The 71192-nt window shown below is 44.7% G+C and overlaps 5 protein-coding genes across 6 annotated transcripts; 4 read left to right on the forward strand and 1 right to left on the reverse strand.

The window, feature by feature from the left end:
• On the forward strand, positions 431 to 2118 carry LOC110431100. Its single transcript, XM_021449798.1, has 3 exons — positions 431 to 942; positions 1036 to 1154; positions 1366 to 2118. Exons 1-3 carry the CDS (start codon positions 431 to 433, stop codon positions 1368 to 1370), a joined length of 636 nt encoding a protein of 211 aa, XP_021305473.1. The 3' UTR covers positions 1371 to 2118.
• On the forward strand, positions 6453 to 9764 carry LOC8076421. The gene is made up of 2 exons (XM_002436858.2): positions 6453 to 8682; positions 9300 to 9764. The coding sequence occupies exons 1-2, from the start codon at positions 6817 to 6819 to the stop codon at positions 9396 to 9398; spliced, it is 1965 nt and encodes a 654-aa protein (XP_002436903.1). The 5' UTR covers positions 6453 to 6816; the 3' UTR covers positions 9399 to 9764.
• Positions 10119 to 15196, forward strand: LOC8072811. Its single transcript, XM_002436859.2, has 3 exons — positions 10119 to 10988; positions 11309 to 11439; positions 14818 to 15196. The coding sequence occupies exons 1-2, from the start codon at positions 10349 to 10351 to the stop codon at positions 11344 to 11346; spliced, it is 678 nt and encodes a 225-aa protein (XP_002436904.2). The 5' UTR covers positions 10119 to 10348; the 3' UTR covers positions 11347 to 11439; positions 14818 to 15196.
• Positions 19420 to 25878, forward strand: LOC8072812 (C2 and GRAM domain-containing protein At1g03370). The gene is made up of 9 exons (XM_002436860.2): positions 19420 to 20325; positions 20523 to 21794; positions 22131 to 22310; positions 22545 to 22831; positions 22918 to 23034; positions 23447 to 23709; positions 23886 to 24054; positions 24160 to 24432; positions 25235 to 25878. Exons 1-9 carry the CDS (start codon positions 19977 to 19979, stop codon positions 25427 to 25429), a joined length of 3105 nt encoding a protein of 1034 aa, XP_002436905.1. The 5' UTR covers positions 19420 to 19976; the 3' UTR covers positions 25430 to 25878.
• Positions 30157 to 35809, reverse strand: LOC8072813 (zinc finger protein CONSTANS-LIKE 9). 2 transcript variants are annotated; one of them, XM_021448504.1, is made up of 5 exons: positions 35470 to 35809; positions 33111 to 33793; positions 32215 to 32430; positions 31148 to 31452; positions 30157 to 30996 (listed from the first exon to the last, which is right to left on the reverse strand). In XM_021448504.1, exons 2-5 carry the CDS (start codon positions 33693 to 33695, stop codon positions 30867 to 30869), a joined length of 1236 nt encoding a protein of 411 aa, XP_021304179.1. In that variant the 5' UTR covers positions 33696 to 33793; positions 35470 to 35809; the 3' UTR covers positions 30157 to 30866. The 2 variants fall into 2 exon arrangements, with proteins under 2 accessions (XP_021304179.1, XP_002438266.1); XM_002438221.2 differs by having other exon boundaries at positions 30211 to 30996; positions 32215 to 32415.

A 71192-nucleotide genomic window follows, 5' to 3' on the forward strand; every position in this document is an offset into this window, starting at 1 on the left:
AGCCTCCTTTGGTCACTCTCGCAGCTATAGATGTACAACGGGCCGGGCCGGCACGGCACGGGGCGGGCCACGTCGGGCCACGGGCCGACCGGGCCGGGCCACCACCGTGCTGCGGGCTGAGGGTACGGCCCACGGTTCGGTCCGTGGACCGTTTTCCCGGGCCGGGCCGGCCCACAGCCCGACAAGTATATTATGTCTTAATTTATCAGTTTTTTTTAACAAAGGTCAATTTTTTTTCACAAATCACAGCATACAAGCAAAACATATCTCAATTCACAAGTTATATCAAAGAGAAAGAGCACAAAATCACAACATATAGAACAAAATGAGCGGGCCGTGTCGGGCCACGGGCCGACCGGGCCGGGCCACCACCGTGCTGCGGGCCAAGGGTGCGGCCCATGGCCCGGTCCAGCAACGGGCCGGGCCTCCCATGGCCCGCAAGCACCGAACCGGGCCGTGCCACGGACCGGGCCAAAAGGCCGGGCCAAATTTAACGGGCCAAATGTACATCTATACTCACACCCACTCTCTCCCACTCTGCCTCCCCCTCTCTCTACCTCTCCATCTCTCCCTCCCCGTCTCTCCCGACGCGGCAGGACACCCGAGCGGAGTGAGGGCGCCCACGGCGCGCCGCCGCACCGGCTCAGGCGGGCCTCCCCGGTGGGCGCGGGTGTGGTGCGCCCTGGCACAGCGCCGCGGGCCTGTGCAGCCTCTCCCCGAGACCCCGAGCGTTGTCCCAGACCACGCCCACGCCCCACCCCCGCCAAGTGCTGCCTCGGCGAAGACCGTGCCGCCCTACGACCCCGTCGAGGTGTGTTCCACAGCGTGTTGCGTGCGGCGACGTGCACAGAACCCAACGACGACCTGCGCCAACGCGAAGCATGCCAGCTCTACCGGTGCGGTGGCACGGTCTCCAGGTCCACTTCCTGACGCCTGCACGAGGTATGATGCTTCGGCTCTTCGCGTCCTCTCTTTTTCTTCGTCCGCTTCTTTGCATCTCTGCTAACCTACCGGCACGGTGCCTAGCCTTTGCAGGTGCTCAGGGGCCAGATCTGGTGTGTGGGTGTGTGCCTGCAGTCCGCCGATGCCGGACGAACTACGCCAGACCTGTAGTGGGAGCTGCCCCTACCTCTTCATCCCCTGCATTTGGGCTGGTATGGTTCTTGAACAACGACGATGTCGCATTTGTCGTTCCATAGCATATATGTGTCTGATATTTTGGGTTCCTGCCTTTGCTCCCTGCGGACGCGCATCCGTTGGTGGTGTGTTCCTTCTTCCCGATTTGCGACTATCGAGTTTGCAGAGTCGATTTTGCGACTATCGAGTTCATAGAGTAAAGGAAATCGATGTTCATTGTGGGTGCAGGTTGACCAGGACAAGGACGCCCCCTCGGAGCGACAGTGCAGATGGACCACAACACCTCCGTCATGCAAGCCATGATGACATGGATAAACATGCCGCACACGCCTCCGAGGCGGCAGCGTCCCCACAGCGGCGTCACGCGGCGGCAGCGTGTTCTTGTGGGTACGCTGGGCCCACGCGCTAAGGTCGTGGGTGACGATGGTGGTGCAAGCGCGCTCGCGTGGCCAGGGGTGCGTCCCTGCGGCGGCGACGCTCGATAGGGGCGAGCTCGTGTGGCGGCAGCGCTCTGCCGAGCGCATCCCTACGGTGGCGCGCGGCGTCACGCGACAGGGGCGAGCTCGCGCGGTTGCAACGCTCGGCCAGGCGTGTCCCCATGGTGGCGTCACACGGCAGGGGCCCGGCGACCGCAACCCCTTGCGCGCCGTCCTCGCCCTCAAGCGCCGTCCGCGGATCGACGTTGGCGTCAGCCACGTCGAGGAGATCGAGGAGCCACTCGACCCCACACTCGCCCTCGCCTGCACCGCTCGACCCCGCGCTCGCCCTCGCCTGCGCCTCGACTCCTAGATCATCCGCACGTGAGCCTCGCGGCGTGTTCCCGTCGCCGACTGTTCGCCGTGGACCTGCTGGGTTTTGGGTGGAGCTCCAAGCCGGCGGACTAGGTGTACATTCTTTCTCCCGTGACTTGAAGGGCAAGAAGGATATTGTGCTATCTGGGACCCATGTGTTAGAGCTCTTAAACGGAAGAAAACGTAACGGTGTGAAACAACTTTTTAGTGGTATCGTGGTTTGGTCAATTTTTTATAATGGCATACAGTTAAAAGGCTCCGTATGCATATGCAAGTCTATTCTTCGGACTACATCTAAGTATTTTATGAAATATGTAATATCTCTGTTTCAAAACCAAAAAAAATCCACCATTGTGTACATGCTTTCTATAATATGTTTTATTCCATTTGCCATTATTATTATTACCTACTTCAATTCGATGGCATTCTCCGGCGTTTTAGGCTGGACACATCAGCTGGATTAACTGCTCAACGTGCCTGCTTATACGGAGGCTAAGTAATCTATAACTCTTATAAAACTAAATTCCACTAGATGAATTCTCTCTTCATGTAAGGTGTCCACATCATTTCCCACTAATTGATCCACTAAATATTCTATCTCTCTATGCAAGGTGTCTATATCATTCCCCACTAAGTCCATGTCATCCCATATTAATTACAAAAAATGACCTTGTCATCTATATCATGTGAAATACTTAAAATCTTTAATCTATTATCATATGTACATACACTATATGTTTCATCACCAATTAATTCCTCTATAATGTAACCAAATATTAGTTTTTGTTCTATTAACTTAGCAATTTTTTTACCAGATCTAATACAATAAAATACATGCAAGTCAAATTCATATATATACATACATAATAGACCAATTAATTCTTTTATAATGTTACCAAATATTAATTTTTATTCTATTAGCTTAGCAATTTTTTACTAGATATAATACAATAAAATACATGCAAGTCAAATTCATATGTATACATACATAATAGACTGAATACCATATAGTAATGCTATGCATATAATGATTTATTTTTAAGAAAATCCCGCAGCAACGCGTGAGGAATTCACCTAGTTAAATATACAGTCAAAAAAAAGGGCGCCAAGTTAAATATACAGTCAAAAAAAAAGGGCGCCACGGCAACAGGTAAACCGGAGGCGCTTGCTATCCATTATACGGAAGCAGGAAACCTGGCGCCACTTTGTTGCCATTCTATCCTCTTCTACAGCTATGCGCCCTAAAAGATTCTGCCTCATTCGTCCTCGTTTTTCTCGTTTACCCTCCGCTGCCTCGTTGCCTCCGCTTCGCTTCCTCTCTCTGTGCTTCCCACGGCTGTAGGACGTCCGCGCTCGCTTGGTCTGGTCGTCGTTCCGGCCGCTCTCTTCCTCTTCCCCTGCCGCGTTGCTCCGTCTTCTAGATCTCAAGGGTGTTCTCGTGTTTTAGTCTACTCAGGATCTTCCTCCCTCCGGCTCGCCCACTGCTGCACTGGCGGGGCGAGCCCCCGCCGGCCGTCCTCCACTCCTGCGGCTTCCTGCATCCTTCCTGGATTCGGGTCGCGGTGCCCACCGTGCAGCTTCTGCTTCTTCTGATGCCGTCTTGTTCCTGTAAGTTTCTATGAATTTGTACTTCATTTCACCTATGTATGCGTACATTGTTTTTTCTTTTTTTGTCAACACATAGTTCTTTTGCGGCCGTTTGGTTTGCACAGGGTGTGTTGACGGTCTTTAATGCTCACATTTAACCGTCAACTAATCAGAGAAAAGGACCTATATGCAACCAACACCCAGACTTAGGGTTTTATCTGACAGAATTCTACGAGGTTTGGTGTTTGTCTATTTTTGCAGAGGGGCCCACACGTCGGGTTTACATAGAGATATTAACGTGTGCGGTAATTTTCTATCATCTAGAAGACTCCAGAAGCCACGGGAACGAGCGGGAGGCCGAGCGGGTGTTGACGGTCCTTAAGTATCAAATTTAATTATCAAATAAATAAAGAAAAGGATCCAAATGAAATCAACATCCATACTTAGGGTTTTATCTGACAGAATTCCACGAGTTTTGGTGTTTGTCTATTTCTGCAGGGGGTTATGAGGAAATACGAAAGAAAGGCCCACATGTCGGGATTACATAGAGATATCAACGTGCCGCGCAATTATCTTACATCTAGAAGACTCCAGAAGCCACGAGAAGGAAGCGGAGGCCGAACGGGGCCTGGCTCTGGGCGCCCGCCCAGGAGACCAGGGCGCCCGCCCCCTGTTGGACTCCGATCAGGACTCTCTTTCGGGATCGATCTCCACCGACCTAAAGCATCAAGGATAACCGTTCAATCAATGTCGGTTTGATCCAACGGCTCATATTTACTTGGAGGGACTATAAAACCAGACCCCCTGGCCCCTGGAGGAGAGAGCCTCTCAACCCTAATTCATTATTCTTCAAGGGAGAAGAAGCCTCTGATCAAGCCTAGAGCCACCACATCAATTAGACATCTAGATTAGCATAGCTACATAAGATTAGAACTAGAAGGAGTCAATCTTCGATTGATTTCCGGATCTGTCAAGAGGATTCTTGGTAATTCTCTAATTGTTCTTCTAATTGTTCTTCTAATTCTTCAATATTATGAATATGACTTTGTTCTACTTTAATATATTGGTTATGACTTTGCTCTACTTGTATATTACAACTGTCGTCACTCGCGCGTATGGACGCAAATCACTCATATAGATATACACAATGGTCAAATGTTCTCCAGGGGAGCAGTGCAATTGTGTCTCTCAGACCGTGTTTCGTTGGCAAGCTGCCCTTAGCGCTTTTATGTATAATTTTGTATAAGCCACCTATGATCCTGCCGTGGATTTGTCTCCTGGAACGTTTAGATGTTGTCTCAACAAACTCCATGTCTCATGTAAGTATCTGCTATCTGCTTTATTATTCACCGTTTGTCTAAAAAAAGAAAAACACGTTTGGTCAGCACTCGCGCGCATGGGCGCGCGCAAAGAGTGACGTTTTTGACTTTGAGACATCGTGTTTGACCGCTCGTCTTATTCAAAAATTTTATGTAAATTACAAAATAAATTAATCATGAGCAAAGTAACTCTAATAATAAAATAAGTCTTAACAAAATATATAATATTTATGTAAAAAATTTGAATAAGACGAATGGTCAAATAAGATGTCTGAAATTCTAAAACGACATTCTTTTTGGGACGGAGGGAGTATCATTTAGAGTACCTCCACACAAGCTCTATTTTTCTTATTAGTTTAAGCTGGTGTGAAGTTTCATTTCCTGTAGCGTATTGGCATAAAAAAATCAGAGTTGAGATATATTGGTCTGTGTTGTCTTATTTGTTGTTCTTGTAATTATATAAATAGGTAAGTTATACAAATCTAGACTCTTGATATCCTTCTCTCCTAGAAAATGTGCGCTTTAATATAAAGTGTGGAGTACCGTAAAAGATAAAATGCGAAAGAAATAGCTGCTATGATTTATGTGCGTGAGAATATGAAATATAACATACCACAGTCTAGATACGTAAGTCGCTTGCTCTACTATTCTAATCGCACCATGTTTGCATTTTTTTTTGCCATGGCTACATATTAAAAAAATATATATGCTTTATATTTTTTACTAGTAGAAGAAGACTCTTATTTATGGATTTACTGGCACATGAAAGAAATGAATATTGAAGATTTTTTATCACTGTTATAAAACATTATCTTAGTTGCGTCACAGAAAAGTCTATATATTAGAGTTTGTGAGCTTATGACGCAGTGTTCTCCATCACTGTATTAATTTCACAACTTTATTTTTAAAATTAAATGTTGTTTCAACATTGGTATTTAATTTTTACAGTATTGTTATCTTATCGTGTCATCTGTGTGCTTTTAATATAAAATATTAGTTGTCCCGTAACAACGCATGTACAAATGTATAAGAGAGAAAATGTGTTATAAAAGTAGGGATGAAAACGATACAGATATTTTCCGACCGTATTCGAGACCGAATTCATTTAGAGGAGTTTAGATTTGTCCGTATCCGATTCTGAATATTCAACATCCGATACCGTATCCGTATCCGAATACTTAAATTGTATATTTATGATGTCGACATCCAATCATATCTTATCCGACATGATTGACATTATCCGTATTCGAATCTGAATACGACCAGAAATATGAAAACAAATATGATATCGATGATATCCGTTCGTATCCGATCCGTTTTCATGCCTGGCTAATTTAAAAATAGTTTAAAATTCCTAATGTAAAATTGTCTTTTATATTTTATAAGGACGGTTTTGAAAACTATTGGAGGAACCAATCAACAAATATACTCTCAGTTTTTTTAGCCACTTGAAAAACTCATTAATTTATCAATTATATTATTAATGTTTTGGAATCATTGGAGCTGCTCCATCACTAACAAGCACGAACTGTCTAATAAACGCACCGGGCCTCCGCCGCGTTTTAATCCTTTTCGCCCAGCTCACACACACTGGCCATCCCAATCTCTGCTATAGTTGTCATTGTCCAGCACACTCTGGCTGGCACAGGGAAACGGAACACACGTCCATAGAACAGCCACGTGTCACCTTCGCCATACGTGGGCCCACATGTCGGCTTCAGAGGCTGCCCTCGATCAGCACCGGTTAATCACCCACCCTCTGCCCAAATCCCCCCGCGTTTAATCGCCACCATGGCTGCCCCACCAACACTAATCACCTCCCAAATCCACCGCCCCTTCCTCTCCCTCTCCTAGGATCCCCGGCAAGGCGACAGCCGAGAGGCGCAGGGCAGCCGACGCCGACGCCGACGCCGCCGCTGCTGCTGCCGCTGCCGCCGCCGCCGCCGCCGCCGCCGCAGCCGTAGCGGCATTTTGTCGAGCACATGGCGCTCGTGCCGAGCGGCGGCGCGGGCGCTTGCAAGGACGACGCCGCCCTCGGGCTGCCGTGGTCCGAGATGTTCCGCTCAGCCTCGCTCCGCCGGCCCAAGCAGGAAGCAGACGACGCGCCACCCAAGAAGCCGGCGCTGAAGAAGGCGAGGGCCAAGGAGATGAAGTCCAAGCCGTCGTCGGTGGGAGCTGGGGCCGGGGCTGGGTCCGACATGGAGGGGCTGTCGCTGGAGCCCGACGCGCGCCTGGCGCTCTACATCGCCATGGCGCACGCGGGCCTCGCCACCGCGCTGCTCGTGCTCTACGGCCTCTACCTGCTGCTCGCCGACTTCCTCCGCCCGCTGCAGTGGGCGCTGCTCTGCTCCGTCCCGCTCCGCGAGACGCAGCGCGCGCTCGTCGCCTTCTGGGAGCCCCCGCTCCGCGGCGGCCTTAGCGCCGCACTGCTCGCGCTGCCGCTCGCCGCGCTCCGGTCCTCGACCGCCACCCTCGCCGACGTGCGCGCCGCCCTCCTGCGCCGCCCGCTCCCAGACTCGCCGGCGTTCCCGCGCCTCCTCCGCTGGCTCGTATCCTTCTTTTTCTTCCTCGTCCTCTTCGAGCGCCTCGGCGCCGCCACCGCGCTGCTGCTCCTCGTGCTCGCGCTCGCCTTCTTCGCCGCGTCCCCCAAGCTGAAGCGCGCCGCCTCCTCACGCATCTCCAGTCGGCCTCCCTCCTCGCGCGGCCTCCTCTTAACTGGAGGCATCCTCCGCCACCTTAAGACACTAGTCGCCCTTGGTCTCATGCTTGGTATGATCGCCGGGTTCATAACTGGCAGCATCTTCTTCTCCTACAAGATTGGGCTAGAGGGCAAGGACGCCGTCATGTCCCTCAAGTCCCATGTCGAGAAGAGCAACTACTCTGAGAAGATTGGCCTCAAGAAGTGGATGGACGACAATGACATCCCTGGCTTGGTCGATCAGTACTCTGGCAAGATCTATGACACCGTGTGGGAGCAGGTCGACCAATTGGCTGTGCAGTACAACCTTACAGATTTCACTAGTGGCTTCCGCCATTTCTTGATCAGCCAATCAGTTGACCCAAAGAGCAAGGCGCTCATCAGTTCCAGACCACACCCATATTCAATGAAGTTGCAATCAATTGCGACATGTGTGAAGAACAGAGAGTGGGTGGAGATTTACAGGGAGCTTGATTCGTTCTTTAGGGAGCTGTTGATCACAAGAGAGGATTTGGTGGTCAAGGCCAAGGGGCTGGCTTTGCAGGGAACAGAAATCGCAAAGAGGCTGCTGTCCAGCAGCACATTGGTGCTGGGCGGTAGTGCCAATCTGATGTTATCAATTGCTCTCCGCATTCTCTCAGGTGCGGCTGAGGTGGTGAATTTCCTGTCACAACTGATGGTGTTCTTGTGGGTGCTGTATTACCTCATTACTGTGGAGGGAGGCGGAGCTACAGAGCAAATCATTGATCTTTTGCCAGTGTCAAAACAAGTAAAGGACCGCTGTGTTGAGGTCATCGATCATGCCATTAGTAGTGTCTTGTTGGCCACTGCCAAGATTGCCATATTTCAAGGGGGGCTGACATGGCTGCTGTTCAAGTTCTTCAAAGTGCATTTTGTGTACACATCAACTGTGCTTGGATTCATCAGCGCACTTGTGCCAATACTTCCATTTTGGCTGTCCTCAATATTTGCCACAGGGGAGCTTCTCATGGAAGGGAGATATGTGCTTGGACTGGTGGTAACTGTGATACACCTCATGCTCATGGATTATGGCACAACTACCATTCTGGAGGATATACCTGGGTACAATGGGTATCTCACAGGCCTAAGCATAATTGGTGGCATGACACTGTTTCCCAATGCTCTGGAGGTACTAACTTTGTTCTCACTTCTTTTGTGCTGCTAGTTTCATTTCACCATTTAAAGTGCTTCTATGAAAATTTAACTTCTGGACAGTTTTTCTTGCACATTACTGTTTTAGAAAGGTATTAGAATCTGCATCATCTGTCTAGAACCAAAGGCAAGAAAGAATCTTTGTTCTCTAGCATTTCTCCCTTTCTTTTATTTAGATTTGTTTAGATAGTTGTGCTTAAGTTCCTTTTCTCCACATATTTTCGGCTTCCTGCAGTAGTTTGCTACTACGTGTGCATCTCTATATGCTTTGAGCTGCATTCAGCTAAGTATTTATCTTGGTTACTCAAAGTTGGGAAAAGGTGTTGCCATGTCGAACAATTTCCCATAGGCTGTGTGTCAATGTGTCGTATAGGTGTGCAGTTGTGTATATTATTGGTTTCGTGAAAAGAAGATGCAACAGCTGTTTGTAAGCAGGAAGTAGAGCATTTTTCTTCTTCTTTGTGGATGATAGACTAAATTGCTTCAAAAACATCCAAATTTTTGGGAACTGGATCATAGAAATAGTCTCACATAGTGATATGGAGCTTTTTCTTTGCCTCAAATTTGGCTTATTTTTTTGTCACTGTTCTGCAGGGTGCAATATTAGGTCCCCTTATAATGACGGTTGTTATAGCGTTGAAGAACTTGTACACAGAGTTTGTGCTTGCTGATGGAGAGGAGGCCAGCAGCTAGCATCAGATGCGGCTAAAATGCCTATGTCGCCAGAGAAATACTTGTGTAGGATTTTTACCTGCAATGTTCACATGACGGTTTTGCTCTTGTACCATGCCTGAGTATATGCACAGCTATTGCAGCAGTTGTGATACTTTCCTTCTTGTTGCAACCTGCCGTCTCTGTAACTGTATTTAATATCTATTGGATCGTTCCATAGATTTGGTTTTGATATCTGCCGAGTACCAAATGACCTCTCTCTCCTATTGAACTGGAAGTTGTACAGTATTTCCTCTTGTTTGTTGTTGGTGTAAATATAAAGATGTAAGAGGACTACTATGTAAAAGTGAGAAGGAATGAATAGAGAAGAGGTGTGCTGTTGGCACACCCGTGAGAGTGAGTTTTCCCCCAATTTCAACATGGTATTCAGAGCCGGTGTTAGGGTTTCACGTACCAACCGGGGCGGCGCGGTCGCCTGAGCTCTCGGCGCGGCGAGCAAGTCGCGCGGGCCGGCCAGTGCAAGCACGGGAGGCGCGGTCCACGCGGGAGGCCTGTGCGGGGCGACGCGTGCACCCTGCGCAGACGCGAAGGGGCGACGCGGACGCGAAGGCCGACGCGGGAGCTGGCCCGTGCGGGGCGGCGCGTGGGCGGAGCGGGGCGGCGCGCGAGCAGCCTGGCGGGGTGTGCGCGAAGGCGAGCGGCTTGTGGGCAGTGCGCGAGCAGCTTGCGGGGCGGCAGCGAACAGCCTGAGAGGCTGTGTGTGAGGAGGAGAAGCCTGTGCGGATGAGCTGGTGAGGAAGTCTGGTGCTTGTGAACAGAGAAAGAAGGACAGGTTGCTGCTGTTGAGAAGGAGATTTGGGGGTGCTGTGTTGGGAGGTAGAAGAAGAGGATTGGTGGCTGTTGTTCTGAAGGTGTTTGTTGCTGCTCTGTGAGTAAAGTTGGAGGTCTTTGCTACTGATTTGGGGAGGAAGATGGACACAGGGAAAGAGGCAGAGAGGAAAGCAGCAGCATGTGAGCATGAGAGTGGTGGTAATTGTGGAGATGATTCACTAATGACTAAAGCTGAGTTAAGAAATGAGATGAAGTCCATGATTCAGGGACTTTTGGAGATGAATTTGATTGGTCCTAGGGAGATGTTTGCGGTGGAGGTTGCATCAGGCGTTGCGGGGGCTGTTGACGCAAACGTGATAGAGCATTTGGTGGAGATGTATAAGGAGGCGATTCGGACGGTGTCCAACGGGAAGGCGGAGTTAGAGAAGAGCCTGCAGAAGTTTAGGATGGCAGCTGAGGTATATCGGTTGGAAATGGAGGCCAGGGTGAGAGCAAAGATGGAGGAATTGTGGGCGTTGAATGCGAAGAAAGCGGACTTGGAATTGAAGGTGCGGTTCTTAGAGGCGGAGCTGATTGCTGCCCTGCCTAAGATGGGGGAATTGGAGGACCTGAAGAGGGAAAAGGCTCCTTTTTTCACTTCAATAGGGGAGCAAGCCAAGCAGTGGGAACAATGGCAGAAAATGGAAGGGTTGGAAAACTTCAAAACTACTTCAAATGGTCCTGTGATTGCCACTACCAGTCACTTTGGTAACTTTGCCAACTATGCCCACTTGGGCAAAGGTACTCAGGCACAGGCACTTGCATCCACATGTAGGCATAATATTGAATGGGTCATAGATTCAGGAGCTTCCAAGCATGTCACAGGCATATCTAATCCTTTCAAAACATACACTCCACACTCATATTCTGAAACCATTCAAACTGCTGATGGCACCTCTCAACCCATTCATGGTGTAGGATCTATAGAGTGTACTCCATCCCTCTGCTTATCATCTGTTCTACATGTTCCTTCCTTCCCAGTCAATCTCCTCTCTGTTAGCTCTCTTATTGATCAGTTCAAATGCACTGTTACGTTTGATGAAAATTCTTGTATCTTTCAGGAGAAGAGGACGGGGAGAGTGATTGGGACTGGAGTTAGGCGTGATGGGTTGTGGTTCATCAACCATGTGGAGTCAGCATTGGCAGCAGCTGCTGGGGCAAAGGAGAGGGAGATCTTCTTGCTTCATTGTCGGTTAGGACATTTCTCTTTTGAAAGCTTGAGTAAACTATATCCTGAGGTTTTTAAGGACGTGGATAGAAGCAAACTTGTGTGTGATGCCTGTGAACTTGGGAAGCATACAAGATCAACTTATCCTAGTATGGGTCTTCGAAGTTGTGAACCTTTTATGTTAATACATTCTGATGTTTGGGGTCCCTGTTCAGTCACATCAGTGAGTGGATTTAAGTGGTTTGTCACATTTATTGACTGTTATACTCGTATGACGTGGATATATATGCTGAGGGGTAAGCATGAGGTTCTTAGATGCTTCCAGGACTTCCATAAGTTAGTCACAAATCAATTTAATGCCAAGATCCGAATTCTCCGTACTGACAATGGAAAGGAGTATGTGAACAATGACTTTGGGGCATACCTGTCAGATCACGGGATTATACATCAAACCACTTGCCCCAACACTCCACCCCAGAATGGTGTTGCTGAGAGGAAGAATCGACATTTGCTGGAGGTAGCAAGGTCACTAATGTTTCAGATGAATGTACCAAAGTATCTGTGGAGTGAGGCGGTAATGACAGCAGCATATCTCATTAATCGGATGCCATCAAGGATCCTTGGCATGAAGTCACCAACTGAGCTTCTTTTGGGACAACAAGAGTTTAAAGTACCCCCTAGGGTATTTGGTTGTGTTTGCTTTGTCAGGGACCATAGGCCTTCAGTGGGAAAATTGGATCCTCAAGCAGTGAAGTGTGTTTTTGTTGGATACTCATCCACACAAAAGGGATACAAGTGTTGGGACCCTGTTGGAAAGAAGTTGTTTGTGAGTATGGATGTAACATTTCGTGAATTCGAGCCATACTACACAAAACCATGGGATCTTGATCCGTTGCTGGAGGAGTTCTCTTCAGTCACTGAGAGTGACAGTAGAGAGGGGGAGCATGAAGGAGTTGATGCTCAAAATGAGGTAATTGTTGGTACCATCCCATGTCTAATGGATAGATCTGGAATTCAGGAGACAATTCATCAGGATAATGGTGAATGTGAAGGTGAAGAAATAGTTGGCGATGAGGTAGTTGGTGATGGGATTGAGGAGTCAATTGATGAAGGAAGTGAAGAGAATAGGGAAATAGTTGCAAAGGAGCCAATTGTGTATCAAAGGAGGCGGTTCAGAAGTCAGGGGGAGCAAACAGCTGAGAAGGAGCCAATTGTGTATCAAAGGAGGCGGTTCAGGAGCCAGGTGGAGCAAGTTGGTACACCACAGCCACAACAGCCTGTTTTACCAGTCCCAAATCTCTCCTCAGACCTCTCTCCATTGAGCTCCTCGACCCAATCTGAGTTAACTGGTAATGTCTCTCCCACTCCTGAGCATGTAGAGTTATCTCTTGCACAACGTAGAGATATTAGATCTAATTTTGGAAAACCTCCTGTTCGATATGGATTTGAGCATCCTAGTACAGATCATGACATTGCCAATTTCCTCTCATACTCTCATCTTTCACCTGCATATAGAGCATTTGTTGCATCTTTACAAACAGCGCCTGTTCCAAGGGACTGGAAGTGTGCAAAACAAGACCCTAAGTGGAAAGCAGCAATGGAAGAAGAAATGCATGCTCTTCAAAAGAACAAGACATGGGAACTGGTCCCACTACCAAAAGGGAAAAGAGTTGTTGGCTGTAAGTGGGTCTTCACTGTGAAGCAAAATCCAAAAGGAGAGGTGGACAGATACAAGGCAAGGCTGGTTGCAAAAGGGTATAGTCAAACATATGGCATTGATTATGATGAGACCTTTGCTCCTGTGGCAAAGATGGGTACCGTTAGGACCCTAATCTCTTGTGCGGTTAACTTTGGTTGGCCTCTACATCAGATGGATGTGAAGAATGCATTTCTTTATGGTGACTTACAGGAAGAAGTCTATATGGAAATTCCACCGGGGTTTGCTAATAGTCAAACTGTTGGCAAGGTGTGCAGACTTAAAAAATCACTCTATGGACTAAAGCAATCACCCCGGGCATGGTTTGACAGGTTTAGGAGGACAGTCTGTGGAATGGGCTACACTCAATGCAATGGTGATCATACGGTCTTTTATAAGCACAGGGGAACATTTATCACCATTATGGCGGTGTATGTGGATGATATTGTGATTACAGGAGATGATGTGGAGGAGATCAAATGTTTGAAGAAGAATTTAGGAAAAGCCTTCGAGGTAAAGGATCTTGGACCACTTAGGTATTTCCTTGGGATTGAAATTGCTAGGTCACCTAAGGGGATAGTTCTCTCTCAGAGGAAATATGTCCTTGATTTATTGACAGAAACTGGAATGCTAGGATGTAGACCGTGCAGTACTCCTATTGATAAAAATCATCAAATTAGTGCTGAGTCAGGAGTTTCTGTTAACAAAGAAACATATCAAAGGCTGGTGGGGAGATTGATATATCTATGCCATACAAGACCTGATATTTCTTATGCAGTGAGTGTGGTAAGCAGGTATATGCATGATCCTAGAACAGGACATATGGAATTGGTCTACAGAATATTGAGGTACCTAAAAGGAACACCTGGAAGAGGGTTATGGTTCAAGAAGAACATGCATTTAGATCTGGAGGGATATTGTGACGCAGATTGGGCAAGTAGCAGGGATGACAGAAGGTCCACATCTGGTTATTGTGTGTTTGTGGGAGGCAATCTTGTCTCGTGGCATAGCAAGAAGCAAGCAGTTGTGGCACGGTCTACTGCAGAGGCTGAATATAGGGCAATGGCATTGAGCTTATGCGAGATGTTGTGGTTAAAAGGCTTATTGAAGGAGCTACGGGTGTTGAGAAATGAGACCATGATGCTTCACTGTGACAATGTTGCTGCAATCAATATTGCAAATAATCCGGTCCAGTTCGATCGCACTAAGCATGTTGAGATTGATAGATTCTTCATCAAAGAAAAACTTGATAGTGGGGTTCTAAGGCTAGAGTATGTAAAATCACGTAGTCAACTAGCATATTGTTTTACTAAGGGCTTAGGACCTAGTGAGAATGAGTTGAGTTGTAACAAGATGGGCATGCTAGATATCTTTAGCCCATCTTGAGGGGGAGTGTTGGTGTAAATATAAAGATGTAAGAGGACTACTATGTAAAAGTGAGAAGGAATGAATAGAGAAGAGGTGTGCTGTTGGCACACCCGTGAGAGTGAGTTTTCCCCCAATTTCAACATTTGTTTTGCCAATAGTAGTGATCTAGACCAAGTTGCATTGCTAATCTTTTTTGTGGTTTTGTTTTGCCAATAGTGGTATCTAGACTAAGTTGCATTACTAATATTTTTTGGTGTTATATTTGTCTTGTTCATATATATATCTTACATGCATCCAACTCTAGTAATTTCAGTAAATTAATATGAATTGTTTGTTAGGCGGCTTTCTGCTGTGTTTCCTGGAAGGGCCCTGTAGCAAATTTCTTGGAAGAGATTAACTAGAGCTGTTCATCAGCACAAGAGACCCAGGTAGGCAGGTACCTTGCATTTGTACTAAAAGAGCCAACTGTCCAGATGCCAGAATTCAGACAGCTAAACAAGGTAAGAATGTCACTCTTGTCTCCGCATATCTGCATCTACCCCTGGCTTTTCTGCTCAGTTCTTTTTTTGGCACTCCAATTCTGTACAGTCCTGAATAGTTCTGAAGGATTGCAATGATTACCCTTGTTATTTGGAAACAAGTATGGATTGATTTATCATATGTTATGTCATGTACTTGTGTTAGCTTGTGAGCCAAAAAGCTTTGTGGCTTTACTTATGATCTGAACTTGTTCTTGACCTTGAGTCATGGAATTGCAGACATAGCTTCATTTCCTGTTATGCATAACTTTTGGGGGGAGTTGCCATTCCTTCGAAACTTGAAAGGGGACACTGGGAAGTATAAACAATTCCCTGCTTTTCGAACTTCCCTTTATGACGATGATTACTACTGGTCAATTTTCTACACCATGGTTATCTCAAAAGCCATGTCGAGGTTTGTTGTGTTGTGTGACTTGCACGTCTGAAGTCTATGATCTGGATAGAGAGGCTATACTGTATTATTATAAAAGAAAAGTCTTTTTGACTAGTCTCCATTTCTCGCTGATGTTCTGGGCGATCTAGACTTTGGAGCATCTTTTTAATTCTCCCTTTATGTCTCCGTGTTTGTTGAACTGTTCGCCATGTTTTTTAATTCCCCGTTTCTCCCTTTATGTCTCTGTGTTTGTTGAACTGTTCGCGATGATCCATCGACGCTGACAGCTGTGCTACTGTCAAACCTTGCGAGCTTATAAAAGTATAAGCTGCCTCTTATTTACCCAGTCAGGTCATGGGCTCATTCACGGTTGCATGGAAAAAGCCATGTAATTTTCTGCTTGGAAGACTACAAAAGGTCCTGATGGTGGTGCTGGTTGAAAGAAGTTTTGTTCTGTGCAGTCATGATTTACCTCTAGCAGGGATTATTATTGTGTCGCTGAGATTGTTCTTGGTGCTGGCCTGCTGGGTTGCACTTTTCTGTGACACCTTTGCAGCTTTCTCGTGTTGGCAGCGGGAGGGGCCTGGAAGTGGCCGATTGTAATTACTCCCTCCATACCGTTGTTTAGGGCAACTACACGGTCTTCATAACCTAATTTTGACTCTTTATTTTTATAAAAATATTTATCAAAAAGTGGTATATGTATACTTTTATAAAAGTATTTTTCAAGAAAAATCTATTCATATGGTTTTCACATTTTAAAACTCAACAAATATTCATGATTTATATTCCCAATGTTTGACTTCAATCTTGTTCAAAACGATATTTTTTATGGGTATGGAGGGAGTATTTTGACATGCAGAATCTTTCAAGGGAATAGAATATATATTATTGATTCGTTTCTCTTTTTTTAATAAATAATAATGTGATACTGGCCCAGTCAATTACGCAGGTTCTTTGGATGGCTCAGAATTTTATTTTCCAGAAAAGTGATAAATAACAATACAGTACATAAAGAAGAGACAAATTGCCTAGAATGATTCTTCTGATACTGGCCAAGCATCTTCCATAACTATGGCACTTTTTACGAAGGATACCGGTTTGAACCGTGAGGTCAATATCTTTTTTTTTAAAAAAAAATGAGACCAACCTCAGAAGAATTAGATAGTTTTTCATAAAGAAAAAAAGTACCTACTCTTAATAAGCTGAAAATGACCCAAATCTAGCCTAGGTGGTTGAGATGTACGACCATTGGTGTGACCTCGATTAATTCTTTTGAGCTAAATGCACCGGAGACACATTAACTTAGGACATCTATGACAATTAGGTTTATAAGCTTTGAAAGTTTTCTGGATTCATAATTCATAAATTTTTTAGCTGTCCACCATTTGTTTGTACCTCTTCATCTAGGTTGTTAGAAATGCACTTTTGAAGTTGAAGAAGTTTAACTCAATTCTTTTCTATTTGTTTGTGCAAATGTGTCCCTGCCCATGTGTGTTTGCACAATAAACAGTTAGGGCCCAGCGTCAAAGATGAACCAAAAAGCAAGTAGGGCTCATTGAAAAAACTATTGTTGTACTAGCTAGTGAAGCATCTCACGTACTCCCTTCATACTTACAAAGAAAATCGTTTTAGACAAGGTTTGGGTTAAACATTGGAAATATAAATCATGAATAACTTTTAAGTTGTTGAGTTTGAAAATATAAAAACCATATGAATAGATTTGCCTTGAAAAATACTTTTTATAAAAATGTACATATACCACTTTTTGATAAATATTTTTATAAAAACAAGGAATCAAAGTTAGGTTTTGAAGACCGTGTCATTGTTCTAAACGACTTTCTTTATAAGTATGGAGGAAGTATGACTACAGAAAAAATCTTATAAAGCATTTATGAGTGTGTTTGGTTCTCTTTATCACCAAGCTTGGCTAGCAAAAGCAAACCAGGCGAACCCAAACTTGGCTCCACTAATGTAAGGTGCTTGTGTTTGATTTGCTTGTACTAGTGAAGCATGTCTTGTATAGATCATGTTTTATTCCCTGACTAGCTTGGATAGAATCACCGCATCTGAACATGGATAAGCTTACATCCATTTGAGCAATTCATTGAACATGTGCAGGGCAGCCACCGTCGCCATGCCTGCATCGTCGAACAAGGAGTTCTAGCCGCACCGCACCGACCTCCGCCGCTCCGCATGAGATCCAGAAGAGAGAAGAAGACATCAGCATGGGACCTCCACCGCACGGGACCTCCACCGAGCACCAGCGCGCGAGCCCAACGGCGCTCCGCGACCACCTCGCCGGCGCGCACTCGTGGCCTGTGGACGGGATCAGGTATGGCTCCGCCATGCGGCTCCGCGTGTCGGAGTCGGACCCGATGCAGTACCAGCGCCTGCTGGCCACGGGCGACGATGAGGGCGGCGAAGTCTTGTTCTTGGCTGTGGCCGACGAGAGCAGCGCCATGCCTACGGAGACCTCGATAAAGGAAGCGGCGTCTCTGGTGGTGCTGTGTCGGACATTGCCAGCTGGGGCGAGGCCATGGCTCGGCGGCACCGGGGCGGGCCTGCGGGAGGTGAGGAGCTCGTCGGGGACGGAACGAGGAAGGCGGCGTTGGGGGTGAGGAGCTCGCCTGAGACGGGAGGAGGCGGCGGGGCGGGAGGTGAGGAGCTCTTGTGCTGGGCGCGGGAGGTGAGATGAGCGATAGGAGCGCTGCTAGGCCAAGTCTGGCTCCGCTAGAGCGACTGATTTCGGTGTTTCCACGGAGCCACCAAAATCTTAAGGATTGGGCTTCTGCAAGCCTAGCTAGCGGGCCTTACAGAAAACCAAACAGGCTCAGATTGCATTATATAAGCCTGGCTAGAGGCTAAGTCGGAGAACCAAACACACTCTATGAGAATTATAGGGTACCAAAACTAGGATTATCGATACTATTGGGGGCGAAGCGAAGGCTACCAAAACAAGGATGATGACTTGAGAACTAAGTTCCCTTCACTCCAATTTCTCTTTTGTCCCCTATTTTCCTTGTCCCTCGTTTACAAATCAAAAGCTTTGTTTCATTATCTTGGCCCGACCTCCGGCTATCTGAATGGCTCTTCTTGCTCCTAAAGTCTTCCCCCTTTGCCCCACATCAACCTTGTTGCAAAGTTTCTAGATTTATATGCATGTAAAATGAATCCAATTTTTGGTATATGAAATGGTTTCAATCATCTTTGCATCATGAAAGCATTTAAGTGGACTGGAGTTGTATTGGCAGTGTTGGCTCAAGATTTAAAGCTTTTCAGGATGGGAATAGAGAACTAAAATTTTATATTAGAATTTGATTACTCCATCCAGAAACAAAGAGGACCCTAGATTTGTATCTAATGTTTTAAATTTAGTAACATAAATATTACGAATTATCATATATATTATAAACAAATTTGGTTGAATTTATAGAAACACATCAAAAGTGTCAACCTTTGCCATACAACTTACACGGATGCACCTCTATTATCCTAGCCTTTGTAATTTCGTATTTAATTGTTTTTTTTTGTCTGTGCTACTGTATCTCTACATGTCGATATTAATCCGTATATCTCTACACGTCGGTATTAATCCCTATGACATGAAATACATCCAAAAGCGCTCTCTTGTTTTTTTTTTCACCTTTTCAAAAGAAATGAGTTTATGAAGTATAGTATTAACATTTAAGATTCTATGGTAAATATTAATATATGTTTTTTATATGAAGAATAGTATTATTATGATAAATATTAATATATCTTCTTTTAATGAATTTAGTCAAAATTATGATAGTTTTTTTTTTAGAATCGTGTGGATGGAATGTTCGAAAAATTACTACCTTTGCAAGTAGAGAGCTTGGAGGCACGTTCGGAGTGCCCAAAAAACGGGGTGGGAGTTGGACTTTGGGGGCAATGGGAGCGACGGCGACCAGATTTGGGGGCTGGCTTGGTTGCCCTGCCCCCGCCATCGCCTCCAAGGTCCAACGGACGAGACGAGACGAACGCACGGACTGACCTGACGCCCCTGACGGTTCGTTTGAAAGTCAGCAGGCGACGAACGCGACGCGGGGTGGACTCGCCCCGTCTCCGTCTCCTCCTTCCGCCCGCACCCCCTCTTCTCCCTCCCTCCCTCCCTCCATCGAATCCAGGCCTTCATTGCCCTGACCCGAACCTCCCATCCACCACCACCTCCTCCTCCTCCCAGCGAGTCAATCGCCCTCAACACACGCGGTTCGTTCTTACTGTTTTCCCGGGAGGGAGGCCTTTCGTGTGTGTGTGTATGTGTTTGCGCTGGCTGCTGCTGCTGCCTCTTCAAGTCGTCTTCTTGCACGCCCTTCTCTTCTCTCCCGTATTCCTTCTCCCTCCTTGGACCCCGGCTGCTGCTGCTGCCCTCAACACACGCGGTTCGTTCTTGCGACAAGAAGAGAAGACGAGAAAGGAAACCTGAGAGAGTCGCGGCTTCTCGGATTGCTTCGGTTCCATTTTGATTCGATTGGAGGATACATACGGACGCCCCCCAAATCGAATCGAATTTCTTGGCAACAGTAACAGTACACACAAACTAGATTCTCGATTCGTCCCAATGAGGCTGGTGGTGCGCGTCATCGAGGCGCGGGGCCTCCCGCCCACGGACGCCGACGGGACGCGGGACGCCTACGCCAAGGCGCAGCTCGGCAAGCAGCGGGCCAAGACCAAGGTGGTGCGCAAGACGCTCTGCCCCGCCTGGGACGACGAGTTCGCCTTCCGGGTCGGGGACCTCAGGGACAACCTCCTCGTCTCCGTGCTTCACGAGGACCGCTACTTCGCCGACGACGTCCTCGGCCAGGTCAAGGTGCCCCTCACCGCCGTGCTCGACGCCGAAAACCGCACGCTCGGGACGCAGTGGTACCAGCTGCAGCCCAAGAGCAAGAAGTCCAAGCTCAAGGATTGCGGTAAGGAGTGGACACACCTCACCAGTTATCTTGTTTCATTTATTTATTTATTTGCACTTCACCTTCAGTTTGTGATTTTTGTTTCCCTTGTTCTAGACTTCTAGTTAGTTATTCTATAGTTGCCCCATGTCCCATGATGATGATACTCTGTGTAGGAGAGATTAAACATGTTTGTTTCCTGATGGTGGCTTTTGTAGGAGAAATTCGTCTCAATGTTTCTCTGGCTCAAAACTACTCTGAAGACACGGGGACTATTGCACATTGGGCCTCTGATGACCTTGCATCAAATTCAGACAAATCAACTGAATTGGTGAAAGGATCTTCTTTGCCGAATATTCCTATTGAAGTATCCACAGCAGTACCAGAGATCGATGAGATAGAAGTGGCCAAGGAGGATAAATCAAGCGCTGCTCCATCATTTGTCAACAAGCTATATCAAATGTTTAATAGTAAACCAAAAGATGCAGAGGCTTCTGCTCCACCTCCCTCCAAGCTGAACGACGCTTCAGATATTACGGAAGAAACGCTGTCAACCACCTCTGAAGCTCCCGAGAAGCAGGATCATGATGCCAGTGCAACTATAACCTTTGATGAGCTACTGAAGTCCTTCAGTTCTCAGCATGAGGGGAAAGAAATGCCTGAAAATTTGTCAGGTGGAGTTGTTCTTGATCAAGTTTATGCTGTTGCACCGAGTGACTTGAACACACTTCTTTTCTCTCCAAGTTCAGACTTTCTGCAATCATTTGCAGAGATGCAAGGAACTACAGGTCTTGAAGTTCAGCAATGGCGACTTGAAAATGATGGTGAAATCCTGAGGAGGGTGGTAAGCTACACAAAAGCTCCTACTAAACTAGTTAAGGCCGTGAAAGCAACAGAGGACATGACATATTTGAAGGCAGATGGAGAGATGTTTGCAGTTTTTGCAGATGTTAGTACTCCTGATGTTCCATTTGGCAATACTTTCAGAGTGGAGGTTTTGACCTGTATATTGCCAGGACCTGAATTACCAGATGACGAAAAATCTTCACGTCTTATGGTCTCTTGGCGCATAAATTTTGTCCAAAGTACCATGATGAAGAGCATGATTGAAAGTGGAGCAAAACAAGGCTTCAAGGATAACTACATTCAGTTCTCTGAGCTGCTGGCTAAATATTTTAGGCCGGTTGATGCAAAAGATACAACAGCTAGTAATGAAGTGCTTTCTTCTGTGCAACCAGAGCAAGAATCGGACTGGAAGCTAGCATTTAGAATATTTGGAAATTTCGCACTTTTGTCCTCAGTTTTTGCGTTTGTTTATGTTTCTGCCCACATCATCCTTGCCAGCCCTAGTATAATTCAAGGTCTTGAGTTCCCGGGGCTGGACTTGCCAGATTCTGCTGGTGAAGTTGTAGTTTGTGGAGTTCTTGTTCTACAAGGAAAGCGTGTGCTAAATATGATTGCACGATTTATCCAGGCGAAGAGGAAGAGAGGTACTGCATATCGCTCTTTTTATGTTGTTTCTTTTTTTATGGAGACTGCAATACATTCTTAACTCAAGTGTTAATTCATCAGAGTACTCATGTACCAACTGGTGACAGTCAGAACTACTGTAAGTAATGAAATTTCAGTAGATAAATCATGCAGTACACGGCATTCAATAGCCACAAGAGCATGTAGCTGTTAGGGCTTAAGTCAAGTGCTTCCTAATAGGACTAATAGGTTACTGTGTTTTTCTTTGATTCAACAAAACCTTCAGGTTTGAGTTACTGTTCTGGATAATTACACTCTTACAATCTGCCATATTGACCTTTTGGATTATATATTAGGTGATCATGGAGTCAAAGCACAAGGGAATGGCTGGTTGCTGACTGTTGCTCTGATGGAGGGAACCAACTTGGCAGCTACCAAATCATCTGGTTACTCTGATCCATATGTTGTATTTACATGCAATGGGAAGACAAAGACAAGTTCGATTAAGTTTCATACCCTTGAGCCTCAGTGGAATGGTAAATCTATACCTTTCCTATTTCTGTCATTCATCAGCCATTGCAGAATTCATTTGACATACATCGTCAAGCAGCTTGTCTTATATATATTTTTTATTTACCAGCACTTTTTAGTTATGTGGTCCATTACTTCAGCACTTCTGTTGGACACTTCGTATTATTTATCCGTAATCTGGTCCTATATAGAACTGCAAGTTGTTGAGTTGTGTGCTATAACCTTTCCAAAACTTGCAGAAATTTTTGAATTTGATGCCATGGAAGATCCCCCATCAGTGATGGAAATACATGTGTATGATTTCGATGGACCCTTCGACGAAGTTGCCTCCCTTGGTCATGCTGAAGTGAATTTCTTGAAATATAATAATATATCCGAGCTTGCTGACATTTGGATTCCTCTGAAAGGAAAGCTGGCTCAAGCATGTCAGTCAAAATTGCATCTAAGAATCTTCTTAAACAATACAAGGGGTAATGAAGTTGTGAAGGATTACCTGGACAAAATGGAGAAAGAAGTTGGCAAAAAGGTGAGAATTTTCTCTCCTGTCATCAGTTGTGGCCAATATCATCCTATCTTGGCAATATATTGACTTACCCAAAATTCATTCTACAGATTGCTATGAGGTCTCCTCACACAAACTTAGCATTCCAGAAAATCTTTTCTTTGCCACCAGATGAATTTCTTATCAATGATTTTACTTGTCACTTAAAGAGGAAAATGCTAACACAGGTAAATGTTCATTATTTACGCTTATTTGCCTTCTGTGCTTCTTTTTATCGTGTACTGTGGGTGAGCCTTCAAGCAGTTAAGTTCATAATGCTTCAATACCCTTTTTCTCGTTATCCTAGAAACAAGCTGTCAGATTTATGCACATGAATTGTTATGCCAGGGGTTTCCAAATCTAGAGATGGTAGTCAGACTTTTCACCTTCTATTCCATATCCTTTGTATTCATTATGATCCGGCTTCACAATCTTGTTTAACCATTAACCAATATATTTAACTTTTTTGTCTACTTATCTTGATTCAATTAATCTAATCAGTGATTACTAAAGGGCATCGCTGTTACTTTACAACAAAAAAAACATAACCTTTTTATGTCATCATGCCTGAGAACTAAATCATGTCTGCCTGTGTTGCAGGGTCGTCTTTTTCTATCTCCAAGAATATTTGGGTTTTACACAAATCTTTTTGGCCACAAAACAAAATTCTTCTTTCTTTGGGAAGATATTGAAGACATCCTACTGGTCCCTGCGACATTATCTTCAATGGGAAGTCCATCTCTGGTGATTATTCTTCGGAAGGGCAGAGGAATGGATGCAAAGCATGGAGCAAAGCAACTGGATAGTGAAGGGAGACTAAAGTTTCATTTCCAGTCTTTTGTCTCATTCAGTGTGGCGCATAAGTAAGTACATTTTCTTGCATGATACATATGAACCCGACTTATCATATGTGGTTGGCCATCTCAAGAGAACCTCCTTAAAAAGGGCTGTCTATCTTTCTGTCTATTTACACGTCACCTGTTTAGTTCTGTTTCTTCACGAGCATGTTTGTTTAAAATGCCAATGGCCTTCTTTACAGAACAATAATGGCACTGTGGAAGGCAAGGTCCTTGACCCCTGAACAAAAGGTACAGCTTGTAGAAGAGGAATCAGAAACAGAAGACTTCCAAAATGAGGAAGGAGAATCTTTCTTAGGGATAGAGGATGCCAAAATGTCAGGAGTGTTTTCATCCACAAAACCTTTTGATGTAAGATTCTTTATTCTATCGAGACATAATGTGCAATCCACCATGTTCTCCACAAAAGGATCAAAGAGTTACAACTTTATATTGTAATTAACTTTGTGTCACTAGGTATCAACACTCATGGGCATATTTGAGGGTGGTCCATTGGAGTGCCGGGTGATGGAGAAAGTTGGCTGCATGGATTACTCTGTTACAGAATGGGAACCTGTCAGAGCTGATATTTACCAGAGGCAAGTTCATTATAAGTTTGACAAGAAATCAGCACGGCATGGAGGAGAAGCAATGAGCACCCAGCAGAAGTCCCCTTTGCCTAATAAGAATGGCTGGCTTGTTGAAGAAGTGATGACACTTGAAGGTATCCCTGTTGGTGAATGTTTCAATGTAAGAGCTGATTCCCTGGTATTTTATTATACAAATTTCAATGTCAGTTATATGTTGCATTTTGCATGATACTATATATTAGCATGCTTCAAGTGTCACATCTTCCTTTTTTATGATTGGCATTCTTTCTGTCATGTTTTCACTTTTTATTAGCTTGATAATCTTGAATGTGTTTTTGTTCTTTCTCTACATTATTTCTCTTTCTTTTGCTTGGGAATTCCATGGTCAGCCAGAAACACAGTGACAAGGTGTGTTTTATTGGATGCCACACATATGCTAGTGTGGTGGATATTGCCCATTTTTTCATTTGGGCCTTAATGATAATTATGATGGTGGCTATGCTAGAGGATCAAGCCTTGTTTAGTTCACCCTGAAAACCAAAAAGTTTTCAAGATTCCCCGTCACATCGAATCTTGTGGCAAATGCATGAAACATTAAATATAGACGAAAACAAAAACTAATTACACAGTTTAGCTGTAAATCACGAGACGAATCTTTTGATCCTAGTTAGTCTATGATTGGATAATATTTGTCACAAACAAACGAAAGTGCTACAGTACCGAAAAGTTTTCACTTTTCGGAACTAAACAAGGCCCTGAAATCCATGTGTGTTGCTATTGCAAAATACAAAAAAACATTGCAGTATATACAAGTAGCTAGATGCACTTAAAGGAAGAGCGAAAGAAAGAAAAACAGTTTCTTTGGTCATAGGCAACGGTCATCTTGTTTTTTTCATCACTTTGTCTCACTTAAAGTGTTGTACTTATTTCTTAATGCCACTTAATTGTGCTCTCTCTCACAGCTCCATATTCGATACCAACTGGAGAACAACGCATCCAAGCAGAAGACTTGCACTATCCAGGTATCTATTGGCATAGTATGGTTGAAGAGCTGCAAGAACCGAAAGAAGATCACGCAGGATGTAGCAACCAGTGCATCTTCTCGCCTCAAGAAGATATTTAGCCAACTTGAGAAGGAATCTATACCAGCAAAGTAGGAAGCTTGTTTTTGTCTGCGTCCTGCTTTTGCTGCTGCACATATGCTAGCACTATGTTTGTTCTTGCGCGTCCTGCTGCCCATGCTGAGCAGAGATCAGTGGCATAATGAGAAGTTGCAGCACACGGCAAAGCCCTCAAGAAGATTTTATAAAGCAACACAAAGCAAGGGCCTCATTGCAAGATTTTAGATTAGATAACTTTTAACTAACTGTAGAGCCTGGCATGTGGTTTAGCTAACCATGTATACATAATGTTCAAGCATTGTTCTGACTTCTACAAAAGTTAAGAGGATCTGATTTTTTTTTTTTTGAAACATAGGATCTGAAATTCTGAATCTTGTCTGCACCCTTTAGTTAGATTGGAAGGAAAGGTAGCTTCCATGGTCACAGAAAAATAACTGTTAAGATAGCTTCCATGGTCACAGGAAAATTACTGTTCTTTTCTTGCACTTTTACTCTCCTGTAGGGTGTGCTTGGAGCAAAGGATTGAAAAATGGAGGAAAGGAAGAAAACACAGGAGGATTGAGAAAGGGAGGAAAGGGTGAAAACATAGAAATATGAAAGCAGTGTAAGAGAACAACAGAGGAAGAAAGCCAAATTAGTCTTGTGATGCACCAAATGCACCTCCGAGTTTCTCCTTAGACCCCGATTCAAAACGTTTTCAACCCTTTTTGAAAATTTATTAACTTCAAGTGTTTTCATAGAAGACAACCACTACCTTTTGCATATGTTAGCATTTTCAAACCATTTCACAAGGTTTTCAAACTCATTTGCAATTGCTACTCGATCCTAGCAACACATGCAAAGTTGCTAAGTGGTACTATATGACCGATATGCAAACGAGTTTGCCCCTTTTAATAGTATACACATATACTTTTAAACCTAGTCGAGCACTTCTCTACTCAACCTTTGAACTGTGAAATGAAATGCCCTACAAATCCGCCTTTGTCTTGCACATTCCATCTCATCTCCTTCGATGGTGATACCACACAAGCATTCAACCTCCATCAAGCCACTTGTAATCGATACAAGTCTTTACATGGATTGATCTTTTATGAATAATATGATCCACTTTATGTCATCACATAGTCTTATTGGTTTATCAGTCACAGTCTCGCTTGCTCTTCACCATTGCACTCAGTCCATCTGCATCCAGCCCTTCGCTTTAGCTTCACCACCTTGATGGTCCATTGCACCTGAACCTCTAGCTTGCTCATCACACTAGCAACCCATCCTTCATAGCTAGGCCTCACCTCTTGATCTTCTCCACCTAGACACATGACACCATGTCATGTCTCATGCAATGAGCTCCTTAAATAACTAGTTGAGCACTTTCAACATGTCCAAGCCACCTCTTCTCCATGGCTTTATGCTCACACTAATGTACCTATGACCTAAGCTCTTATTTATCTCACATAACACATATTAATCCACTTAAAGTTATTATTCAATTACCAAAATCAAATTGGAACTTTCAAACTCCCCCTTTTGGTAGTTGGTGACAATTCTACAAGATGTGGAAATTAAGTGCATTCCAAGTTAGCATTTTACACAAGTATAAATTGCTAACTTGGTTTGGATTTTATGTTACTTATCCAACTTTTAGGACAACTTGTTAAGATTTAGATAAGCAACATAAAACCTAACTTGGTAGTGATAACTCCCCCTACATGTGTGCTCAAATGGTTTGGCTTCAAGTTTGCACAAAATATGAAATTTGTGGGAGTTCTACCACTACTAAGTGATGCTAAGGTATATAAGATAGAAGTGTACATCTATAGCGTGTATACCACATTGCATTGGAATAATTCTTAGCATCAACATCTTGCTAGACACAAGTGAGACTATCTAGATAACATGTGAAATCAATATTATAAATAAGGTCCTAGTTACCACTTGCAAGTTACGACTAGGCTAAAGATACCACAAGATAAAGCATTCATCATCCAAGGCATAGTCTAACAAACACCTACAAACAAGCATGATAAGCTAGGCGATCACACTGCTAGGATGCAGATAGCACAAGGGAGAGCCCTAGCGGCTCTTTGGCCATTGGAGGTTGGTTAGCACCTTTAGTTCTTGGTGTCCATCCTCTTAGGAGTGTTTTAGCCCCACGACACATATGCTTAGTTGTGTGCATATCCAATTGTGAGAGTGCGATTCTATTGCATAACTATTATAAGGTAATTTGAATTGGTTTTGAGAGTTTAGAGGTAAGATGGTTTGGTTTTAGGTCTTATTTAGAACGGCTTCAAGTGCTCCATATCCACCATTAAACAGCTCCAGATCTGTTTTTTTAGTCAAACACCTTGCTCCACCAACTCTAGATCTCCCAAAACTCGGATCTAAGGGCCACATACAAGGATTCCCTGAGGTGCTCTGAAAACTCATGGATCTGTGGAGTTGGCCAAAATTACCCACCATGCTACTGATTAGTAGAAAATGATTGTTCGTCTATTTCTTTCTCAGGTTTCTTCCCTGTAGCGACTCCCACGCTACCTCACACTTAGTCATGTTGCCCTGACGATCAAGCTCGCCTCCGCGCTAGCCCCGCATCAGCTGCCTTGGCCATGCCAGCTCTACAATAGTCATCCAACGACTAGTTTCTGTCAGAAAGCTCCGGTGTGTAATATCTACTTCAAAACTACAGTTCGTGCACAACGACTAGTTTGGATGTTGGGGCTATATATACCCCTTTACTAGCTTATTTGATGGTATTATAATGTACTAAAGTTGTAAAGGAGTTGAGGCTCTATTTCAAGTGCTCTAGACACCAAAAGTACTTGAGCAATTATTAGGTGATTGGCGTAGTGCTAACGCTAGTTATACCACCATCTTGGTGCTTTGATCTAGTCTTAGTGTTTAGTGAGGTTTTCATATCTCTTGACACTTAGTGTTTGTGCTCACTATTGTTGTACACTAGAGGCTTGTGATCTTGCAAGAACAAACCAACCATATTTGTGGTATGGTCGCCTAGCTTGTACTAGAGGTACACTGTTTTAGCTGAAAGCTCGATGGTGAAGACGGTGGGAAGCAGATTGAGATAGGCTATCTCGGAGACCCATTTGTGCATGCAAAAGGCTCGGGAGCTATCCGCAGATTTGCTTGACCGTGAGCTTGGCCCTTACAATGACACCCTTGTAATTAAAGGGCTCCAACGAGGACTAAAGGGAAGTATAAGCTTATCGATACTTCGAAAAAAATACCATCATCGATAGTTTGCATTCTCTATCTCATCTACACTTTTGCATTTACTTGCTTTCCTAGGTTTTATGTTGTATCTTTTCTAGTCTAGGTTGGGAGCTTAGTTAATAGGTTTGAAATCTAGGATGCAAAACTGTAGAAATATTTATGTTTTGATAATTAAGTTATAGTTGGCCATTACTTCCACGCTCCCCCACCCCACCCCTCACACCCTCCCCACACACACACGTTAGGCGACATCAAGATGTAATGGGAGCAAGAAAGATACGCCCGATTACGATCTGTATTCACATATCCTAAGGACACAAAGTTTAGTACTCCCTGTATCTCAAATTATAAGATATTCCAAGAATTTTGGGGAGTCAAAGTATCTCAAGTTTGGCCAAATTTATATGATAAAATAATAACATTTATGATGTCAACTAAGTATCATTAAATTTCTCATTAATTATATTTTTATAGGATACTTATTTTAATGTCACATAATTTTTTTCCTATAATTTTGGTCAAACTTGAGATTATTTGACTCTCCAAGATTTTTGGAATCTCTTATAATTTAAAATGGAGGGAGCAACATCTAAGGAAATTTTTATGAGCAATTGATTTTTATCATATTATTCTTGTATTTTTATATGTTGTGATAAACTGATAATTGCTATATACGTGACCCTTTAAATGTAAGTTCTGTTAAACATTATTCAAACTTGAAATATCTTGGAAATAATGTGGACAAGTCCACTCAACTTTGAAATTTCAACTAAATTTATCAAAACTACATTTCCATTTTTACAACATACCATAAATTTATTAAACATATATATACATTTACAAAATCTGATAAAATCATGATCCCACACCTATTAGAAAAAAGTTCCTACCTAAGATAGCAATTCTAACATGGTTGTACAGGCTGACAATTTCACTCTAACTTTGATGTAACATAATATTATGAGTAGATAATGCACAAAAAAATACAAAATAATAATTATTCCATTAGTTAAAATTACAGTTTATTTAGCTTTGTCCTAAGCTAATTTGTACTAACTTTAGAAAAATATAACACCTAAAATATCAAATTCATTTCTTTAAAACTATATAATGTACAAGCTTAGGTAGATTCATTGAGCTACTTGTAAAAAATAAGTGACATTTTAGACATCTGCGTCGTCAAGAAAACAAGATTTGACTGCTTTTTGTGAGTTACAAATATTCTTAAGACAAGAGGATAGTTTTATAAAAGATAAATATTTAAGACAAACAATCATATCATTTTTAAATATTCAAACTCAATGCATAAAAGTTCATATGCAATCAAAGTTTGAAATAGTTGATTTGACAATCCTCAAACATCACCGCTTATTGTAATGTGGGGAAGTAAATTTGAGGCTGGAGGGAGTAAAATATAACGGTGTATACAAGAGAAAAGCAAGAAAGCAGTGTTCCACATTTGTTTTTCCAAAATGACCAGAAGTTTCAACCCCCCAAAAAAAGAATAGGACAAAAATTTACCCTCCATATTGCGATTTGATACAAGAGGACGTATTTGAGGTTTGAGCACATGCTCACTTGCTCAGTAGTTGGTACACAATACAGATAATAATAACAGGAGTCAGTCTGGAAGTTGGTTTGGTTGGACAGAGTGAGCACAGAAAGTTGGTGTCCACTGTCCAGTTATTACATGGGTTCCATCACCAACTTAAAAAGATCAAACTGACCACCAGGTTGACTCCGACCCGGTAATTACACACTCATAATAGCTGAAACACTGCAGATCCCAGCAAATTTTACATGATAATAATAGAAGGAAACTTCACAGGTCACATCTAAAGCCATCTTTGTCTAATCTGGTACGAACGCCTCCAAAAACACCGCAGCTGCCAGACTATGCACGTGGACCGATGCCAGAGTCAGCAGAACGGAGATAAAAATGCAACAAGTCTGTTTAGCTGGGTTCAGGCTACTTCACAAAAGGTGAAGAGTAACTCAAATCGCTCCAGCAAAAAGAAACGGAAGATGCAGTTTCCATCCACTGTACAGGAGAAAAAAGGAGGATCTTCATCCAAAAACTTCTGAAACATCCAAATATTTTTGTATTTTTTTTATCATGCCGACGGCTTTCTCCCTTTTTTTGTTGTTCTTTTCAAAGGCGCGATTTAGCCCAATAGCTTGGATTGCCAGTGCTTTTGCTCTAGCTGCAACGAGCCTTGGTTTAAGTTTGCTAATCTAAATCGCTTCAGTAACTCCTTGTTTGGCAGAGAGGATCGTAGTCATATGCTTCACCAACCTTAACAAATCGTCCCTTGACCCTCTTTCGCACATCTGCTCTAGCCTTGCGAGAAGCATACCTGATCTTCTTGTCGAACCTGTCAGAATGAACAAATGACCACTTAGGTGACTAGTGTTTAAAATATTGATTGCTCTAACTAAATATCTTTTACTGAGTTCCCGTATGGTACAAATCAGCACAATGTTACCAGTTAAATCGCAGAAAGGATTTACAAGAGATGAACTTACTTTCTTCTCTTCTTCTTCTCCTTGTATCGTGTGATAGCGCTGTCTCTACTACCTCCAGCAATTGAGCCCTCAGGGCCAGGAGGCTGCCAAGGAGGCTCACCCATAAGAAGCAATGATGATACCACACAATCTTGGTGGTCTCCAGCACTACTCTCCCCAGTCAAACCGGAAAAGGAAAGAGACAGACTAGACCTAGCCTGCCTCAAAGGGATACAAACACTGGAATCACCTTTCACTCCTGGGTTCGACATCCCAGAGTCAGCAGATACCGCATTGCTATTAGCAGGTTGCTTCAACTTGGATTGCTGAAAAACATGAGACATGAATCCTATAATAATCCTATAATAAACAAAGGTGTAATTTGTCTAAACAAAACTGACTATGGGATAACACCAAATGGTTTATAGATCTGCAGACATGCATTTAATGCTTATAGGTTACAACGAACTGTGGTTACTGGTTACTTCTTGAACACAAAACTAGATACATAAATTTAGCACAAGCTCTACCTCATGAGTCAAGACCCAAGACAAACAGGAAGAAGGCAAGATTGATCCTGCCTTTTTGCACTTCAGAACAGTCAACAATTTTGAACACTTTGTCAATAATAAGCTATGAATAAAAGAAAGAAAACCTGGGCCCCATGTACCATATTATCTTCTGAAGTCCCAAGTCTAGCTAAATTATTACTTCAATAGTATAAAATGTTAATGTTTTCAAAAAAAAATAGTATAAAAGGTTAAACTGAAATATATGAGTTCATGACAAACAATCTAGCAACCATTAATTTAGTGCCTTGCTGCTTTTCTCAAATAAGGACTATAGTTGCACATGGAAAAACTTATCACTCAGTTCAATTTGGCAGTAGGTTTTCCATCTGAACTTTGATGAGGTAACAGGAAATTGAACGGCTTATAAGTTACACATATTGGGAGGACTAAGGTAATGGTTCAGTTGACTGGCACAACAAAGAGAACACCAACACTATTGAGATGTGCATGTACACATGGATGTGAGTGACTGTAAAGAATTAAGAAATACAAAATATTCATCAGCAAACTACAAACCTCGGTGGAATTCCCAGCAGGTGCTTCCTTCACTTCAAAGTAACTGTCTATTCCAGCATCATCAAACAGTTGCTCTGTTTGAATATGAGAGGTACCAAAGAGTTCTTCGTAATTTTCAAAAGCAAGGTCAACATCATCCACACAAAAATCTTCATATATGCTGTCCTTACTGAACATATCTTTATCTGGTGTATAGGGAACCTGCACACAGGAATCCTGTGAATATGTTAGTGACAGATTAATATTTGAAAAGGCACGCTACAATCGGATAAGGCCTACAAATTTTGCATATGCTATACAGAGAAATAACATATGACAAGATACAATAAGTCCTTTCACCGCAGTGCATCTGTGAATTCTCACAGCCAAAAGAAGGCAACAAAAGAATACATAATAATATACAGATTGTCCACCCTAGGAGTTACTAAGGTGGTGGCTAGGTAACATAAATACCATCTGAACAAGATTCAGATGTGGATGCCACATAGTGAAAAACTGAAAATAAACAAAGATATATACAATTACCAGTTTTTCATTTCAGATAGACAGGGATATGCAATTATTGATACGATCTCAGCAACATCAGTATTTTTGTGCATGGTACAGTAGATTTATTTATAAAGCTTATTAGCAATTCTTTTGTTCATAATTCATTGTTTATCTTTTTTTATGAGGATTTTGTTTTATCTCATTGTTCATTAAGCAAACCAAAAGCGGACGAAAGACCAAATACAAAAGAAAACAATTACGTGACATGTCAAATGATAAACATCAACTGTAGGGAGTGAAGTCATTGGTGACATATATTGCACATGGAAGTAGAATATGCAGCAGCAGAGATGAATAACTAAATCTATGTATGAGGTATCAGGGATATGTGAATAGCCTTAAAACACCTTATCTGGTGGGGAGTCCACAGATCCAGCTGTCTGATCAGTAGCAAGCGGAAGCAGGTTCACTCCAGCTCCTGAAGAGGAACCTACCAAAGGCTTGTCACAAGTACCAAGATCACTTATAAGTGTTTCGCTAGCTATATCTAACAAATTATTGTCCCCTGCAGCATTATCTTGACTACTGACACCACTGTCGCTGATGCTCATCATGCTTATTCCTTGCTCACAGTTCGGCTCAGGTGCTACATTAGGAATATCTGAAACGAAGGACCATATTCTAGAAAGTTCTGCAGATGATGGACATCCTGAGTAGCAATTTATAGTCTGCCTTTTGTGTCCGGCAGCTGAGGATCCTGCAATGTGGCCATTCCAATCACAATTTTGGCAAAGTGAGGCATTCTCCGCTAGACAGCGGACCATAGCAGGCTGTGAAGCACACCGGTCACATAAAAGGGTCCTTGTATGGCGCCGAGAAAGTGCATTAGCTGAATGAACATTACGGTCGCATGATAAACACAAGGATGCTGCATCTGATCGGCAGTAAACCATGGACCTCTGCTCCCCACAGAAATCGCAGAGAGCGCCCATGACCTTTCCTATCAGCAAACTTCAAACCAGCTTCAGGAGATGTATGATGCCAACAAACTCTTCTTCACAGTGTTTCCCGATCAATAATTACAAGGAACCTGTGCAGTATCGATAAGCAGCTATTAGAAAGTATGCGCAAAAAAAGGCAGCTATTAGAAAGAATTACTACTACATCAGTAATCATTCTGAATCTTTTACAACAAGAATAATAATATTATTATAAGTACTACTATTTTATGAACTAGTACCCATACATGTGTTCGAAAAAATGTACATGATAGTATGACACTGACGTGATGACAGAAATTTGTTACTGGCATGACCATGGCACCCACCCAAACAGCAGGTTGCTTATTTTTTCAACTTCATCCAAGAGAAACACTCAAACATGTTCCACACATCAACATCTTACATCAGCTACCAGCAATATAAAATCAGGGATAATATAGATTTACTTCCTAATTAGGACATATAGCCGCCATCTGCATTGAGACAATTCTAGGTATCAATTGACTCATTAATCCGTGGACTCCGCCACAATTTGCCGACCGGGCATAAAGAACTGCGAAACCCACTACAAAAGTGCAGGCAACTAATCTTGGAATCTTCTGTTCTCCGTGCATATTATAATTCAAAGCGCCCACTCACTGCTTGCAAGAACGCAAGTATATATTCCACGAGGTCACTAGGTACTACGAATCCTAGAAGAGATAATGTGTAAAAAAATGGAAGCCAACCATCACAAGACACAAATCATAGTCATTCCTGACACTGGTTTCATTAGAAAAATCATATTCTATAATATCCAACTTTTCCAAGCAACCAATGACAGCACGCACAATACTATGCTAGGGAGGAAACATATGAAACATGAATGATTGGACCAATGAAGTGAGCCAACAAACACAGGTCGGTGATAATTTTATTGAAGCTATACTATTCCGAATAAGCAGAGAGAGTTACTTTTTCACCAGCAAAATAATCTCGGAGTTGTTAGAAGGTTTCAGACTAGAAAGAAAATCTTGTGTGTGCAAAGCAAGAAGTAAAGTTGACTTCATCGGAAAACTATATTTGGAAGGAAAAAATGCAAATATTTTCAGGAAGTGATGCATAATAAAAAGATTGCCCTTATAAAAAAACAAAAAAAAGGGTTATAAGCATGAACATTTCTTAAAGCAGTAGATTCACATCTTTGCACCTAAGACTGGATATAGGTACAAAACAAACCATATTTTGACGATTCATATGAGAAACAAAAAAAAAACCATGATTTAAAAGGGATGAAAAAGGTGAAATCTTGTATGCAAAAAAGATATGGCTTTGAGCGCTGCAGAACCAGTAGAGATTAGAGCGAGAGGAGGCAACACGACGATCATTCAGATCAAGGGGGGAAAACCAGCACAAACAGTTTTCTGACAGTACTCATGTCTACCGTGTACTGAACTGAAACAAGTACAGCAAAGCAAAAGAAAAAAAAACATAACCCAAGTAACGAAGAAAAATACAGTACAAACAGCCATTTCTAACACCCTTAATCGGCATCAGCCTGGTCTGAAACGCAAACCAAACAGAAATCCAAGGCAGCCGCCAGCCGCATCGGAATCACCGAACAGAGAAACGGGGCACGCGATAAACCGGCCGGTTTTTTTTTAAAAAAAAAACAAAGATACGTATTTCGCGAATCAGACGTTGGGATTGGAGCCAGCGAATCCGAAAGGAAGAGGTCGATCCCACATCGAAAATCCCGCGACAAGGGAGAGGAAGAATGACTCACCGGACTGAGGCAGAGCAGCCGCCGTCGACTCCTCAGCTCAGATCCGCCGGAGCACCCCGAGCGCTCCGCGGGGGCTCGGGTCCGCAACAGAAACCCAGGAGCTTCTGGAAAGGGGCCAGAACCCTAGTTAAAAACAACCTTTCTTTAGAGAGAGAGAGGGGAAGGGGACGCAGGAAGAGAGAGATGCAGAGAGCAGAGAGCTGGCTGCAAAGGGGAAGAAAGAGGAAGGCAGGCAGAGGCTGGTGGTAGTAGCGTAGAGCAAGCGCGAGCGAGCGAGCGAGAGCTGAGAGGGGGGATGAGGTGGCGGGGCCCACGCCGGTGCGCTTTTGTGCGCTTTTCCGGGGGCAGGAGCGCCATTTCGCTCCGCCGCAGAGGATAAGAGGGGCGCGAGGGAGCCCGGGCCCGCGCCACGTGTGCAGCCTCGTTTTGGCATGCGCGTCCTCGGCCACGCGGCTCGTGCACGCCGCTGTCACTGGCAGGTGGGCTCGAATCGGTGGACCCACGAGTCAGTGAGTAGTGCGGGCGCCGATCCGGTGCGCCGTGGGCTCCGGCGGCGGGACTGTTGCCCCAAAAGGTGAAGCAGTGCGCGCAGGCCGTTCTGACTTGTCCGTGGTACTGGTGCTACAGGTGGGTTGCTTCTCTGGCTCGTGGGCCCGAACGTCACCGATGGACCGTGGTCTCCTTCTTGCCCATTTGGCCGTTTAGGCCCTGCTCCGCGCTGGCTTTTTTTTGGTTGTCTACACTATCTAAACCTGGCTAGCATTTAGTTGAGTTGTGTTTGGTTTGTTGGTTTGGCTGGGGTAGAGTCACCTCCTCTTTACACAGGTAATTTCACCGTCTTTTGTGGCAATTCGTCAAGCACGCGATGAGCGTCACATCTCCACATACGCCATTGTCGTGGTCCGTGCGTCAATCCATGGTGCAGGGCGCGGCGCGCGGCCTAGCGTACTTGCACGAGGCTGCCGCAGGAGGCCACTCCAAGAAGCTCGGCAGCGCGGCGCCGTGTCGTACTTGGCCTGGTGCATGGAGCGAGCGCGAGCATGGACCTGGACCTGGAGGCCTGGGTGCACGGAGCCTGGGCGGGCGTGAGCATGGACCTAGACCTGGAGGACTGGGCGTGGCGTGTCACGGAGCATGGCCCGACACATGGAGCGGGTGCGAGCACGGAGCGAGCACGAAGCCCACGGAAGGGGAAGGCGACATGGACCAGGCCTGGGTGCGCCGCACGTTCAAGGAGGAGCCGCCTCTGTCGGAGGTGGTCAACCCCACGTTGCTCGACAAAGGTGCACACCAAGAAGAAAGTCCTAGCCGTCTTCCACGTCGTGCTCAGGTGCACAGATCTCGACCCCGAGATGCGCCCACACATGCGCGCCGTCGCCAAGAGCCTCGACCGGAGATTCTCCATCCGCATCTCCGGCGACCATGCGCTCGCCTTCGCCCGGCGCCACCGTCGCTAGAGCCTCTGGGCGGGCGCACGCCACAGGGTGCTACCTGATGTGGTGGCCCGGCGCCGCCGCCCCGCCTCGCGCCTCTCGCCTCCGCGCTGGCCTCCCTCACGGATGCCGCCGCGGGCGTGGCTGGGAGTTGCCGAGGAGGTGGGGTTAGGGACAGGAAGGAGACGGAGAAGGTAGGGAGCGGTGACAAGAACCTAGCCAGGGGGCTGGCCAGAGCCTGGCTCAGTTGGAAAGCCCGATTTGGGCATTCAAAGCTGGCCAGGCTATCTCTGTACGGCTGGCCCAAATTGGTCATGCCCCAAGCCTTCTTCAACCAATCAAACACTCATTTTCTGGCCCAAATAAGTCCTGGCCACATGTGAACTGCAACCAAACACACCCATAGGGTTTGGGCCGTGTTTATTTACTCACCTATTTTGCAAAATGGACAATATTTCTCGTCACATTGAATCTTACGGCACATACATGAAACATTAAATATAAATAAAAAATAACCAACTACATAGTTTGTTTGTAATTTACGAGACGAATCTTTTGAGCCTAATTAGTATATGATTGGATAATATTTGTCACATACAAATGAAAGTGCTACAATGTCTATTTTCCAAAAAAATGAAACTAAACAAGACCTTGGTGTTTGTAAGGCCCCGTTTGGTTGCTCTTGGTAAAGTTTAACTCTCGTCACATCAAATATCTGGACACATACATGAAGTACTAAATATAGACTATTTACAAAACTAAAAACGCAGTTAGGCCCTGTTTAGTTCCTCACCTAAAATTTTTTCGTCCATCCCATCGAATCTTTGGACACATGCATGGAACATTAAATGTACATAAAAAATAAACTAATTACACAGTTTGATTGAAAAACGTGAGACGAATCTTTTAAGCCTAGTTACTCCATGATTAGTCTTAAGTACTACAGTAACTCACATGTGCTAATGATAGATTAATTATGCTTAATAGATTTGTCTTGTAGTTTTCTGATGAGCTATGTAATTTGTTTTTTTATTAGTTTCTAAAAACCCCTCCCGACATCCTTCCGACGCATCCGATGTGACACCCAAAAAATTTTCATCTCCAATCTAAATAGGGCCTTAGAGAATAATTTGCGAGACGAATCTTTTAAATCTAATAATTGGTCCATCATTGGATACTAATTATCAAATAAAATGAAAATGCTACAATACCTGTTAAACTTTAACACCCTCAACTAAACACCTCTTTAGTTTAAAGAAAAAGTCACTTCAAGTTTATTAAGGATAGATTTTTGTGTGATTTTCTTATGAGAAACTTACTTCTCGCATATTTTTTTATACAAGGGGTAAGCAAAGGGTATTTTTCATGCTTTTGTAAGCATGTTCGCTTGTCTGAAAAGTTATAGTTGAAAGTACTATTCACTCATTTATTATGAGAGAAAAACATTGTTGGCTGACAGAAAAATAAGGTTTAGGCTTCTTTAATGAAGAAGCTGTCCTTGCAAATACAACTTAAGAAGGAAACAAAAATATTTTAATATTATTGACCCATACGAAATCTAAAAGATCATCCACATACAACAAAGCACTCTATTGCTCTTGTAAAATGAGTTATATATATAATAACTGTGAATTATCTACATGTGTGATAATATAGAAGCACATGACTACTCCATATGGACAAAATTAAGAAGCTACAAATAAATAGTATTCTAGATTCATCATCGATCTTGTATTGAATCAGCACGCTTCTAAAGTTGACTGGTTCCCCTACAATATGAAAAGGGGCAAATATGATCTAATTTGGACATGTTGCTATCTTACTTATGAATGTATTTGATCGATCAGTCATCTCTAATAACTCATCGATCGAGCGCATAATTACGATGGTAACAATTCATCAGCTGCAAGGTACACATGTGGAAGTTTGGGCCCATGTTTGTTCAGCCACATGAAGCTGAAGCATCAACAGCTAGCACACCGTAGCAGCGTGAATTTTCCTTGACTAATTGGAATTTCATTCGACGTACACGTGCTAAAATACTCATCATATCCTGTCCTCTTCTTGTTAATTGGGTATGTATGACGACGTCCTTACTCATTTTTGCAATATATATGAGATGATGGTTCACCAGATCCTACCTCTGTAAAATTTTTATAATCATGTAACCAGTGCTATATTTCAATAAGGCCTTGTTTAGTTCCCAAAAAATTTTGCAAAATTTTTCAGATTTCCCATCACATCGAATCTTTAGACGCATGCATAGAGTATTAAATATAGATGAAAATAAAAACTAATTACACAGTTTGGTCCAAATTGACGAGACGAATCTTTTAAGCCTAATTAGTCTATGATTGGACAATATTTGTCAAATACAAACGAAAGTGTTACAGTGTCGATTTCCTAAAAATTTTTGAAATAAACAAGGCCTAAAATGAGGTGGAGAGAATCCCCCGTTGAAGTGCTAAAAAAAGAGGTTATTTGGATGCCAGCGAGCACCTACCCCACTCCACTCACGGCAGACTGTGTGGTGTAGGTATTTAAAGCCACAAAGTGTGGCGAGACTTAGAGCTTTTATTGCAAACCAGTTATGGCTACCAAAGGTTAGCTTTCAATCAAACAACATACAAAAATACAAAATAGCATGCCACATGTGAGGCTTCATAAGTTGAGACAGACAATCAAACAACCTCTAAATCTCGGCTTATTGCTACTCAATCTTCTCTAGTAAGACTACCCACAGTGTAGTTAATGCCAAAAAAATTTCTTGTACCACCTCTATGTCAGGACTTCATGCATTCGTACTTTTCGCTTGTTCTGAAAAGTTGTGGCTGAAAATAATGTTCGCTAATTTATTATTGAAGAAACAGTGTATACGGATCAGGTCAGAACATGCATCTTCGGAAAGCAATGGAGGCCGGTTGGAATATAAATTTTTACTCCTCAAACACCTAGGAACCAACATGTGTGGGGGGATAGACCCTATACCCTTACGGCTAGACTTGGGCCAGGAGGCTTGGCCCATTACGAGACGAGTTCAAGGCTTGACCCGACAGCCTGGAGTTTCGCGCAAGGAAGCAAGATGTGGAGATCAAACAGGATTCTAGTCGGTTAGAATAGGAATTGATATCGAACTATCTATGACAATTGTAACCGACTGGGATTAGTTTCCAGATCTGTAACCCTGCCCTTCAGACTATATAAGGAGAGGCAAGGGACCCCCCTAGGACATCATATTCTCTCAACACAAATCAATACAACCAGACGCAGGACGTAGGTATTACGCCAACTCGGCGGCCGAACCTGGATAAAAAGCTTGTCCGTGTCTTGCGTCACCATCGAGTTCGTAGTTTGCGCACCGTCTACCGATAAACTACTACTGTGGGTATACCCCAAGGTAGACTGTCGACCAGCTTTCGTCGACAGTGGCGCGCCAGGTAGGGGGTGTGCGTGCAACTTTTCCGGCGAACAAGATGGTCACGATCCCAGCTTCCGCGACCGTGCCTGAAGGCCTCAGTTCACCGTTGGCCAGATCACGTGGACGACGTGCAGCGGCGGCCTCACGACCACGGTTTCGAAAGAGACCCAGATCCAATCTGAGATCACGCCGTCTCCGACCACACACGTGGCGGCACCGAGCGCCCGACCACCGTTCCCGCTCTACAAGGGAAAGAAGATCGACAGCTCGGACCTTCTCCAAGCGCTTGATCGCGCTGACTCCAAGCTACTCGAAGTTTCCCAACTAGTAGACGGAGTTCTGCGTCGACCCGACCAAGCTGCTCCAGCGGATTTTTTCAAATCCCGCCGGCCAACTCGTGTCTCCACACACGAACGGCTGGGAACGTCTCTGACGATAACCTCAACACCCTCAGGACGATCCGTCGAGCTCAAGAAGGAAGATTATCCTTGCGGCCTGAACAACTCGGCCTCTGTTTACTCACAGCACACCCAATCCGTTTTCAGCAAGGCGGGTTGGTCGCCGACAAGGAACGATCGTCACTACGTCAACATGGTGACAATCCGAGAACTACGGGACGGCCAGGTTTCCAGCACCAACTCAAGCACCGGTTCCGTCCCCACCGAGGTTATAAACACCGAAGACGAGGACTACGACCTGGATTTTCCTTCACACCCTCCGGGTTTCAACCGATTCCCGATATTTCCCCCCCGGCGAGGGGATATTGTGTTCAATGTCAGCGCCGACGAACTGGTCATTGATGGAGAAACAGATGACCAGAGGCAACTCCGCGAACAACGCAACGCCGATCGCGCCCGACGACGCGCAGACGAGCAACAACAAATGCCACCAAATAATCTCAACGATGCCTTTGACATGGTCGGGGACCAGCCAGTCTACAAAACGCCAAGCGCCAACGTGGCTGTCGCCATGGCTAACCTAGATCGGCTTCCTGATACCCCCGAGTGCCAGGGAGTCCGGACCAGCATCCGAGCACACCTGATCGCTGCAATGGGACAGACAGCCACTCTGCTCAAGAGAGTCCAGGACGTCTCTTATACGGAAGCCGCCTCCGACCAGACTAATCGTAGCCGGGCCTCACCGTCTCCCAGCAGGCGTCACCGCAGCCGCTCCCCCGACAACCGTCGAGGGGACTCACGGCGCGACGATGGTGGTCGGGACGCCGACGGTCGCCGCAAGCAGAACCACGTACGCGGCCAAGAAGTAAACCAGCACAGGGATCTCCGCCACAACATCCCTCCCAAAGATGCCCGGGACCGCATCAACAGGCGCGCCGCAGAGAGAGCAGTCCACGAAAACCTGCGCCGCATCGAGTATGATGCAACGCACGGTCCTCCGGGCCTAAGACAGTTCTCCTCACACCTCCGCCAGGTCGTGTGGCCCCGCAATTTCAAGCTCGAAAAACTTAAAAAATACGACGGCAAGGAAAATCCAGAGAACTGGATCACCCTCTATGAAATCGCCGTCCGATCAGCGGCAGGGGATGAGCACGTCATGGCTAACTACTTCCCCGTAGTCCTCGACCAGGCTGGTCATCAGTGGCTTCTCGGCTTGCCCGAGGACTCCTTCGACTCTTGGGAGGAGCTACGCCAGGCTTTCATCGACAACTTCATCGCCACATGCGAGCAGCCTGGAAACAAGTATGACCTTGAAAGGATAAGGGACAGGAAGAACGAACCTCTGCGCGATTACATCCGACGATTCTCGGATATGCGCCTCAAAATCCCGAAGATTTCCCACGACGAGGCCATCTCAGCCTTCATCAAGGGCCTGCGTTTCCACGAAGCGCTGAGGAACAAGCTGTTGCGTAAACGTCCAACAACGGTAGCAGAGCTCCTCGCCACGGCCAAAAATTACGCCGATGCCGATGACGCAGAAAAACTAATCCGAGACGATGCGAGAGGTCCCGACCAGCCTCCCCGGCGAGATGACGGTCGTGGTCGCTACGACAGCAGAAACCACCGCCGCTCCGACAACCGCGATCACCGAGAGGGTTGGGATCGGCGGCGTGACAACCGCGACGATTTAAGAGGAAAGCGCCCTCGCGACTACGACCACGAAGTAAACACGGTCAAGCGTCCCAACGGACGACGGGACTACCAAGAAGACTACAACAAAACGTTGAAGGGACCATGCCAACTGCACCCAAAGTCTAATCATACCATGGAAGAGTGCCGCGTCCTCAAAAGCATCTATACACGACGGGCCGCCCAAGACGACTCCGCCAAGAAAAACAACAAGCGAGACGGGCACGACCACGAAGATGAGGACGAGGACCAAGATAGGGACCCCCGACTCCAGTACGTCAGCCCCACCGACGTGGTCCACTCCATTTTCGGGGGCAAGGTCTCCATTGAATCTAAGTGAGAAAGAAAGCTGTTAAAGAGAGCTTGCCTCAACATAGACAGCACGGACGGGCTGATCGCAGACCCAAAATTCCCCCCGTGGTCCCACAGGGAGATCTCGTTCAGCAGGAAGGACCAGTGGGCCGCTATCCCAGAGCCGTGTCGTTTCCCCCTGATTCTGGACCCTTGCATCAACAGCATCAGATTCGAGCGCGTGCTCGTGGACGGGGGAAGCTCCATTGACATCCTCTTTCGCAACAGCCTGCCCGCCCTCAAGATATCTCCTGCACAACTAAAACCTTACGACGCCCAATTCTGGGGGGTTTTGCCGGGTCAAAGTTCAGTGCCTCTCGGACAGATAACATTGCCTGTCCAATTCGGCACACCCGACCACTTCCGGACGGAGTTCATCAACTTCGTGGTCGCCGATTTCGACGGGACCTATCACGCTATACTGGGCCGACCATCGCTAACAAAGTTCATGGCAGTCCCGCACTATTCATACCTGGTCCTTAAGATGCCTACGGAGAAGGGCGTCCTAACCGTCAGAGGCAATGTTTACACTGCGTATACCTGCGAAGAGGAGAGCTTCAAGGTCACCGAAGCAATCGACCTCTCAATCCGCATGGCAGAAACAGCAACTCAAGCCGCGCAGCTGCTTCCCGACCAGCTCCGATTACCTGAGCAGGAGACGGCCAGAAATAACTCAAAATCCAAGGAGCACAAAGAAGTACAACTCGTCGATGGCAGCCCCGAGAGACGGCCCTCATCGGGGCCAACCTGGATCCAAAATAGGAAGACGCGCTCGTCAGGTTTCTGAGGGACAACGTAAGCGTTTTCGCATGGAAACCCGCAGACATGCCCGGCGTCCCACGAAACATGATCGAGCACTCCTTAAATGTCTCGAAGACCGCAAGACCAATCAAGCAAAAGCTGCGACGGTTCGCTCGTGACAAAAAGGAGGCTATTAGGACAGAAATCACACGGCTTCTAGCAGCCGGATTCATAAAAGAAGTGTATCACCCCGATTGGCTCGCCAATCCGGTTCTTGTACGCAAAAAGAATAATGAATGGAGAATGTGCGTTGATTACACTGATCTCAATAAACACTGTCCTAAAGATCCTTTTGGTCTCCCTCGCATCGACGAGGTGGTCGACTCAACGGCCGGATGCGAACTCCTCTCCTTTCTAGATTGCTACTCTGGTTATCACCAGATTTCGCTAAAGGAAGAAGATCAGATCAAAACGTCTTTTATTACACCTTTCGGCGCATACTGCTACACGACCATGTCTTTCGGACTCAAAAACGCCGGAGCCACTTATCAAAGGGCCATCCAGCAATGCCTCCACGACGAGATTCGTGATGACCTCGTCGAGGCCTATGTGGACGACGTGGTCGTAAAAACAAGGGACGCGAGCACCCTAATCGACAACTTAGACCGAACTTTCAAGGCACTCAATAGGTACAAGTGGAAGCTCAACCCCAAGAAATGCATTTTCGGCGTTCCTTCCGGTCTACTGCTCGGCAACGTTGTCAGTCGCGACGGCATACGACCAAACCCTTCAAAAGTAAAGGCGGTACTCGACATGCGACCACCGAAGAACGTAAAGGATATCCAAAAGCTAACCGGATGTATGGCCGCCCTCAGTCGCTTCATCTCAAGGCTAGGAGAAAAAGGCCTCCCTTTCTTCAAACTATTAAAAGCGTCGGAAAAATTTTCTTGGACAGAAGAAGCCGACACCGCATTCAACAAGCTTAAGACCTTCCTCACTTCACCACCTATCCTTACAGCGCCTCAGCCCAATGAAGACCTACTCCTTTACATTGCTGCAACCGACAGGGTTGTTTCCACGGCAATAGTGGTCGAGCGAGGTGAACCAGGTCACGCATACAAGGTCCAGAGACCAGTTTACTTCATAAGTGAAGTCTTAAACGAGTCCAAGGCCAGGTATCCACAAATACAGAAGCTCATATACGCCATTCTAATAACGTCAAGAAAGCTGAAGCACTACTTCGACGGCCATCGAGTCCTGGTGACAACCAGTTTCCCTCTCGGGGACATCCTGCGCAATAAAGACGCCAATGGCAGAATCGTGAAATGGGCAATGAAATTGTGTCCATTTTCCCTGGAGTTCCAGAGTCGCACCACTGTCAAGTCTCAGGCCCTGGTCGATTTCATTGTTGAATGGACGGATCTCAACGAGCCTTCCATTCCCGATGTCTCAGACCACTGGTCAATGTTCTTTGACGGGTCCTTGAACATCAATGGTGCCGGAGCTGGGATACTGTTCGTATCACCCAACAAGGACAAACTGCGTTACGTCCTTCGGATCCTTTTTCCGGCGTCAAACAACGTCGCCGAATACGAAGCATGCTTGCATGGCATAAGACTAGCCGTTGAGCTGGGAGTCAAGCGCCTCTATGTTTATGGCGACTCCGCTTTGGTCATCAACCAGCTCAACAAGGAGTGGGACGCAACCCACGAGAAGATGGATCTCTACTGCAAAGAAATTCGCAAATGGGAAACCAACTTCTACGGCATAGAGTACATCCACGTGGTCCGGGATAAGAACCAAGCAGCAGATGCGTTGTCGAAGTTAGGCTCATCTCGGGCCCAGATCCCGCGGGGTATTTTCGTCCAGGACATCCACGAGCCGAGCGTAGGCTCCTCCCTGGTCGACAAGCAACCCACCAAGGCAATGCTCATAGACGACGCCACTCCGACAACCGGTGGGCATGACTGGCGTACCCCGTTCATCAAATACATATCGGACGGGACAGGCCTTCAGGACAAAACAGAGAACGAGCGCCTCATTCGACGATCAAAGAACTACATCCTGGTCGACGGCAAACTCATGCGGAAAAACGCAAGCTCCGAAGTACTGCTCAAGTGCATACCCCAAGATGATGGTATCAAGCTCTTAGAGGACATACATGCTGGATCCTGCGGCAATCACGCCGCATCCAGAACGCTGGTCGGAAAGGCTTTCCGAGCAGGTTTTTATTGGCCAACCGCGGTTGGCGACGCAGAAAAACTGGTTCGACATTGCGAAGGATGTCAGTTTTTCGCTAAGAGGACCCACGTACCTGCCCACGAAATTCAAACCATCCCGTCGTCTTAGCCCTTTGCCTGCTGGGGGCTTGACATGATCGGGCCATTCAAACCAGCCCCGGGCAATTTCAAGTTTGTTTTCGTGTTAATCGACAAGTTCTCCAAGTGGATTGAATACATGCCTCTGGTCAAGGCAACCTCCGAGAAGGCTGTGGAGTTCCTCAATCAAATCATACACAGATTCGGCATCCCGAACAGCATAATCACCGACCTGGGCACTCAGTTTACTGGCACCACTTTTTGGGACTTCTGCGATGACAGAGGCATAGTCATAAAATACGTGTCAGTGGCACATCCACGTGCCAACGGTCAAGTTGAACGTGCTAACGGAATGATCGTTGACGCCCTAAAGAAAAGGCTGTACACCGAAAACGACAGAGCACCTGGTCGATGGATGAAAGAATTGCCGGCAGTGGTCTGGGGCCTCCGAACTCAGACCAGTCGAAACACAGGGGTGTCTCCCTACTTCATGGTGTACGGTTCAGAGGCGGTCCTGCCGTCTGACATACACTTCGGATCTCCTAGAATCGAACACTTCGACCAGGCGACCGCCGACAACGCCAGAGAACTCGAAATCAATTGCATGGAGGAAAAGCGTTTAGATTCTTGTCTTCGAACAGCAAAATATCTCGCGGCAGTCAGCCGATACTACAACAGGAATGTCAAGGACCGTTCCTTCGTGGTCGGCGATCTGGTACTTCGATGGAAAACAAGCCAGGAAGGAATGCACAAGCTATCCACTCCCTGGGAAGGACCCTTCGTGGTGACCGAGGTCACACGACCTACGTCCTACAAATTGGCATACCCAGACGGAACACGAGTGCCTAACTCTTGGCACATAGACAAACTGCGACGTTTCTATCCATAAAGTTTTAATAACTTTCCTTTGTAAGTATCTTATAATTGTTGATAATGAAATTCTCTATTTTTTGCCTATACCTTGTCGCACACAGCACTCGGCAAAACTCCTGCAATGGATGCTCTTAACGACTACCAAGACGAATACGGTGACACGTCACTCAGATAATCTTACAGCGCTCAAAAAAACAGTCATGACAAAAAGCAAACTTTATTACAAACTTTACATACAAAGTTTACAATAAATACCCTGACGAGCAGACACTAGTCTATTCCTACAGACTACTCTATTGGCCTAGCTGCTCGGGCTGATCACCCGCCTGGCCCTGCTGCCCGGACGAAGGGGTCGGGGCCACCGGCGCCTGGCTGGTTGAGACCGCAGGCGTCGACCGCCCATCTCCCGCAACGGACGCGCTCGACAACTCCCTGGCCGACCTATCTGAACTCGGCTGGTCTGGGGGAGTGGCCGTTCCGCACAGATTGATGTCGCCGATCACTGTCGACGACAAGTCCAGCAGACTACCCCGAAGCTCGTCCGCTTCCTGTGGGCCGACCTCCTTCGGGTACCACTTCTCCAGCCTGCTCAAGTCGACCAGGGGGTAGTGGGCGCGCACCATGCTGAGGACGTGCGCGCCGGCAAACTCCCCGGCGTCCTTCACGAACTGCTGGAGCCAGTCCCACGCCCGTTGCGCCTTCTCGACCGGGGTCAACTGTGGCGCGCGGGGCTGGCTCTCCGGGAGCTCGGGACTGATCAGGTCTAGGACCGGGGACACTCCTTTCCAGATCCTGCAACAGTTGACCTTCCAGGAGTCCCGGTCCTTGATCAGATCATCCAGGTGCTTCTTGGCGTTCACCTTGAGCACTGCAAACGAAACAAAGCGTTATTTTCGGCATGCCAAACAAACAAAGGGGCGACAAGCAGCAGCTAACAAGGCGGCACCCATTACCAGATAATTCCCGTCCTTACGACCCAATTCCTCCCCTGCTCGCCGCCCGGACTCCAGCGCACCGGCGAGCTGTTGGCTAAGCTGCTCCTTCTCTTGTCGGAGGCGCGCCACCTCCTCCTCCAAGTCTGCGTGAATCATAAACTGGTCAGTAAAGCAAACTACACAAGTACGCAAAGCTGCTCGGAGCGTGCGACTAACCTTCTCGCTGCCGGTACTGGTCGGCCAAGCGACGAGTGAGGTCGAGACGACGCTCCTCTTGGGCGCTCATCTCGGCCACCTTCTCCCCGACTTCCGACCGCAGCCGGTCTACCTCCGCGGCCAGGGCCTTGTTCTCGGCCACGACGCCTTCTATCTGGTCAAAGCACCGTTTCCGGTACTTTGCCGTTTTCATTGCGCCCTACAAAGCGAACATATAACGACCATGCAAGACAAGGCATAGAATGTACAGCAGTACAAAAAGTCGCTTACCTTGACTTCGTCGAGGAGGCGCTTGGCTGCGCGCTCCACCCTGGCGGCCTCCTCGGTCTCGGCGAGCTCTTCATGCCCGATAAAGTGATCCCCGCGTTGGCGCCACACATACACGTGTTGGCGGCCATCACGGGGACGACCCTCAATCTCCTCCACCTCGTCCTCGGAGGCCGCCTGAGCTTCCTCCTCCCGCGCTGCGTTGCTTCCGGTAGCGGTCCCAGGCATTACTGGTCCCTGGACCAGACCTGGGGAGCCTGCAGTCGAAGCGGCCCCTGCTCGGGGCGGTGTAGAGACTTCACCCTCCCCGGTGGGAGGAGGGGTCGGGGCCCTTCCCTCCCTTTCCGTGGTGCTGGCTGGGGGAGGCGTCCCCGTAGCCTCCTCAACCCTGGTCGGGCTGCTCAACGTAGCCGGTGCCGCGGCCGGGGACTCCTCGGCGCTCTCAGGCATGGCTGCAGCCGTAGGCTGCTCTGCGGTCTGCGGGGCCGCGTCTTCAGCAGCGCAAACTGGCTCACTTGTCCCCTGGCCAGCGGCATGGCCAGGGTTGACATCCGACGCCGCGCTAAAGGAACAAAACTACAATAAAAAAAAACATCGGTGAAATACGTAAGTTGAGCACTTACAGGTTTGAGCGGCGGTGGGTCGCGGTAAACCTCCTTCTCGTCCGACCAGTCGGCACCTGTGCTCCCGACTCCCCAGCGCGAGGCGCAGGTGGATCGACGGCCACACGGACGGCTAGGAGGCCTCCGGACCAACGACGGAACGGCCTCCTCCTCCTCCTCGTCGTCGTCGATCCGGACGAACCGACGCCGCTTCGGCGCTCGACTGCTCTCCGCCGGCAATGTCGGCATCGGCGACGGATCCACAGGCATTGGCCTTTTCCCCGACACCCTTTCCTCGGTGGTTGGGACGGGGCGGGCTTGTTCCTCCTCACTGCTGGTGTAATGAGCACACCGAGCAGCGTCCTCCTCTAGCGGGTCTTCTTCCGCAGGATTCTCCATCCCCGGTGCCAGTGATACATACACTGTGCACCGGTCGACATCGCCGATCTGCAAAAAACAACAAAGATGAGCCAACCACATACGATATACGAATACTAAAACAAAATAATCTGCAACATACCTTTGGTGCTGGTCGGCCTAACTTGAAGGCTTGCACCCGATCACTGCCACGGATGAAGCCTCCGTCCGCGAAGTTGAACAGCTCGTTCAACAGCCGTTGTACCTCCGCCTTCTCCAAGATCTCCGGTCGCATCCTGGTCGGGTCCACGCTTCCGGCATACTCGTACGCCGAGTGCACCCTCTTCTGGCAGGGCATCACCCGACGACAAATAAAGTTGCCGACCACGCCAAGCCCATCCAGGCGCGACCAGTCGATCAGCTTCATCAGATCCGCCACTTGACCGTTGAACTCCGGGCGGTCGGTCCAGCTCACCCTCTTCTCGGGAATGTACCCCACGTCGCAGAACGTGGAGCTGCCCGGTTCCTCCCTGACGTAGAACCACTTCCTATACCATTCGGTCAAGGAAGTGTTCCATGGACAGTGCAGGTAGTGATTCTTCATTCCATCACGAAGGTTGAGGTATACTCCACCTGCAACCTTGGAGCCTCCAACTGCTCCCTTCTTCCTCAAGCAGAAAATGTAACGAAAAAGATCGAAGTGCGGCTCTATGCCAACATAGGCCTCGCACAGATGAATAAACGTGGAGATAAGGAGAATTGAGTTCGGGTGCAGATTGCAAATCCCAATCTCATAATACAAAAGAAGACCTTGGAGAAAAGGATGAACCGGAACCCCAAATCCCCTCTTAACGAAATCTTCGAACACGACGATCTCACCGGCACGAGGGTCGGGGAAGCTTTCTCCTTCCGGCGCTCTCCAGCCGCCAAGCTCCGAGCTGTGCAGGAGTCCCATGTCGACGAGGTCACCGAGGGATTTGGTGGTGCTGCAGGACTTCTTCCACTCCTTGGCCATCAGTTCGGCCCTCTTCTTGGAGTCGCTCTTCGCCATTGGAGGTGAGAAGTGGATTTGGGTTATGAAGATGCAGGTGATTGAAAGAGGCGAGAATGGAAGGCTTGAGGGCAATGGCAGGGTAAGGAGTACAGGCGGAACTGTCAGGCTCTTATAACCCGCAACTCCACCCCTCCCATTTCCTGTATTCTCGGGAAGTGGGCGAGCCATGCGGCGGATGCGGCGTTTCGGTTTACAATGATTATAGACAATTAATGCGGCGGAGTTTTCGTACCAATTGATGGTTTCCTTTTTCTGAAACCACGCAAAGGGCGGCTGCACAGTTGCAAGGCGCAACTTTTCTAGCGTCCATCTGACAACCCATCAGGAGGTCTCGTCATGTCAACTTTAACTGAAAAGATCGTTTCAATAAAAAGAAGACAAATATGCCAGAGAGTCAACAATCTGGGGACTGCACCGACCACCGAGCAATTGATGCTCGGGGACTGGTCGCCCAGTTCATCAGCTCGGAACTTCAAAGACTACACTGACCACCGAGCACTCGATGCTCGGGGACTGGTCGTACAGTATAGCCACGCAGAATACTAAGCAGCGCACTTGGCGCCTGGGTACTGGTCGTCATACTATTATTTACGTTCCCAACCGCGCTTGGGGACTTGTCCAACGGAACCTACACCATGCTCGGGGACTGTACCGACCACCGAGCACTATATGCTCGGGGACTGGTCGACCAGCCCACCAATTTGAGAATTCGGGGACTGTACCGACCACCGAGCGTTATATGCTCGGGGACTGGTCGATCAGTCTATTCAATTGCAGACGGACTGGTAAATTCAACTTTTTAGACCTTGCTACAAGGCTCATACTTCGCCTTCCAGCAAGCACGGGGACTACATCGGTACGATGCATCTGGCGATGCATCTCAGTTTCAGAATTTCTTTAAGAACTTTTCTTTTGACCCTGGCACCATGTGTCTACGTCACCTACTACCAGGCTCGGGGACTAAGTGGGCACACTTCACCTTGCGGTGAATATGCTTGCTTTTTGAAAGACTATACTTTTCAGAAAAGTAAAGTGGGCACACTTCATCAAGAAAGAAATCTTTTTTAATTTAGAGCACCATGCATTCTTCAAACAACCTGCTTCTTCGATGTCAATGTTGATCAACTGTTTTTTGAGTTGGTCAAAAAACTGTTGCAACTGTTTGGACGACTTTCCTGCTTATTGAAGACGTCAAGCCTCACTGATCGAAGAAGCTCAAGACGGCGTGTTACATCACAATACATGGTGCTCGGGGACTAGCTGTGGGGGGATAGACCCCTATACCCTTACAGCTAGACTTGGGCCAGGAGGCTTGGCCCATTACGAGACGAGTTCAAGGCTTGACCCGACAGCCTGGAGTTTCGCGCAAGGAAGCAAGATGTGGAGATCAAACAGGATTCTAGTCGGTTAGAATAGGAATTGATATCGAACTATCTATGACAATTGTAACCGACTGGGATTAGTTTCCAGATCTGTAACCCTGCCCTTCAGACTATATAAGGAGAGGCAAGGGACCCCCCTAGGACATCATATTCTCTCAACACAAATCAATACAACCAGACGCAGGACGTAGGTATTACGCCAACTCGGCGGCCGAACCTGGATAAAAAGCTTGTCCGTGTCTTGCGTCACCATCGAGTTCGTAGTTTGCGCACCGTCTACCGATAAACTACTACCGTGGGTATACCCCAAGGTAGACTGCCAACCAGCTTTCGTCGACAACATGTCTCAAGTCAAGAAAATTTAAACTCACAACCAGATTTTTCAATTTCTCCTAGTAATGTGGGGTTCTCCTAGTATTTTAGCATTTAAAATTTAGTATAAACTTTCCCTAGTAAATGCCTCCTAGTGAGGATTTCCTAGTGTTTGACTAGTGGTAGTATTTTATTACTAACTAAAAACACTAGGAGAACTCCACCATTTTGGTAGTGACTCAACATCGATAGCCACAATGGTTCTGCCGATGCTCTGGCCCTGTTTAGTTTCCACCAAAATTTTTTCATCCATCCCATCGAATCTTTGGACACATGCATAAAACATTAAATGTACATAAAAAAAAACTAATTACACAGTTTAGTTGAAAATCGTGAGACGAATCTTTTAAGACTAGTTACTCCATGATTAGCCTTAAGTGCTATAGTAACCCGCATGTGCTAATGACAGATTAATTATACTTAATAGATTTGTCTTGCAGTTTGCTGACGAGCTATGTAATTTGTTTTTTTATTAGTTTTTAAAAACTCATCCCGACATCGTTCCGACATATCCGATGTGACATAAAAAAAATTCATCTCGAATCTAGTACTATCTCTTCCTTCGGCATCGGAGAAAACCAGCATTGTGGGCAGTCTAACGTCCTTCAAGGCGTATAGCTGGCTGCGATGGTAAGAGCATTATTGTCATACAGTATTTGCGTGCAATTCTGGCACCATACATGTATTTATCTGTCCACACATGTATAACCACGGGAGACAAGACAGTGCAGCATAAACTCTACACTGTGGGAGCGTGAGCAGATAAGAAGTGCGCAGCAAGTAGCATCGAGCTGTCATGGAATGGATCCTTGAGCTGTACGGGGCCCGGTCCCTTTCAGGCCATCATTGTAGACGTGGACATGGTCGAGAACCAAAAAGGAGCCCGAGAAAGCCCCTTCGCTGCATCCTGCGTTGGTTCTTTGTTTAAGCAAGTAATAATCTCGCTTTAAGCAAGCTCGCGTGCACTTATGGTATCTTTCAACACAAATTAGCGAGTAGTAGGTCATGATTTTTAACGACTTTTTTTTTTGTGGAGCTCCCTTCATCCATCTCGCACCGACCAACTCGTACTCGACATGTGTTCTGCATGCCCACCTTCTGTTTCGACAAGCAAGCAAGCAAACCCGTCGCGCGTAGATTCACATTCACACGTCGTGTCCTTCTCAAAAGCCAAAAATGAAAAGTCGTTATTGGCAACTTTTTGGACTGGCTGGATGAAATATCATGATAAGTCAAGATAACGCAACGTCTTGTAAAAGAAAAGATATCTAAGCCTCTGTTTAAATCCACCTATTAGCTAATTTTTAGTTGTGTTATTATTAGTTAGAAAACAAAGCTAATACCTAATTATCCAAACAGGCCTCTAGCTATCTTTTAGCAACTAACTATTAGTTGTGGAGATCCAAATACTTATAGCCATAATACTTATAGAAACTTTGTAAGTCTACAAACATGTTAAGTTACAATATAAACGTGTTTGTACCTTGTATACAAGAAAAAGGTAATAATACGATTCTTATAGATAATAATAGTTATATATTACTCCCCCTATTTCAGATTATAAAATATTTTCGTTTTTTTAGATACAATGTTTCTACTATGTATCTAGACATAGATATTAGAAAATCAAAATATCTTATAATTTGAAATAGAGGGAGTATTAAAAAATATATGCTTATAGCATACTAAGGCCTGGTTCAGTTTTGAAATTTTGTTGGATTTCGCCACTGTAGCACTTTTGTTTGTTTGTGGCAAATATTGTCCAATTATAGACTAACTAGGGTCAAAAGATTCGCATCGCGATTTACAGACAAACTGCGAGCATCTCCAAGGGTTTTGCATTTGAGGTTTGCATTTGAGTAATTTGCCAAAAAGCTCTAAAAGAGGTATCCAACGGTTTTGCATTTGGAGTTTGCAATTTGGGCAACTGAAAGCCCAAGTTTGGTTTTGGTAATTAATGACACCAAGTTGCTAATGCCTTGTGTTTAAGTGATTTGAGTTAGGCATAGCAACACATGTGATGAAGGTGCATGGTGGCATGGAAAGGTGGCCACATGACTACAAAGAGACGAAGCTCGATGTGGAGATCATGATGATAGACGAGGAGCAAAGTTATCAAGGCAAAGGTATAAACATAGGGTTTTTACTTTTGCCGGTCTAAGATGAGTAGAGAAGTGATTGACCGGGTTTAGGATAGATAGCCGACTATCAAGAGGGGAAATCACGGTCATCTCTCGAATCAAGTGCTACTAGGTCTACATCTTGAGCATATGCATTAGGATCTAGTAAAGTGCTAACTTAACTCCTTTGGATAAAAATGTTTGTGAAAAGCTAACACACTTGCACTTTGGTGGCGGACACTGGTTGGTGTTAGCACATTTACAAAGGAGGTGGAGTTCCTAGGGTTCAGAGGGGTGTGGGTTCCTCTCTCCCTCCCGCTGAGCTTGTGAGGCGGGATTCGGCGCTTTTGAGAAAAATAAGTGTATATTTTCTATTGCGCCGGTGGGAAATTCGGAGAAGTCACGGGAGTGTTTCTCTCTGAGAAACACTTACCAGACGCTAGCACCGGACGCTATGCGAGTGCGTCCGGTGAGGTCGTCTGCGGTGAGATTGCCTGAGTGCCTAGGGTTAGGCACCGGACGCTAGCACCGGACTCACCGGGTAGCGTCCGGTCCCATACTCAGGGAGGTCCAAAAAGTGACCAGGTCACCGGACGCTAGCACCGGACGCACCGGGTAGCGTCCGGTCCTAAACTCAGAGAGGGTGTAAGTTTCACCCTCACACCGGACGGTGTCACCGGACGCTCCGAGTTAGCGTCCGGTGCTCTGTCAGAAGTAGGACAGTTAGCCGTTGAGTGTCACCGGACGCAAGGTGCAGAGCTTCCGGTGCAACATCGATAGCGTCCGGTGCCCCCGATTTCAGCCCAGTGAAAGTGGCCAACGACTAGTTTCTTTGAGGGGCCTATAAATAGTTGGTGGCCGGCCTTGGGAGGCTCTCTCTTGCACATTTGATTACTTGAGGCATACATTGAGCTAGAGAACACTCCCTCCACTCATCTCCTTGCTTGATTGCTAATCCTAGTAAGATTGAGTGAGATTCAAGTGCATTGCTTTGAGAGTTACATTTAGTGGCACTTGATTTTTGAGTTTGCTGCGGATTTCTTGTTACTCTTGGGTGTTTCCCGATGCCCTAGACGGCTTGGAGCAGCGGTGGTGTTGAGCTCGTGATTGGAGAATGTTTCGAGCCTCACCAAGTGACTTGTGAGGGGTTCTTGAGCCTTCCCCGCGGGAGATCACAATTGGCTACTCTAGTGGATTGCTCGTGGCTTGGAGGATCCCCATCTTGTGAGTGGATGTGCGGCACCCGCTGAGGGTTTGGCTTTGGATTGCCAATTAGCTCGTGATCCATCAAGTGGGTGTATCGCCACAACGAGGACTAGCTTGCCAGGAAGCAAGTGAACCTCGGTAAAAAATCTTGTGTCATCTCTTGCCGAGGATTCTCTTGTGATTGTGAGTAATTGGTTGGATATATCTCTACTCTACAACGTTGGTATACCAATCACTCTCCACTCCTTACTTACTTGTATACCTTGCTAGTTGTTTAGCTTGTTTAGTTTAGTCTTCTTGTTTAGGAGTGTAACTAGCCTTCTCTTGTTGTTGAGCTTTAGTGTTTAGCCTTATACTAGTTTGTATAGGTGGCTTGCCTAGCTTAGTTGAGCTAGTGCTAGAATTGCTTAGCCTTTTGTTTTACTAATCAACTTGTCTAGTTGAAGTTTGTAGAAATTTTAAATAGGCTATTCACCCCCCTCTAGCCATTTGGACCTTTCAGCAACTTGGCCAATGAGGGAGCAAACTTGGCAAAAATGCCAAGCTGTGGACGACTTTGCAAACCCGATCGCGCGAGCAAGTCACGCGAGAGGAAAGCGAGCGCGCTTGGAGACCTTCTATTTTTATCCTTTGCCAAGTCCAAATGCCAATTCCCTTGGAGATGACCTATTTTTATCCTTTGCATTTTGTTATGGGAGTTTGCAAATAGCAACAAATGCCAAGTCAATTTGCCAAAGCCTTTGGAGATGCTCTAATTAGTTTTTGTTTTCGTCTATATTTAATGCTTCATGTATGTGCCGCAAGATTCGATGTGACGGAGAATCTTGAAAAATTTTGAGAACTAAACAAGGCCTAAAAAGGTTCAACTTACAACGTTCTTCATAATTTTCCATGGAGATATTCTCAAGTTCAACTAATACGATAACTTATAATTAACTACTCCATCTATTCTAAACTATAAGTCATTCAAAAAATCTTGGAGAGTCAAACTATCTCAAGTTTGACTAAATTTATGTGACAAGATAATAAATTTATGATGTTAACTAAGTATCATTAGATTCTTCATTAATTATATTTTTATAATATACATATTCGATGTCATAAATCTTTGTAATCCTTTCTATAATTTTGATCAAATTTTAGATGCTTTGACTCTTCAAAATTCTTAGAATGACATATAATTTGGAACAGGAGTATGTGGTTGGATTTGTAGAAGAGCTATAGACAGAGGTTTTCACTCTCTCATCTATGATAATCCGTGAAAAAGAAATGCAAACTATTTTTTATAATTTGTTTACTGTTTCAATCGTCAGGAAAATACTATGAATTCAAAATAAAATTGTTTAATGACTAAAGCTTAGTCAAAGAAGGCGTGGTGAAACCAAAATAACCTAACAAATTAACAAATTAGAGACACGCACACAAATCCAGCTGGGATAGGCTCCGACTGCCCGGCTATGGTATCGAAGTCGGAACCCCCAAGACGAAACCACTTTTCTCCGGCGCCTTTGTGAAAAAGGGCTTTGACTCCTCTCATTCATCTCTACTGTAATGGAATTCTTAAATTATACTTGGTCCACCCACTAAATCGTCCCCCGCTGAGAGTCTCCAGCCATTATATACCCAGTAAATTGCACACAAAAATCCTACATCATTAAAATCAAGAGCTAACAAAACACACAAAACAAATCTAATGATCAGAATTAGATGTGTGAAGCCAAGCTTCTCACTCGGTTTCTCACCCCACGCCTCCCACGCTGCTTGACGCCTACCCGACGCTGCGAAGCCCATCATCAGCGAAGAAAAAAAAATTAAACGCCCAGAACAACGCCCATCCCACTTTAGGGCTTCAACGGCTGCGGCGGCCGGCGGCCAGGATCGGCGACCAGGCAGTGATCTCGGCCTCGCGGCGGATCAGAGCCTCCTCCATCGTATCCCCCACTGTCCTCGCCCGTCCCTCCGTGCGCACGTTGGTTCAATCCACCCATCCCTCTCAACTTCCTTCGCCGTACGGGCTCGGCCGAGGGAGTGCTCGACGACATCGCCACGGCGGGGGAGCACGACAAGCGCAGAGGCGCTGCACCAGTTCTCCTCGGTGCCTCCTCGCCGCCCATCGTTCTCGTCCATGCCATCTTTGGGTTCAACAAAGGGGGAACCAATCAGAAACACACACTCTCGGTTCTCTTCTGGCTTTCTAGGTGGGGGCGGCGAGTGTTTGGTGAATGCCGTGGCGGCAGCGTCCTCACTTGTTTTTCTATTTGGTGCTCGGAGCCACTCTTACTTTGCCGGCGCCTTGAAGAAGGACGACCGTGTGCTTGTGCAGGATTTGGGATGCCTCACCAACATCCATGACATGCGGGTGGTTCGTGAAAAAAAAATATTACTGCTACCATACTTCTCTGACCGTAATCTAATACAAAACCTGCCAAACATTCCCGTTTGGTAGTAGTCCGCTGCTTTACCTTTTTCAATCACCTTATCTTCTCCGTGCCTGTAAACAAGAAAGATTATGTCCTCCAGAATATAGATCGCAGAAGATTAAATTGTTCTACGCAATGCAGAGCGCAAGCTGTTCTACTACCTCAAAGGGCGGGCAGGTGGACTACGGCTTGCCGCCACAACAGGTTTGGGAGAATATATCACACCTAGAGATTCTGATGAAGAACGCAATACATGACCATGGCCTTTCAGATTTTTTTTCTCACTAATCTGTAGTCTTTACATGGCTGTTCTAATTTGGTGCATGGCACTATCTTGTGTGGGACGAGCACAACCCAGTGCATTTTGTTGGCATTCTGCTGGTGCGCAGGGTATGAGGGTGCTGAATTAGATGCCTGACGACAAGGTACAGAGACAAGGGATTTTCAGTTGTACTCACAAGTGATAGGTTTTTATTGCTGCTGGTGGAATTTGTCATGCCTATCATATGCTTTTAGATGGTTCTTGTGACTATATCCAGAAAGTATAAACGTACAAACAAAAAAGGCAGCATAGTCTTTACGCATAATTCTTACCATATAAGATAAGATGATGCCACCATCTATGTCTTCTGTGTAGGAGCTGTTTTTTTTAATGTCTTCTGGTATATTTTACTGTCTATTTATTTTTAGTTCTATCTCGAAAATTCCTGATAAGATCAGTCAAAACATTCGTCTTAAGAAACACATGTCACAGACACGTTCACAAAATAAAAGATCAATCAACGTTTGGTGCTATTTGCCCTTTTTCCCACTATTATTTTATATAAATGATACCGATGTGCAGGCATCGCCGTGTACTATTCTTGCTTAGACGTGTTAGAATTCCTGGTTTATTTTTCTGTTTTAACATGCCATTACTGAGCCACTTGGTTTCCCTGAGTGACGTCTCCTTCATGTCCTTGATAAGGTTGAAGTGGACAACCTCCCATTGATCATTGATCTTAACTGTTGCCAAGTTATGCAACAAATCTTGTGTGAAACTACTTGAGAGAACTAATGGTTGTAACCTTCTATTGGTGTTTGAGAATTTGAACAGACATCTACTAAAGAAAAGGTTCAGGACAAAAAAAACCAGATTGCTCTGCCTAAGGTGAAGATGCCACTTTTTGTGTAGTTGTTTTTCTTATTCGTGTCATTGCATGATCATGTGTAGGATTTGGCTTAAGACATAATTTTAGTCTGGTACAGAATTTTATCGTGTCAGTTAATTCAGATAAGCTTGGACCCTCCAATCCTAAGCATTGTTTACTTTGTTTTGTTATGTACAGTCAATGTGGCTGCCAGTAGGAGTCATATTTGGCTTAAAACATAATTTTAGACTGGAACAAAGTTTTATCATGTTAGTTAATTAATTTAGATAAGCTTAGCCCCTCCAATATTAAGTTATGTTTTCTTTGTTTTGATATGTACATTAGTCAATGGCAAGCGGCATGATAAACTGTATAAAGGAGTGGAGGTGCTACCTGAAGCTTGCAAATTCTAGGGTTGTCGAAAAGGTAAACAATGTTGGGCTTCAATTCAACTCACCTTTTAATTTATTTGAAAACATTTTGAATAAGAAATAATGGTACTTTGGCTTTTACCATAGCGTTAGCATGGTCATACTAATTCATTAGACTATTTGTTTACCCTGTTTTTGAATCTAATGATTACCTCTTCTCTGTGTACAGATCCTGGTAACTCTGGAAGTTGCTTTGTGAGTATCCATTACTCTTAAACTTAGTGTCTCATGATAAATAACCAGGTAGCATGATCCATTTGTCATCCATTGACATTGAAGGGTGCAACCGTCTCTAAGTGATCAAGTTCATCAAGAACTCATGTTATTACCTAGCATTTCTTTGCCATTTTCCTGTAAATGTTTGGTCACTATAAAGTTTTTGTGTGCTAATATACAATGTAATTTACATTGATAAGTATATACTATTTCGTGTACGAACCAGGCCGCCAGCTCCAATTGGCAAGAAAGACACGTCATACTGGGTTGCATAAGGCTTGGTTCAGCATCATCTGGCATCCATCCAAATACAAGGAAGGTAGTGGAATATGCCAAATTATGTAAGGGAAGCTGGTGTCAGGCGAGCCCCAAATTAAGATTTGCCAAGATAAGTGAAACACAACGCAAGTGGTGTATTTTGCACATGTTTTTTAGTTTGTTGCATTATTTGTGTATTGACTCAGACCTGCAAGAGACTTGGTAAAATGTTTGTTCTATGTTGAGAACTCTTGATGTTTCGCTAACTTAAAGTGAAAGCAATGAGAAGTTTGGAGCATAATACTCTGAAATTTTCTAGATGGTCTATTCTTTTTCCTATTGATAATATATTTTATTACCATCCTATTTTATTTTCCATGTATTCTTTTTTTAATAGAAATATATTTTATTGGTGCTTGTTTTGCATCAGGATCTCCAAGACATGCTTATTAAGGACTTAGGCTGAACGTGATTTAGATGGATAATGCAAGAAATAACTTTATTTCTGCTTTCATATGCAAAAGTGTTTTCTAGCTCAAATATAATTGTGTAAAAGTTAAACTATGAAAAAAAATAACATTTAATTATTTTTATGTGTATCGCTAAAGTAAACCGTAGCGTTAGCACGGGCATTATACTAGTGACCATTAAACTGTCAGTGCTTTATTCTTTCTCCCAATTAAGCACATGCATGATCCACTTGTTGATTTCTCTATCATTTCTTTTTTCTATTAATATTATAGCAAGCCCAATAATAATCTTACAGCCAATCTAGTCAGATTTTTGCTGATATAGAGGAGGAAAAAAAAGAAAAGCTTAGCTCCGGACACATGTGACTAGAATAGTGGGTACAAATAGCAAATAGATGTGAGGAGGATTATGAAGGAGAATGTGAGAAATGATAAAAGTATTGTATAACAATAAAAAATATTTTCTTAGACAAAGTATTGTATTGGATCTCCATCTCTAAACTTTAGAGCTCTAAAAACTTTAGAGCACTTCAGCTCACTTTTGAGGTCTAAAGCTCTAATGTGAGATTGGCTAAAATTTAGAGTTAACTTTAAACCACCTGTTTAGAGACTTACTCCCTCCGTCCTAGAATATTTGTCGTCGAGGAACCAGACTCAAAAATCAATGCGAGTGCAAAAAAACCTAGACACCCCTAAGGCTGTCTCCAATAGGAGACCTATTTGGGAACCCAAACCCAAAATGGGTCTCCAACACAATACCTATAGCCTCCAACAACAGAGTACCCATATAGAAAACCCATTTTATGTATCAGGAGAGGCATAACCCAAATTTGGGTATTCTCTCTCCTCGAGACCCATTTGCAGAGAGTGTTTTCTTTTAGGTCTCGTTGCTGGAGAAGACTAAATATAGGTATGAAACCTTTTACCTGTAGCGCTACCCAAAGGATAAATGAGTCTTGTATTCTGGGTGATGATTGTTGGAGATAGTCTAAGCAGCAATGATTTACCTTCTGCACCTTTTGGATAGAACGCCATTAATGTTTGTCTTTTGCCATCAGAATCCAAGCGTGCCACACATATCACAACATATTTTTACATTAAATAAATCTCACATCCACTTTTCACGATTACACACGCAACAATGATGAGCTAAATGCTCTGCCATCGTTGCTTCTCACGATTACACATGCAATGCAGTACTAGTGTACAGCTAAGAGTGAGGCTTAGGGAATAGGCAACGACCCCAACGACAGTTTTCCGGGACAGAGGGAGTAGGCTCTAAAGTTTAGAACAATGAATCCAAGCAGGTCCTTTGTTATTGGACATGCTCCTAGGGATCTTTAGGGCATGTTTAGATCCTATGAGCTAATTGTTAGTTGCTAAAATTAGCTCTAGTGGATCAAACACCCCATCTAATAGTCAAACTAAGAGCTCAAAATAAACTATTTTAGCTAATAAATGTTACTAACTGGTATTATTAGATAAGTACTACTAATCCAAACGAGGCTTATAATAGCCTCGCTAGTAAAGAGCTATTAGCTGACTTACTCGGCTAGCAGCTAACAGTTATTAGGTTCCTAAATCCAAACAAATCCAGAGTGTGCACACGTTTGAGAAAAGTGGCTCCTTTGACAACAAATACCATTTGTTATGGGAAAAATCATCAATTTTTCTTCTTTATGCATATGGGGCAAGGATTTTTAAGATGTCAAATTCACAATTTCTCCAACATACTTATTAAAAATGTATCACTATATCAAAAAACACTTCACAGACGAACGTTCAGTTGCATTACAGACACGCCGACATGCGTCGGCAATACGCTGTCTACAATAATGCTTATTATAGACAAGCAAAAGAGCGTATGTATTAAGAATACACTTACAGACGCGCGTACCCACATGCGTCTGTGATTAAAATAGAACACATGTCTGTGTAAACTTCAGTCAAACAGATCACTACATCCCATTGTTGGTTTGCTTCACCGTCACATTTACATTGCATTTTTTTTGTGTATTTTGAGCTTTCGCTTGTGGCTACTCGGTTGTGCTTGTTTGTGGGCGTAGGTCTTAATTAAGTAATGCAAGTCACCATACTCCTAAAAGCACCACCAAGCACCTTGGATCCAAGAAGGAAAGGCTAGAAAGAAAGAGTTACAATTAACTATTTTTCTTCAGGTTTCCTTAGGAAATCGGCTAGGCCAGTTCTACAAATCATGATGTGCTTAATCTATGTTTGTCAAGATACTCACAATGCAGACTCTATCATAGAGTCTAAAGTTATTTATTACCTCGAATAATGTGGACTTAGAGTCTAAATAAGACTTGGAGTCTTATTTTTTCTACCTCTTTCTTCAATAATTATGCTGCTACATCAGTAAAATACCATAAATGATATGTAATTAATTTTCTTGGACTCTGTGATAGAGTCTTGCATTATGAGTGCCCTTACTAAAAAGAAAAGGTAGCCCGTTTGGGTCAGTTCGAATGTCACACTAGGGTTTTCATGGTTAATGGATTTGTCTGGTGTCGAGGACCTATTTTTTTATGGTCATCAATGAGGGGATCTCTAGAGTTTAGGTTGACACATGGTGAAACTGTGTAATGAGGCACACATGCAGAAGATTTTGAAAGGATCACAGGAAACCTCTAGTGTAGTTACCAAAGAGTTCCGATGGCCTAAAAAACCTTCTTTGTACTTTCTATTGGACATTAAAAGCCTTTGGTGCAAGCACTGGAGTTTGTCTCTAGAGAGGTTTTTTCGGCATAATTTGGGCCTAAGAGGCACAAAGGACATGTCTAGTGGTCACCAGAGTGCTTAACACCAAAACTTAGAGCAACTAATGGTTAGTTTAAAAGAGCCATTAAACTAGCAATTGGGTGCTCTCTCCCTAGTTTGTTGAGTTGATCTATAAGGTGTGGTCGGGCAAGTTGGCTCTCTTGGCACTCGATCCCTACTGATACCCACACACTATCAAGCTCAAGAAACCTCTCCCCTGTCCTCTCATATTTGCTTAGTTGAATTTATTTGTGTGAGATTGGAGTTGATGTAGTGCATTTGCATTGAGAGTTTTACATCTAGTAGCACTAGTTATCGTATTTGCTGCGTTATTCTTGTTACTCTTGGCGGTTGCCACCACCTAGATAGATTGGAGAAATGATGATCTCTCTTGAAGCACTCAATTAGAAATTGTGAGGCACTCGAGACTTTGACTGTTAGGGGCTCTTGTGCTCATTCCTCGTAGGTGTGGTGAAGAGCAACTCTAGTGAATATGAGGCATGTGGAGTACCTCATGATCGATCTGCTCATAGTCTAGTGCTCATAGCAGAGCCAATCATGAGGGGCACTTGAGCTAACAAAGGAGTGATGATCCTTAGACTCGCCTTAATGGGGATGTAGGTGTACGTCCGACAAGTCAGTGAACCTCTGGCTATATCATTTGTCTCTCTCTTTTGCGGTTTGATCACTTTTGCACTTGCTCTTTTCGTAGTTCATTCAATTGTTTGTGTAGTTGACTAGCTTCTAGTGTGTAGCTCACTTTGTTTACTCTTTGTGTTGGTATTTTTAACATTACTATGCACTATGTTGTCATCCCTAGTATGATATTGTTGACCCCAAATTTTTGCGAGTAAGGAGCTTGTGGGGTCGCTCTGCGGAAGGAAAGGTAATCAGTTTGTTGGATCGGCTAAACAGAGGATTGAATGGCGATGGTCGATTGGGACGTCTCGGGCTACGACAAGTAAAGGAAGAGAACATGTCGGACTTTATTATAGAGAATATTGGAGTCCAAGTTATCTTTTTATTCTTAGGAGTCGTATTTTGTTAAAACTTACGTTTAAGTTTCTGGGTTATAAATACTGAAGACCCGATTATTATAATGATATATACACAATCAAATATAAAACCTTTCGGCTCCGACCACAAACCTTAGGAGTAGGAGTAAAATTAGGTCTCGGCAAGACCTTCGACAAATCAAGCTGCATCGGTTAATTTTGACCTTCGTTTGCTTATAAGTATTGTCACGGTTCATATTTAGCTACCACAGATGCATCATTTGATCTCATGTTAAGCTTGATTTGAGCTATTATCGGTTTAGATCTTATTTGTAAGGCTGCATTGCTCCAATCTCTTGCAAGTAGCTGATTTAAGCTAGTTATCGGCTCTACCAAATCGGCAACTTGGTAGATTCATTAAGTTACCAATATTGTTCATATTTAATAATTTATTTATTACAACAATATTATGCTCAATCAAGATCTGACAGATTAGATTAAGCTTCAACTTTGTTAATTCCCAAGATGTTTTGACAAATTTTAATGAACACTAATCATTATCAAAACAGTCGATTAAGCCTACGTCAACTAGTTTGTCAATCTCGGTTATATGTTGTGCATTCAAGATATTTGATCATAATTAATATGGAATTAGAGTAAGATTCAGCTTAGGGGGTGTTTGGGACTGCTCCACAAACTCCACTGTGGAGCAGCTCCACAAAAAACTGGAGTTTGTGGAGTACCTCTTTAGGTGCTCTCATAACTCCACCTTTTTTCCTCGAACTGAGTGCGTGGAGCTAAAACCGTTTGGTTAAAAAACATGGAGCGGAGCTGAAAAACGTGGAGCAGAGCAGTCCCAAACACCCTCTTAATATCACTTGTTATCGGCTGTATTTTCGAACCCCATTGTCAAGTATATTAAGTTAAGCTTAACTAGATCCAAATTTGGTTATGATAAAATAGATAGATCTCATTCGTGCCTTATGGACCCTGTATCAGCTAAATAGTCGATCCAGTTATTCTTAAACAAATAGCACATGCGTGTAGATTCGATTTGGATGTCGAATAAACTAGTAATATGTGCTGAATTTATTGAAACTCGCTGACCTTAGACTAGATGAATATAAATTTAATATATTTATAAAAATAACTTGTTAAGATTGCAAGCCTTTATACCACTCTTAGTAGGTTATCGTTTATTTAATAGATGAAAAGAATTGTAAGTGCATTCGCCCCCGGTGGGTTTTGATAATTAATGACAATCAAATTAGGAACTAACCTGTCTATCAAGTGTAATCTACACCCCCAAAAATTCTTCATTTGAGTGACGTTTCAACTCAAGAAGCTACCTAGTTTTATTTTTTGTTTGAGTTATAGGAATCGCCGCACTATCAAGAGGGATGCAAATTGAGTTGGTAAGATGAGGATAAAGGTGCTCAGGTCATCTTAGGTTTTGCGCTTGAGAGACACACTTGCACGCACGAACTTCTGGGAAGTTTCTTCTCTGCCAGGGTGAGCCGGTAGTACCGGCCCTCAGGGCCGGTGGTACCCGCAGTGCCAGTTCTTCTTCTGAGTTTTGCGAGAAAATGAACTACCGGTAGTACCGGGCTTTGACCGGTGGTACCAGTGAAACGCCGGTAGTACCGGCAGGCCAAATTCTCGCATAACTGATGTTTTGCGGGATTCTGCACTGCCGGTGGTACCGGCCTTCCACCGGTGGTGCCGGCGCTGGCCGGTGGTACCGGCTCAAGGCCGGTAGTACCGGTAGGTCTTTTTCTCGCATCTTCCTCTGCTCTCTCACGGTTAGATCTGAGGACACCGGTGGTACCGGTGGTTGCACCGGTAGTACCGGCAGGTGTTCTGTACTCTAGTATAAATAGCTCTCTCCTCTTTTCTAACCGTTGGCTTGCTCATTTTCTAGCTACTCCACATCTGAGAAAATAGTCTCCAAGCTTTGTCTCACCCACTCTCTCTCCCTCTTGCTCCTAGACTTCATTTCTTGAGAGATTCGAGCTAGAGAAGTGAGATTAGAGAGTTGGGAGCTTCGATCTGTGACTTGAGCACTCCGTTCCTCGTCTTGTCGGTTTGGTTTGTATTTGTTACTCTTGGGTTCTTGGAACCCTAGCCGGCTAGGCATTCTTCGTGGTTGCCCGTGTTGACTCACTTGTGAGGGCACCCCGAAGTATTTGTATTACCCCTTGATTCTTAGTGGAAACATCAAGCTAACCTCTGTGGTTGCTTGAGGAGGAGACCTAAGTGGTCAGACCTTCGTGGTCACCTCAACAACGGGGACGTAGAAACTCCTAAGTGGAGATTGCCGAACCTTGGGAAAAATACCTTGTCTTGCTGTGGAGGTAGCTTCGACTACCCTTAGTTGTGATCTTTGTGTTCCTCTCTCTCTTCCTCTTTTCAACAGGTAAACAAAGGTGGATCTACGCAGTGGAGAAGGACTGAGCTAAGGAGACTCCAACAACATCCTCTCCTACTCTTGGGAAAGTGGGGTAAAACTCAGATCTAAAATCTAAGCCCTTTACACTCTGATTTCGTAGCTATCTTAGGGAGTCGGTAGTACCAGCAGTTTGCGTCGGTAGTACTGGCTATGTGACACCAGTAGTACCGGCCCAAACTGTCGGTGGTACCGACAGGCATTTGACTTCCGCAACTTAAGTTTTGAGTTTCAGGTTTTTAGATACGCCTATTCACCCCCCTCTAGGCCAATTAGATCCTTTCAATTGGTATCAAAGCAGGGTTTCTCGTACAAACGCTTCACCGCGTGAGGAACAACATTGGCCAAGATGGATCCAACAACTCAACAACAAATCGTTGAGCAAATCACAGCACAGATCACAACATCCTTGCAGCTGCAGCAGAAAGAGCAGATGAAGAAGATGCAAGAAGAGCTAGACAAGATGAAAGAACTCCTAAGTAAAAGGAATCATGAGTCGGATTGCGAAGGTGGAAATGAAGATGCTAGCAAAGGGTCAAAGACCTACAACAACACTGGGTTTGATTACAGCAGTTCAAGCAAGAATCCAACTTTGCCGATGATCAATCCTGGAAAGCCACCTCCATTTGATGGTGTAAGGTACACCGATTGGGCTCATAGAATGAAGTTGCATCTCATTGCCGCGAGATGCTGGGAAGTAGTGGACATTGGAGTGAATCCACCGCAAAATTCAAGTGAATGGATTGCCGAAGATGAGAGAGACTTTCACCTTAATGCAACAGTTGCTACCTTGATTCTGCAATGTCTTACTCCGGAAGACAACAACAAAGTAAATGGTATGGTAAATGCTAAGCAGATTTGGGACACCTTGAAAGTGTCTTTCGGGGGAGACAAAAGTGTAAGAGTAGGAAACATTGAGCTCTTACAAAGCAAGATTGAGAACTTTTGCATACTTGAGGGAGAAACAACAAAAGCCATGTTTGATAGGTTTATGTCACTGATCAATCAAATCAGAGCACTTGGAGCAAATACATGGGATGATAACTCTGCAGCAAGAAAGATTTGTAGAGTGTATAGACAAAGAAACAACATGCTTGCATCCGTCATCATGGAGAAAGACAACTATCATACTATGACTCCTCAAGAAATGCTAGCCAAGTTGATGCACCATGAAGTCTTGGATGATGAAGCCAAAGAAGCCCTAAATCAAAGAAAGAACATAGCACTCATAGCCTCACATGGAAGTGAGTCAAGTCATTGCAACAAAGGATGTTGTGAGCATAAGCACAAAGATGATGATGATCTTGATGAAGAACAAGCTATGCTAGTGGGAAATTACAAGAACTATCTAAGAATGAAGAAAGATAAGATGAGGAGATATGGAGGAAACAAGCCATATAGAAAGAGGTTTTGCTATGAGTGTGGTGACACCGGCCATCTTGCCGCAGATTGTCCCAATAAAGGAAACAAGTCAAGGTACACCAAACAAAATGACAAGAAGTACAAGGACAAGAAGAAAGGGGAAACTCACCTCGGGCAAGAATGGCAATCGGACAGTGACAATGATGATGATGACAATGAGAAGAAGAGTATAGCTGCCATCGCCATACAAGAAAGATCCTCCTCAACCAAGATCTTCACCAACGTTGCCTCATCCACAGCACTCATCTCCGACATCCACTCATCGCCTAGACTCTTCGCCAATCTCTCCGATGACGATGATGACACTCCTACATGTCTTATGGCAAAAGGAGACAAGGTACAAATTGACTCCTCTCCTCAAACCACTAGTGACTATGATAGCGATAATGAAGATGATGAAAACTATGCCAATAATCTCATTAAGAAATATGGTAAAGCTGCTGCAACTAAAATTCTAAAGCTAATATACGCTAATGACAAGCTTGAGTCATGCATCGAGTCGCAAGGCGAATTGCTCCTAGAGGAAAGGGAGAAGAACCAAGGGCTCGAAGTATGTCTCTCCAAGGAAAAGGAGAGGGTTGAGAAATTGGGTGTAGAATTGTCTCTAGTCAAAGACTCCAATGAGCGATTGACTAAGGAATATTCCTCACTCAATGGCTCTTTGGCTAGCCTAAAGAATGATCATAGTTTGGCTCAAGAAAGCCTCACAATCCTGACAACAAAATATCATGAGCTTGAACTAAACTATGAAAAGCTTTGGTCTAGCACCTCTACCGCTTCCAAGGATTCAAAGGCTTCTACAAGCAAAAGCTGTAAAAGATGCATAAATGTTGACATAAATGCATGTCTCACTAACCTTGATGAGTTAGCCAAGAAGGACAAAGAAATTCAAAGACTAAACACCATTGTCAAGATTGGTTGCAAGTGCAAGGACAAGCAGCCGGTAAATGTGTTCAAGGCATCAAGGCACCCCATAATCAAGGATGGCCTCGGATACAATCGGTACAATGGTAAGGCCAATGGGAGAAACATGATAAATGGGGTGGCTTGTGTGAAGTTCAATAAAAGTGTGCCTCTCGTTGATCTTATTGACAAAGTGAACAATGTTGCCACTCCTACAATCCCACTTGCAAGCAACAAGAACATCAAGAAGAAGCAAGGGGAAATGCTCAAGCAACAAGTGCCTATCTCACGCAATCATATTTGTGATTACATGTGTTGTTGGGATAGGGATGGCAAGATTGTTGTGAAGTATGTGGGCGCCCTCAAGAAGAGACAAATCTTGAGGAGTGTTTGGGTGCCCAAATCTTATGTGTCTAACCCCCTAGGTTCCAACTCGGGACCTAAAACAAAGGCTTAATCTTATCTTGTAGGTTTATTCCTCCGGTGGGCCAAGTTGGGTGCTTGATAGTGGATGCACCAACCACATGACCGGAGAGAAGAACATGTTCACTTCCTTTCAACCGAATCAAACCACAAGTGAATGGATTGTCTTTGGTGACAATAGTAAGGGAGATATCCTTGGTTTAGGTAAAATTGTAATTTCAAATGATAATTCCATTTCGAATGTTTTTCTTGTGGATTCGTTGGGATACAATTTGTTATCTGTCTCACAACTCTGTGAGAAGGGTTACAATTGTCTCTTTACGGATAAGGGTGTGGAAGTCTCTAGAAGGTCGGATTCCTCTATTGCTTTTACGGGTCAACTAAAGGGCAAGCTCTATCTAGTTGATTTTTCAGCTAGTAGAGTGGAGTCCGAAACCTGTTTAGTGGCAAAATCTAGCATGGGCTGGTTGTGGCATCGCCGTCTAGCCTATGTTGGAATGAGGAACTTGGCCGATCTTCAAAGAGGTGAACACATCCTTGGACTAACGAATGTTTCTTTTGAGAAAGATAGAATTTGCAGTGCATGTCAAGCGGGAAAACAAGTTGGAGCCAAGCATCCCGCGAAGAACATTGTGACTACATCAAGACCACTTGAGCTTCTTCACATGGATTTATTCGGACCCAATGCTTACATAAGCATTGGAGGTAACAAATATGGTTTTGTAATTGTAGATGACTTTTCTCGCTTCACTTGGGTATTCTTTTTGAAGGACAAGAGTGAGACTCAAGGAATCTTCAAGAAGTTTGCAAGAAGGGCTCAAAATGAGTTTGAAGTGAAGATCAAGAAAGTGAGAAGCGACAATGGGACTGAATTTAGAAACACCAACATTGAAGCATATCTTGATGAAGAAGGCATCAAGCATGAGTTCTCGGTTGCATATACTCCACAACAAAACGATGTGGTGGAAAGAAAGAACCGAACACTCATTGAAGCTGCAAGAGCAATGTTGGATGAATATAAGATCTCCGAAAAGGATTATTGGGCGGAAGCCGTTAACACGGCATGTCACGCAATCAACCGCCTATACCTTCACAAGCTGAGGAAGAAAACTGCCTACGAGCTCCTAACCGGTAAAAAGCCTAAGGTGGATTACTTTAGAGTTTTTGGATGCAAGTGTTTCATACTTAATAAAAGATCCAAAAGCTCTAAGTTCGCACCAAAGGTTGATGAAGGATTTTTACTTGGTTATGCTACTAATCAACATGGCTATCGTGTTTTCAATGAGACCACCGGTCAAATTGAAATAGCGGTAGACGTGACTTTTGATGAAAGCGATGGCTCTCAAAAGGATCAAGTCAATGCTGAAATTTTAGGTAAAGAAGAGCCATCTCGCCAAGTAATCAAAAAGCTTGCTACCGGTGAAGTGAAACCCGTTGAAGAAGAAGAAGATGATGCACACATGCAAATTTCTCGTGACCCAAACTTGCATCATGGGTCAACCAATGCCCATGATGATGCTTCCACATCAAGAAGAGGTCATGACTCAAGAGAACAAGCCGGACAAGATCCACCTCAAGCACAAGAACCAAACCAAGATGGAGATGAAAACGTTCAAGATCTAGATTCTCCAATCAACCGAGACCATGAAGATGAAGATGATGGTCCCATTCAAATAAGAACAGCAGTGCCTCACCCAAGAGTTCATCACTCTATTCAACAGGATCATCTCGTTGATAGCATTTTGGGAGATATACAACGAGGGGTAACAACACGCTCTCGCTTAGTTGGTTTTTGTGAACATTACTCTTTTGTCTCCTCTATGTTACCAAATAGGGTGGAAGATGCCTTGGCGGATCCGGATTGGGTGATGGCTATGCAAGAAGAGTTGAACAACTTCACTAGGAATGAAGTCTGGTCCTTGGTGGAAAGACCCAAACAAAACGTGATAGGTACCAAATGGGTCTTCTGCAACAAAGAAGATGAGTATGGCGTGGTCACTAGGAACAAGGCTCGGTTGGTTGCCAAAGGTTTCACTCAAATCGAAGGTTTAGATTTTGGGGAGACCTATGCACCTGTAGCTAGGCTTGAATCTATTCGT

The sequence above is a fragment of the Sorghum bicolor genome, chromosome 10 (genome assembly GCF_000003195.3).
Source record: "Sorghum bicolor cultivar BTx623 chromosome 10, Sorghum_bicolor_NCBIv3, whole genome shotgun sequence".
NCBI lineage: Eukaryota > Viridiplantae > Streptophyta > Magnoliopsida > Poales > Poaceae > Sorghum > Sorghum bicolor.

Coding starts and splice junctions, on each gene's coding strand:
- LOC110431100 (XM_021449798.1), top strand. CDS start 431: ATGGCCCGCAAGCACCGAACCGGGCCGTGCCACGGACCGGGCCAAAAG. Junction 943..1,035: donor CTTCCTGACGCCTGCACGAG/GTATGATGCTTC, acceptor TAGCCTTTGCAG/GTGCTCAGGGGCCAGATCTG.
- LOC8076421 (XM_002436858.2), top strand. CDS start 6,817: ATGGCGCTCGTGCCGAGCGGCGGCGCGGGCGCTTGCAAGGACGACGCC. Junction 8,683..9,299: donor TGTTTCCCAATGCTCTGGAG/GTACTAACTTTG, acceptor ACTGTTCTGCAG/GGTGCAATATTAGGTCCCCT.
- LOC8072811 (XM_002436859.2), top strand. CDS start 10,349: ATGGACACAGGGAAAGAGGCAGAGAGGAAAGCAGCAGCATGTGAGCAT. Junction 10,989..11,308: donor CTATGCCCACTTGGGCAAAG/GTACTCAGGCAC, acceptor TGTATCTTTCAG/GAGAAGAGGACGGGGAGAGT.
- LOC8072812 (XM_002436860.2), top strand. CDS start 19,977: ATGAGGCTGGTGGTGCGCGTCATCGAGGCGCGGGGCCTCCCGCCCACG. Junction 20,326..20,522: donor GTCCAAGCTCAAGGATTGCG/GTAAGGAGTGGA, acceptor TGGCTTTTGTAG/GAGAAATTCGTCTCAATGTT. Junction 22,832..22,917: donor AGAAAGAAGTTGGCAAAAAG/GTGAGAATTTTC, acceptor TTCATTCTACAG/ATTGCTATGAGGTCTCCTCA.
- LOC8072813 (XM_021448504.1), bottom strand. CDS start 33,695: ATGGGCGCTCTCTGCGATTTCTGTGGGGAGCAGAGGTCCATGGTTTAC. Junction 32,431..33,110: donor TGGACTCCCCACCAGATAAG/GTGTTTTAAGGC, acceptor ACATATTCACAG/GATTCCTGTGTGCAGGTTCC. Junction 30,997..31,147: donor GAGAAGAAGAAGAGAAGAAA/GTAAGTTCATCT, acceptor TCATTCTGACAG/GTTCGACAAGAAGATCAGGT.